At 43.3% G+C, this 70214-nt stretch overlaps 2 protein-coding genes across 3 annotated transcripts; both read right to left on the reverse strand.

Moving 5' to 3' along the window:
* Positions 1 to 322: 322 nt before the first annotated feature.
* Slc35e3 (solute carrier family 35 member E3) lies at positions 323 to 14173 on the reverse strand. Its single transcript, XM_021658953.2, has 5 exons — positions 13538 to 14173; positions 12627 to 12737; positions 8307 to 8465; positions 6709 to 6791; positions 323 to 2599 (listed from the first exon to the last, which is right to left on the reverse strand). Exons 1-5 carry the CDS (start codon positions 13937 to 13939, stop codon positions 2413 to 2415), a joined length of 942 nt encoding a protein of 313 aa, XP_021514628.1. The 5' UTR covers positions 13940 to 14173; the 3' UTR covers positions 323 to 2412.
* Positions 14174 to 19022: 4849 nt separating this feature from the next.
* Nup107 (nucleoporin 107) lies at positions 19023 to 58225 on the reverse strand. Of its 2 annotated transcripts, XM_021658955.2 has the most exons (28): positions 58070 to 58225; positions 55915 to 56006; positions 55400 to 55486; positions 52859 to 52974; positions 51326 to 51470; positions 48893 to 48996; positions 46205 to 46332; positions 45562 to 45610; positions 44492 to 44563; positions 44153 to 44241; positions 43091 to 43169; positions 41380 to 41493; positions 40359 to 40449; positions 40145 to 40221; positions 38497 to 38556; positions 37563 to 37708; positions 37403 to 37451; positions 34052 to 34121; positions 33638 to 33756; positions 33303 to 33341; positions 32618 to 32768; positions 31103 to 31215; positions 30165 to 30267; positions 27456 to 27616; positions 26147 to 26272; positions 25481 to 25594; positions 19659 to 19826; positions 19023 to 19355 (listed from the first exon to the last, which is right to left on the reverse strand). In XM_021658955.2, exons 1-28 carry the CDS (start codon positions 58075 to 58077, stop codon positions 19248 to 19250), a joined length of 2778 nt encoding a protein of 925 aa, XP_021514630.1. In that variant the 5' UTR covers positions 58078 to 58225; the 3' UTR covers positions 19023 to 19247. The 2 variants fall into 2 exon arrangements, with proteins under 2 accessions (XP_021514630.1, XP_060234085.1); XM_060378102.1 differs by lacking the exons at positions 55915 to 56006; positions 58070 to 58225 and adding an exon at positions 54713 to 54718 and having other exon boundaries at positions 52859 to 52996; positions 55400 to 55471.
* Positions 58226 to 70214: the final 11989 nt, after the last annotated feature.

A 70214-nucleotide genomic window follows, 5' to 3' on the forward strand; every position in this document is an offset into this window, starting at 1 on the left:
TCCTAGCTAAGCCCCTGGGCCCCCAGGCTTCATTTACAGCTAAGAGTTTGTACACAGCACAAATCAGCTCAGTTGCTCTGAATGCACAGAAACTGGATGATCTCTGTGCTGGAATACTTTTCTTTACCTTTTGGTAAAGTTATACATTAATTTAAATATACAGAGAAAATGTTTCTTGACCATAATGCCAAAGGTCCATATGGTAAGGGTAGCATGATTTGCAAGTCTAAGCACAACAACACAACCTTGTAAACTGAGAATAAGATTTAAAAACAAAAAAGAATACATGGAGACTGATACACAAAAGACCAACACAATGAAATTTTCCAAAATACATATTTAATGACACTGTAGTTTAAATGGGCCAGGAAAAAAAAATCCTAAAACAGGTCTATTTCCTTTCCTCTTTCTTTCCTCTTAACAGACCTAAGTATGTAATTCAGGCTGCCCTGTAGGCCTGTGTGGGCGACGTGGCCAAGGAACTTTCAGGCCCCCCATCCCCTTAGTCCTGGGATATAGGTGTGTGGCTCCTTGGACAGACAGCCTGTTTCCTGATTACTTGAAGGTTTTGTTTTTGTTTTGGCAGTGCTAGGGATAAAACCCAGGCTTTTTTATTTGGTTAAAAGAGACATTAAAAGTTCCCTTTCTCTGTAAAAAAAAAATAAAAAATAAAAAAAAAAATTGATTAAATTTATTGTCACATGTAGGTACAGACATGGTTCTTTGTCTTCAGCTGGTTTGTGTTTTTTTTCCCCCCACAAAAAGTGTGTGTTTAGGAAAATTTATTTCAAGAGAGATATGACCCCTGTGAGGTCATCAGTGTTTCTTCTAATGGTGAAATGTCAAGATCCTGGAAGGCAGACATACACTTTTGCAACCAAATACCCGGCACCCTATTTGCTGGAAACTGTATTCTTTCTGTATCTCTACTAAATTATTTCGCTATTCCTCTGAAACCTCACACAACTAGCTAAATATTAGCTAGTGCTTTTGTTTCTTTTCTTTCACATCTTTCCTATTTTTCACCACGTTTCTGCCTAGAATTTGGATAGCTTTTGCTCCAACCTTCTGCATGAAAATGAAAGGAATAATCCAATCCAGTTTCCAGTGCCACTCACCGCTCCCTCTACACTGTTTCGTTATGTGGAAGGCAGGGGGCGTTAGGAGGGAGGCCGTGCTAGAAATCACTAGGATGAGATGTTCGAGCAAGCTGGAAAGGAGTCACCGGGATAAAGAGACCACTCTATTCCACATACAGTCTGCTTTTGTTGTTGCTGGGAGATTGTACCCTGGGCCTCATGCATGCTAGGCAGGTACTCTACTATGGGGCTATATTCCCTAGCCCTATGCTTTTCTTTGAGCCATTTAATCACGGGGTTTTTTGTTTTGTTTTTTAGCCTCATACAGTATCTAGAACTCACTGTAAGCTCAAAGCCATAGGAGGACCAATGAGACTGTCATTCCTACCAACCCCAGTAACTTACTTCCCCAGACACTCACCCTCGCACAGGCAGAGTCTATGTTGTTGAGCTGGCTTTGGGCTCAAGCAGTCCTGCCCTACTTTTCCATACGCTGCTGATGAGAGGTGCACAAGCCATGCCCTGTCCAACAGGGAAGAACTTCTTGCATCCACTTTCTACTAAAAAAGCAATACTTTTAGAGTTGCAATTTGTTTTATGACCATGTCTATGAAAATGTGCTTTGTATAAATATTCCAGTTCCACAATAAAATAACACAGGAGCTAAAGGCCAGGTGTGGTGGCAGAGCCCAAAGCCAGCTTGGTCTATGTTGAGAATTCCAGACCAGCCACGGCTACATGGCGAGAGCCTGGCTCAAGACAACTATTACCACAACCCTGCCCAGTGATAACGAGGCTGGGTGTAGCTCAATGGTGGTGTTTGTCCAGCAAGGGCAAGGCTCTGGCTTCAGTTGCGTGCACTGCTTAAACGCTGACTGAAGTCTAGTAAAGCTCACGCTGGGAAACCTTGGCTGAGTGGGCAGGAGGATTCCTATCTGCCCTTCTTGGGACAGCACGACCACTGACCAGCCATGTTGTGCCTGCAACATTTGAGTGCTGTCATTCCTATAGAACCAAACTTTCCTTTATTGTGGTTGGTAGAAGGAAACCATCTTCTTTGAAGGTGCTAGTGTTTGAGGCCAGAATCTCACGCATGCCAGGCAAGCATTCTCCCATCCAGTGACAGCTCCAACCTCATAAAGTATTTGAAAAGAAGCTTGAACCATTTTGATTTTAAAAAATAAAATTCATAAAAGGTACCAAAAAACTGTTGTATCTGTGAAGAAAATACTTTTTGTAAGTCACTGAGTGACATCTGCATGGCAGCTTTTCCAGGCTCAGAAATCTGACATTTCTCATCTTTTTGGTGCCGCTTTCTTTTCTTTGCCAAAGCTCAGGGCCTTTGGACCAGCTTACTCTTACTTCCTTCCTGTTCGCTGAGTTTAAAGTGGGTATAGGCAAGGATCCCAAACAGCGTACACAAGATGCTGAGCATTTGGTTTACTGACAGTGGATCCTTAAATAAAACGTATCCTCCGCACAGGGTAATGCAGAACTTGAAGTGTCCAAACATGTTGTAGCTGAGATGTTCAGGTAAGGAGACAAAGGAGCAATGAGCTGAAGGTAGGGCACACAGACGCACATTAATACACACACAGCCACTCAATGGCTGCCATGCATTTAAATAACAGACACTTTGGTTACAGGCTGGCACTTTCTTCAGGCATGACTTTAGCAACTGACAGATTTGAAAATGGTGATATTGCATTAAAATTGTATATATGTGTGTGTGCATGTCTGTGTGGGAGTTTGGGCATGTGAGTGTGAGGCCCCCAGAGGCCAGAAGAGGTTGTTGGATTCCCTGGGGTTGGAATTACAGGCAGGTGCGGCCATTTGCCATCAGTGCTGGAAACCAAATCAGGTCCTCTGCAAGAGCAGCGTGTGCGCTTAGCTGCTGGGCCACCTTGCTGGCCCCAGCATTTCCTCTTCCAGGTCGGACCTAAGCTACATATGTACACACTCCAAAGTGACAAGACAGTACCTCAACTGTTCCTGGTGACCTCTCCAAAGAGGGAACACATGGGAGGAAGGGCATTCAGAACAAGGCACAACAGTTTATGGTTACGCTAGGAAGTGGCATCCCTAACAAACTCACTGGCAATGAGCTGAGGTGTGCCAGGGAGCTGAAGCGGTGAAAACTTCTGGTACACCTAAGAGTAGGAGGCCAAGGGAGAGAGGAGTCAGAGAGGGAGCAGCAGCCGCCGCTCTGTTACGTGCTCTTCTGTAAGGATCCCATCCTACCTCCACTGCTGCTCACCCTCCTCATTCTGCAATTGTGGAGGCTCGGAGACTTGGATACCTACTACATTTATGTAGTCATGTGTGTGCCATGCGCATACACATGCCAAGGCACAGGTATGGTGGTCAGAGATCAACTTATGGACCCACTATGCGGGCCCCAGAGATGGGACTCAGGTTGTCAGTCTTGGGGGAAGGTACACCTGCTGAGTCATCTCAGCGGAATGACTATAATAACTGAACGGCAGAGTTCAAATGTGGGAGTCTAAACAAGGTGGACTTATTTAGCTTCAGAGTACAGGCTGTAACCTAATCTACTGCCAGCAATTCACTACTGGACTAAAGTTTTTCCCCAAGCCATTGCTCATATTAAAAAAAAAAAAATTCAAACTACATACATCCTTCAGAAATTATTCTCCTGATATATATATATATATATATATATATTTACCTAAAGTAATATGGCATCACTCTTTAGATGTATGATACAAACCTATGCATTCTTCTTAACTACTTAGAAGTAGCTACCACTGTATGCCTCAGTTTCCTATCCTATTAAGTGTGGGATCTTGTGTCTACCTTACACAGTTGACATGCATTAAATAATTACTATCTGGTATACAGCAAGCACCATCATGCTAACTGTGAGCTACCAACTGTGTGCTTGACAGGACCACCCGGCACGGTAGCTGCCACTGCCCCGGGTTCTTTGCTGTTTCCTCACCCCACTGTCTCTGCAGTGATGGGGACAATGAGCTGACTATGTCCCTCAGTTCATAAGCGACCTCGGTGGAACCACAGGTGCTTGATACGCTCAGGCTCCCAGGAAGTGGCAGACCTGGTCAAAGCCTCTTTTCTTGGCTTCAAAAACGAAACAGCTGGGCAAGGAGACACAGGCTTGTATCCCAGGTCCTAGGAGGCTGAAGCAGGGGGATTAGGGGTCAAGGTCATCCTCAGCTACATCATAAATGGGACCAGCCTGGGCTACACGAGAGTGGTCCATGAAACAAAAAAAGCACAGACCTGAGGATGTGTGAGCCACGGTTATCACAATGCCGCAGTGTTACTCGCCTCATCTCAATGACGTGCTGTCTTCACACCTTAGCTTCAAATACTCCCAGCCTTGCTAAGCGGCTCATGGCCTGCCAAAGGGAGGGCAAAGTTGATGACACTCTTCAGTGGCTCCTTTTAGGCAGGAAAAGCAAAGAGCACAAGCTCCAGTTCTCCCTCCTCCTCCAGTCAGGCTTCGCCTGGGCCAACACGGTCAGTGCTGGGCCAAAATGGCCAGTAGCCTTACCTCACTGGGTCTGGGACCAAGTGCCAATCTTCCCCACACAGTGGTTCCTGCCCCTCCTCCTCTCATGGCTTCATCATCACTCTCCTGTCCCCTCCAGGGCTCCTCTTCAGCTCTTCTAGCTAGGTCCCCTCTATGAACACTGAAGGTGCCCCAGGATTCAGCCCTAGTGTCTTTTCTCTGACTTGTTTGCTGGGTAATCTTGGCCACCACTCACATCATAGACAGCCACTGCAATATATATGGGACCCAACCTCACAGCTTCACATTCTCCACATGCAACTGTTCAGTAAACCTGTTGATGCTACTTGGAAATGTGTCCCTAAGTCCCGTACTTCTCACCATGACCTCTATAATAAGCCGGTACATAAAGAAAATATATTAATTTTTTATATGTGTGTCTGTCTGTGTGAGTGTATGTAGTGGTGTGTGTGTGTGTGTGTGTGTGTGTTTGTGTAGTCCAGAGAAGGACATCAGATCTCCTACAGCTGGACTTACAATTGGGAGCTGCCTATGGTGGGTGCTAGAACCAAATTGAGATCCTCTGTTATGGCTGGGCCACCCCTGTACCCCACAAAGGTGGTGCTAGTGGCTCCCTGATGGCTTCCTTCTTCCCACCTCCTCTAGTCCAACTTTCTTCAGACACATGAGCAGTGTCTGCAGGCATTTTTGACACTTGGGATGGGGTGGCACTGGAGGTGCTCCTGGCATCTAGTGGAAGACACACGCCTTGCCGCATGGACAGCACAGGCCTCCAAACAAAGCAGTCTGGCCTCAACATGAATAGCACGAGGTGAGAAACCCCCAGTCAGCCCTGCAGATATCTACTTGAGGACATGAGACCATGCCCTATCTCTGCTGCAAGCTCCAGTGGCCTCCCACAGTCACAGCTCTCCCGTGACAGCTCCACTCCAGCTCTCCCTGCCTCTCAGGCCACTGCCCTGCTTCCTGCGTTCACCCTGCTTCAACTGCACAGGCGCCCTTGCTCCTCAGGTCTCTCAGGTCCCTGCTGCCACACTGTCTAACTCAGTTTTAAAGGACCAGCTTTCTGAAAGAAATTATGATCACGGTTACTTACTAATATTTGGCAAACAGGCTGTTTGTACATCTCAGTACTTCCTCATTTGTATAAATCAGCACTTGTTTTTCTTTTCCAGGTTTTATAAATGAGATCTCAGTCTATAGCCCAGGCTAGCTTCAGACACATGAAAATCGTGCCTCAGTATCCAAGTCCTGGGATTACAGGCATGAGCCACCACCACAGCTAGCTTTAACTCGGCATACTCTTTAAATAGGACAATACTAAACTATCTTTCATAGGAGGAAATTCATTCTTCACATTTGCCTGAAAGTAGGGCAAAGTGAAATGCGAAGACAGAGAGAATGATGGACAGATGGCTAAAAACTAGCAGTGGAATTTGACCTTCAATATATAACTTCATTTTTAAAAAAACTGGAATATTACGAACATTGATGTATTCGAAAACAGAATACCTATTTCCAAGCAAATACAGACGCTCCAAATTCAGACGCTGAAGATGGAAAATTATACCAAAAAGTGACTCAACTCTAAGCCTCCATTCCTCTATATATTCAATAAATATCACTTAGACCCACTATCAGCAAGCCATGGTGCTAAGTCAGTTTTTTATAAGAGAAAACTACTACTTAAGAAAATTCAGAAGTGTTCCTTTATGGAAAGCAAACTCATTTCCTCAGTTCATAAGTCCCATTGACACCAATGTGGAATGGCATTCTTAAAAAATTAAAATAGGGGCTGGAATGATGTCGTAGCAGTTAAGACCACTAGCTGCTCTTTCAGAGGACCCGGGTTAGATTCCCAGCACCCATGTGGTGGCTCAGAGCCACCTGTAACCTCAGTTCCAGGGAAATCTGATGGCTTCTCTGGCCTTCAAAGGCATCAGGCGTGCATGTGCAGACACGCATGCAGAAAAACACCCACACTAATGACATACAACAGTAAAGAAGTTCAAATAGCCCAGCCCACTTAACAAAGGCTACCCAATAATGTTAACTTCAATAGTAACACGTGGGAAACAAAGAATATATACATTTGAAAGTACATGGAAAGGATACGTGACTGGCGACGTGTTCCCAATGATCCAATAAATTGATAAGTTCACCATGAAAGCGATTACTCCAGACAGCAGTACCATAAGCTACAAATAAACCAAGAGAATACATTATAACCAGGAATAAGTATGTCTCATTAGGAGTTTTCAAAAATGAAAACTTCAACCATTAAACACAAGATGACACATGCTAGTAATCCCAGCTCCATATATTGAGGTAGATGCAGGAGGATCACTGCTTACAGTGTAGCTTACAGAGTTCCAGGCCAGTCAGAGATGCACAGTAAGAACATGTCTCAACAAACAAACAACAAACAAACAAGCACCCTACAAAAAAAAAAAAAAAGATTAGAAAATCAACTTGGAGCCAGGCGTGGTGGTGCATGCCTTTAATCCCAGCACTCGGGAGGCAGAGGCAGTTGGATCTTTCTGAGGTGGCAGCCAGCCTGGTCTACAGAGTGAGTTCTAGGACAGTCAGGGATACACAGAGAAACCCTGTCTCGGAAAACAAAACAAAACAAACAAAATGTTTATTGAATAGCTACGAGATGAGGTCATGCTTTTTGAGGAACATATACTAAGCACCTGCCCTTAAAGGACTTAGAAAGTCCTTGAAGATAATAGACATAATGCTTTCAGAGACGGCTCAGTGCTGAAGTAGTCAAGCCTGACTTCCTGAGTTTAGATAAAGGCTGGGAGTAGCTGGGAGGTAGAGGCAGAATGATCCCTGCGGCCTAAGTGAGACCCTGTTGCAAAAGTAACTGAGAAAGACACTCAGTATCAACTTCTGGCCTCCACTTGAGGTGTGCATACCCACACCCACACATACACAAATCGTGATAACCAAAACTTACAGTATAAATGTTTCATATGCTCAAAACTGTTCTAGATATTCTAGATAGACACCCATGAGGCATGTGGAGAAACAAACAGTACCCCTTTTTACAGCTGAGAGCACACAAGGTAGAGGGAATGGCCAGGACTACACACTGTAAGGAACAGTGCTAGTATTTAGAGCTGATTCATGCTCCTCGCTCACTCTGCCAGGCTGCTGTCCCATTACCTATGAGGGAGCTTAAACCAAGAAGTCTGCAGCCCAGGTAATGCTTCTTGAGATCTACATCACTGATGCAACAGTGGACAACAGGTTCTACGTGAATCTCAAGGCAGGAGATCAGAACCAAAAAATGGTAAAGTGCTATCTTAGGTTTCTGGGACATTCCCCCCCCCCCCCCATATATATATATTCAAGAGCTATACAATGAGTGTAGTATTTATATGAAATGACACTTTAAAAAAAAACCATCAAATTAAGATATAGTGACTAATTTGGCAGAGACAGAAACAGTCCCCAGGCATTGGGAAATGTGAACAGCGGCCTGGTTTGCCAGTGTCCAGTTCCCCACTCTAGGCAAGTCCCTTCATTTTCCAGTGCCTCAGTTTCTTCATTTGAAAATAATCCTTATCCTGCCTACCTTAGAGAGTAACCATGGGGATTAAATGTGAGGATAGGTTTGAGATTATGCTCCCAAAATCCCAAAACTGCATTAGGAAAGGGGTGATTGTTCCAATGTCTTAGGCACCGAAACAACTGCAACTTACCAAAGCAGAAACTGACCAGGGACCAAAGAGTCCTCCCTCTCCAAACACTGGCTCAAAGAAGGGCACAGCCACTAGTAGCATGACCGAAGACATGGGAGCCTGGTAGTACAGCAGCTGCATTGAATTCACCTGCAGTTCATGCTGCTTGGCTCCGACCCACTGAAAATCGGGAGATAAAACAAGTCAGGTATGAAGAAAAGCTTCTTTTGGTCAGAGCAACACAGGGTCAGGCTAGGGGAAGAGGACACACCTCAAGATTCTACAAGGTCTCAAAGAGTGGGGCGGTATCAGGGACCTGGAGTACTCAGATAATGGCGCTCTATGGATATGTATATGATCATTTCTGACTTCTCAAAGCCTTAGAGACGAGAACGGTACCCCCCTACTCTCTTGATTCTACTAAATAGTGCAAAGTAAATGCACCCACGAGTAAATGTCCCATGCTTCAGGGGCATTAGAAAAACAAGGAGGGAGTAGAAGTTTAGGTGACAAGTGTAGACAGAAATGCAAGATCCTGTCTGCTTTCTTCATAAAAATGGAAGGAAAAAACGACTGTGGCAGGACGAGATAACCATGGAGCAATAAACCAGAACCTCTCTTAGTTCAAGTGGACTCCCAGGATGTGGCTTAAAAGGCATGTGGACTTCAGAGCCACTTTAAACCCACTCAGTGGCACAAGACATTTTTCTCTCCAGGGAACTTATCTGTGGGTCAGCTTTCCTACCTGGGAACATGGAGTAACTGGAAACCCTAAAATATTGTATCATTCTGCAACAACTTCAAAACCGTATATCCACATCCTTAAAATCCTTCACAAATATGACTAAAGAGAGGCTCTGGAGAGTGTTCAGCCCAGAGCTTGAAATGAGATCTGGCAGGGACAGCCTGGCGTTTAAACAACTGCTATAGACCTCTGTTTCCTAAATCTTGGAATTCTGTTATAGAAAGCAAGGCTATAGAAATTCACCAACCGAAATGCAAAAACAGGAAATGTGACCACACTCCGCCAGCTTTCACTAGGACTCTCACTAGGAGTGTGAAGGACAAAGAACCAATTTTTCTCCAGCCCGCTCACGTCTGTGAGCAAAAGCAGGAAGGCTGCAGACAGTGCTGGCTCACCTTCCTGCCTGTGGCAGCCTCTCTGACTGCCATATGACTGTCCCAACCAAGCTTGGGGTGACCATTCCTCCCCTACCCTACTTAAGCGGACCCACCACCTCCCAAGCCACACCCACAGTACCATCTGACTGACATGTTTTCCTGTCTGCAGTCACCCACAGACAGCTCTGACCTCCTCTCTGAGCATCTTTAAAACATGCTTCCAAGTACTGGGGATAGAACACAGGGCCTCGTGCATGCTGGGCACGCACTGACCTCCATCCTCATTCCAACACCCTGAGAATATAAATTCTCAGGTGCCACAGTGTCTTGGCCATTTTTGCTTAGTCTGCATGTTTAAGATCAAGCTCCTTCTGTGTATAAATGAGCTTCCCTTTGCTGTTATCTTCTCTCCCAGAGACCCAGCTCCTTAACTGTCTTGGCTCCTTGTCAGTTGGGTCCTTCTAATTCTTCCTCCCAAAGGCCCTCACTGTCCTATGCCCACATCTCCGCCCTAGCCCAGCTTCCTCACCCTTTCTTCCTTCTCTACTGTACCCTCCACTGCCACTAGAGTGATTTTTCTTAAATAGAAGTTACCATAAAGCCTCTTCCCAATCTAAACATTTTCCTTTACTGGCGTCTGCAGAACAACATTTCCTCCGAGTGACAGCAAGACCTTGCCTTCTGGTTTTAGCTCCTCGGCATCACCTTCCCACCGCACACCTATATCCTAGGCCCACTGAGCACATCAGGTCCTCCCACGTGCTCCGTGCTTCCACACACATGAAAGGCCGGGCCTCACCACTTCACTGCTGAGCAAATTTCTGCCTCCACCTTAAATTAACTTCCCTTCTAGTCTAACCTCACCCGTCACATTTCTTCCTCGTGCTCCTCAGCACTTTCCTCAGCTTGGCGGGATACTACCTCCGCTAGCTACCCACGTGCGAGTCTGTGTGTGCGTCTTAAAGGGCGCACGGCAGCTGCCTTTCCTCTTTCTGTTCTCAAGGGTGAGCATAAAGGAAATGTCTGTCAAACTGAGAACCCCACCATCTTTCTGCAGCTAGAGCTGAAGGGTCGTCTTTCACCTCTTCTTAATGTTCCCAGCAGCAGAAAAACAAATAACTTAGAAACCCAGTTAGTGGCTCTTTGGTCTCCCCACCCCCGAAGGGAGGAGCAGTCCTGTTAGGCCACAGAGGAGGGCTTTGCAGCCAGTCCTGAAGATACCTGATAAAACAGGATCAGATGAATGGGGAGGAGGTCCCCCCTATCAGTGGACTTGGAAAGGGGCACGGTGGAGATGAGGGAGGGAGGGAGGGACTGGGAGGGAATGAGGGATCGGGACACGGCTGGGATACAGAGTTAATAAAATGTAACTGATAAAAATAAAATAAAAAATAATAATAATAAAAAAAAGAAACCCAGTTAGGATTCAAGAGGCAGATATAATTTTGTTTACAAGGAATTTTTTTGAGTGGAGATGGGGTGTCCACCTATTCTGACATAGTTGCTGTTTATTGTGACAGAACCTTTGCCTGCTGGTCTTCAGTCATTCCTTGATTAAGCTCATTGCCAACAGCAGGGATATAGAACCTTTTGATTCTAATCTACCGCAAATTTGAAAATTTCAAGAACAAAAATGGCCACAAAACAAGACAAAAAAATATGGAGTAAAAGAAATCCTAATATTTAACAAGTAAACCAGGTGTGGTAACACATGTCTACAATCCTTTCTTGAGAAGTAAAAAGAGAGCTGGGCATGGTGGCACACACCTTTAGTCCCAGCACTTGGAAGGCAGGTAGATCTCCGTGAGTTCCAGGATAGCCTGATCTACACAGTGAGCTTCAGGCCAGCCAGGGCTACACAGTCCTGTCTCAAGAAAACAAAACAAACAAAAACCAACCAAATAACTGCCCCCAAACAAAACAAACAAAACTCAACCACAACAAAAAGTAAAAGGAGGCTCAGTGGGTAAAGGTCACTGCTGCCAAACCTGACTACCAAAGTTCCATCCTAGGGACCCACGTGATAGGAGAAAACAGACTCTGGCCTCTGAAAGTTGCCCTCTGACCTCTATATGCACAGGTGACCGGTACATGTGTATGCACATGGTACATGTACATAGGAACAAAATAAGAATAGTGTTAAAAAGAAAAAAAGGTATAGCTGGAGGTATAGCTGAATGCTGGCATATTAACCTAGTGTGTGCAGGGCCTTGGATTTGACCCCAGGACGACAAAGAAGGCTCAGAAGCAGTTGTTGAAGTTGTCGGCAGGCTGGGTGAGTTTTAGCTCAGTGTACAGAGCTTGCTTAGAATGCACAGAGGCTGTGCCCTCATCCATCCTCAGGGGACCCCACCCTCTGCCCAAGGTGTACTATTTTCTCTAACAATGTTCCTGGGACAATTACTGCCAGCACAGAGTAAGGTACTGGGTGTAGAACTGACCTAATACTCCTCACTAGAACGCCTTCCTTTTTCACCTTGGTGATCTGTGACAGAGGTAACACTGGTTACACTTGGCTCCCTATGCAGGCACACCCAGAATTTCCAGGCCAAGGTTTTCAGTATAGAGAGAATACTGTTTCACTGTTCCCTATACCCTGTTATTTCTCCCCTCTACACAGGACACAAAAACCAGCCTGTTAGGAACTTATGGTAATGAAGTGAAACCCATGAAAAAAAAAAAAACTTAACTAACCACAGGCAAGGCAGTGTGTTTGCACAAAAACTTAAAAACTGAGAAACAGTCTATTGATATAGACAAATTACTGAAAGCCAATAAGCACATTTTGTAACACCAGCACTGCTTCTGAGTTTAAAATATGTACATCTGAATTTTTTTCATGTTCGTGTTTGGAAATGTATGTGTTTCTTCAGAGCAACTTTATAATTAAAGAGTAAATGACAAATATGACCAATGAACTTAGGAAGCAAAGCCTTACTACTCATTTTCTAAAGACTTCCCAGAAGAAAAACCAAAGAACGCATCTGTCCCAAACTTTGCTTGAGCATGGGTATTGTGCACTTACAAACAGGCATTTGGTGAGCATCACACACCCACGTTTCTCTGTCTCCTCTGTTCTCTTCACCAGGACAATTTATCAATTCTGCTTTCTTTCCAACAGTCTATTGTCTCTATACTGTATTTTCTAAACCTTGGGTTACAGCTTCAAAATTTACGAAATCTGCTAAGAAGGCACATAAAGAAAGAAAAATTACCAACCACTTGGTAAAGGGATGTAACTAACACACCAAGAGCAGCAAACACCATCCCAAGGGAATGAAACTTCACATCGTAGTAAGAATTTAGGATTACACCTACAGTTATAGGAATCTGTAAAGAAAAAGAGGCAAATTGCTATTGAGATTAAATTCGAGAATCATGTCTTACAAAACTTATGGAACACATCTTTGGGGAACACTGAACTGTATGTTTTCTTTGTTTGGGAAAACTTCCAATCTTATGTAAAATAGTGTAATTCTCTACAGACATTCACATACAACTCTACATCTGGGAGAAAATAATGAATCCATGCACTGTGCTTTTTTAAGGACATACTATACAGATTTGGACCCCCAAACCAGTACTTAACAAATGAATATAAACATGTAAGAGGGAAAGCATTACCATCTGAAATATTAAAAACTAAGTGCTAATGTTACTTTAATGAATATCCTTTTATTTAAATACAAGGCACCCCAGCAGTATGCCGCTGAAAGCACAATATTATGGTAAACCATTTCATGTTTATCCATACATGGTTCGATTCCCAGGAGGTAAAAGGACTTTTTTTTTCTTTTCAGATTAAGCTTTCGCGGATATCCTGACACACTGAACTGTTCTATCTAAGGCAGCTTCCCCCCTCCCGACCCCACAAATCACAGCATTTGAAGATTTCCATCGAACAGTAGTTGTAAACCCCACAGAAACACACCCTTTTACACTAGCAGCCAGCGGAGTGCCAAGATGGCTTTTTCCACCCCTCCCCACATAAGCCGGACGGTCTTAAGATGATGGGAATGAGCTCCCGGGGTGCCGGGCTATAAGCAGGGTGCATTCAGTTTTCCCGGGGTGAAAGACGTCCAGGTAGCTGGCAGGGACGCGGTCGCGCAGCAGCAACCGTGGCTACTCACCAGCGTGAGCTGTATCCTGATGGAGAATCTCTTCTGGTACCAGAAGGTCTGGATGGCTATGATCACCGGCGTGGTCATGGCCTTGGCCAGCTGATAGGTACCTATGGTGTTGTTCTGTAGAGAAAGGTTGGTGAAGACCACAAAGCCACAGAAGCTGAGGGCCAGGAGGAGGAGCTTGGAGAGCGGCAGACTTTTGGGGGCAAAGATGTTCAGTTTCTGGCAGATGTATAAGCCCAGCCAGGTGACCACGAAGTGCACCAGGGTCAGGCTCATGTTGGGGAAGCCGTGGTGCACATAGATCCATTTGTTGAGGAACACGATGCAGATGGACACCAGCAAGTTGAACAGGAGCCCGGCGGCGATGCGCCCGTTGCCCCGGACCCGGTCGGCCAGCGATGCCATGATGCCCGCCGGCGGCGGAGCAGCGCCCTCCGCCAAGCTTGGGCTGTCCAGCCTCCCCGAGGGGCGCCCGGCCGCTCTCCGGCTGCCCCGGGCCTCCACCGCCTCGTGCCCGCAGCCGCTCGCCTCACGGGCCGGCCGGGGACAGGCATGCGCCAGCCGGGTGCAGGCCCCCGCGCTCCGGAGCACGGTAAGCCACCGCCCTCAGAGCGGGTTCACAGCAGCTCCGCCCAGCCCCGCCCCCGCGGCCACGTGACCACGCCCGCACTTCCGCCGCGCAGGCGCGCTGGGCGCCCCGCCGGGTTGCCTAACTCAGGCCGCCGGGAGCCCTTGGCTGCTTAGGGCAGATTAATTTCTGCGGGTCATCAGCCCACTGACTGCGCGGCGCACACTCCTAGCCAATTTTACACTCCGCAGGCGCTGAACAGTTTTAATCCTCTGCGGAGGGGAAAGCATTACGTACTGAAAGCATTTTTTAAAATAATGTCTCTAAAAGTCTAACCATGAGTGGATACAGTATAGTCATATATACTCAGGATGTAGATTTAAACATATTTTGGCGGTTTTGCCTCGAAAAATTTTAAACCACAGTTACTACATCTTTCATCTACAAATTCCTTGGTAAACCTAAGAAGCAAGTACATTCTCCTGTGTGATTAAGATATTATTTGCGCTCCTAAGAGGTTTATTAAAGTAGTAAGTATATAGTCCAACTTCAAAGATAGGCAGTTGGAGAGGACTTCTTAGGCTGCACTCGGAGATCCACCTGCCTCTGCCTCCCCCAGAGTGCTGAGATCAAAGACATGCACCATTAACCCCCCTCCCCCCCCACCGCCTGGCTTTTATTCACCTTGTTACAATAGGAGAGTGACTTCTCACCTGCAAAGTCAAATCTTTATCTTCCACACTGATAGAAAACACGTGCCCTGGCCTGGTATGCTGAGGCACACCTTCCATCCCAGCACTCAGGGAGGCAGAGGTAAGCAGGCCTCTGAGTTGGAGGCTAGTCTGGTGTACAAAGGGAGTCCAGGACAGCCACGGCTACACAGAAAAACCCTGTCTCAAAAAACCAAACCAACTCAAACCAAAAAACAACAACAAACCCCCCCATGTATCCTGACTTTACTTATTTATTTAGAGAAAGGGTTTCAAGTAGACCAGTCTTGGAACTTTACATAGCTAACTAAGGACAGCATTGGCATTGAACCCCGGATCCTCCTGTTCTGCAACTGGGCTTCTAATACATAGTTTTGATTTCCAATGAACTGAACACTAGCTCATAGGCATATATTAGCTACTTGCCTGTTTCCACTCTCCGCCCATTTTCTCCAGGAGGCCTTTTTTTTTCCTAATTGGCACGGAAAAGAAACTCCTTGCTCCAGAGGCACAGTGACTCTTTGATGATTTTTCCAAGGTCACAGTTTTCTATTCTGTTAAGAACTTACTCTTGTAAAAATGACATGTGTGTATGAGTGCCCATGTGGAGGTCAGAGGACAACTCTTAGGACTTAGTTCTCCTCCACCACATGGACTGAATTCATGCCATCAGCTCTGGGAGCAAGTACCTTTGCCATATGAGTCATCTCCCACCTCCATCTTTTTGAATCAAGATTAGGAATCTTATTTTCTTAGAGAATTGCCCATTTTACTTAAAGGTCTTCTCTTAGGGTTTCTATTGCTGGGATGAAGCACATGACCAACATGCAAGTTGGGGAGGAAAGGGTTTATCTTGCTTACTATTGCACAGCACTTTTCATCACTGAAGGAAGCCAGGACAGGAATTTATGCAGAAATCTGGAGGCAGGGACTGAGAGGTAGAAGCTGATGCAGGGGTTCTACTCACTGGCTTGCTCCTCATGACTTGCTCAGCCTGCTTCCTTATAGAACCCAGGACCACCAGCTCAGGGAGGGCACCACCCACAATGGGCTGGGCCCTCCTCCCCCCATCAATCATTAATTAACAAAATGCCTTACAGCTGGATCTCACAGAGGCAGCTCCTCAACGGAGGCATCCTCTTTTCAGGTAACTCTAGTTTGTGTGCCGAGTTGACGTAAGATTAGCTGGCAACAGGTCCAGCAGTTATACTTTACTGTTCTACGTGATTTACTCTGTTGTTACTAGAATTCATCTTAGGCATTAGCTTTTGGATTTTCTTTGTTGCTTGTACTGGCCAGTTTTATGTCAACTTGACACAAGTCAGAGTCAATTTGGGAAGAGGGAATGTTAATTAGTAAGATGCAGCCGGGCTGAAGAGGTGGCTTAGCCGTTAAGAGCACTGGCTGCTCTTCCAGAGGTCCTGAGTTCAATTCCCAGCAAAGAAACAGGTGGGGGCTCATAACTACCTATAATGAGATCTGGTGCCATCTTCTGGCATGCAGTACTTGCAGAGAGAACACTGTATACATAATTAATAAATCTAAAAAAAGAGAAAGAAAATGCAGCCAAGCTGGGAGCTGTGGCACATGCCTGTAATCCCAGCACTCGCGGAGGCAGAAGCAGTCAGATCTCTGACAGTTTGAGGTCAGCCTGGTCTACAAATCTACTGTAGGTCAGCTAAGGCTACTGAGAAACCCTGACTCAAAAAAAACAAAAGAAAGAAAATGCAAGCACCCAGGGAGATAAGCTTGTGGTCCATTTTCTCCATTGGGAACTGATGTGGGAGGGCCCAATTTACTGTGGGCTATATCATCCTTTGGTTAATGGTTCTGGGCTAGGTAACAAAGCAGGCTGAGCAAACCACAGGAAGCAAGCTGCCGGTAAGCAGTTACTTGATGGCTTCTGCTTCAGTTCCTGCCTCTCGGTTCCTGCCCCAACTTCCCTCAGCGGACTGATAACCTGTGTAAGGTAAAATAAGCTCTTTCCTTCTCAAGTTGCTTTTGGTCACGACAGCAATAGAAAGCCTAAGGCACTGCTTGATTAGCATTGCCAATGACACTCCTTTTCCATTTTCTTTTGTCTGTTTCTCTGTGTAGTCCGGACTGTCTTTGTAGACCAGGCTGGCCTTGAACTCAGAGATCAGCCTGTGTCACGCCTCCCCAGTGCAGTGATCACAGGTGTGTGCCGCCAAGCCTGGTCTCCGGTTCTGTTTTCTGAGATCACCAGTTCTTGGTGTTTGCTATAAAGTTACATTATCATCCATCCTCGGCTGGCGAATTACTCTCACCTGCTCCCTCATTAAGAGCCCAGGTGTGTGATGGTGCACACCTTTAATCGCATCACTTTAACCTCAGGCAGAAGCAGGTGGACCTCTGTGAGTTCAAAGCCAGCCTGGTTTACAAAGTGAGTTCCAGGACAGCCAGGGCTGCATAGTGAGACCCCGCTTCAAAGAGAGTGGGTGGTGGGGAGAGGGAATAGAGAGAGCGAGCCCTTCATTTATATTCCTCAGTTGGGTCTCAGTGCTTATAGACTCAAGCTGATTATCAGCGTGAATGATAAATTACATTTTTCTCTGTCCCTTCTGTGTGGAGCACTGAACCCAGGGCTTGGCACATACTAGGTAAATGCTCTCTCACTGCATCTCAGGCACCTTTATCATAGCCGCAGTCATCCTGGCCCAGCCTCCTGAGTGCTGGGATTAGGGGCACCTAACTACAAATGGCTTTTTCTCTTAAGAGCACATTGGCGTCTATATGTAGGAATACCGTCCATCTCTAGTGAATTTTGTCTGGGATAAGGTCAGAATAAAAGTTCCTTTATTACCTACATGCATACTCAATTCTTTTGCTACAGTTTTTTCTTTTTTTGAATACCATGTAAATCTTTTATCTTGAAAAAAAATTAAACATAAAAGGAAGTTGAAAGATTAGTATTATAAATGCTTCTTTGCCCTTTAGACTGTGTTGTTGTAAATAAAAAATAGTTTTGGGCTATATATTATTATTAGCCCTAAGATAATCATGGCATTGTTATTATTTAACCTGCTATCACAAATAAAAAGACACAGGTACCTGTTAGATTTTATAACTGCCTTATTTACCTTAGGCTGGGCAGATATTTCACTTACACTGTCTCAATACCCTCACCATCCAATGCCATTCACCTGAATCTTCCTCATCTGGTCTACATTCCATCCATAATCCCATGGTACTTGCTTGTATTTTTCATCTGGGCCTTTTCATCGTGGCATCCTCCTTCTTCCTCTCTTCCCATCCTTCTGTCTCCTGTGATTCTCCTATCCAAAGCCCAGGAACTTTAGCCACGTCTACCCCATTCTGCCCTGCCCAGGGTTAGGCTGCTTAATCAACTTAGGAAGGCTTATACAAGAGTATGTTTAACCAGATATTGAGCGCTAGCATCAGAACAACTCCCAATAAGACTGTTCCTATTTTACCATGTTGCTCTATCTGTCTGTACTTTGATTTTAAAGCTAAACTACTTCAACATAAAATGCAGAGTTTATGACTTTCAACTCTAAATATTTCAGCATGCATCTCCTAAAAATAAAGGAGGGCACTCCCTATATTGCCACAATGCCAATGATCACACCTAAGAAAACTAGTATTTGTTCAACAACACTAATACAGAACCTCTTTCTAGAAAAAAAAAATGTATATATCACGTGTGTATATGTTTGGGTGTGTGCACATGAGTGCAGGTGCTCTAGCCAGAGGGGTCTGGTCATCTGGAGATGGAGTTACAGCTATTGGGCTTGCCGCCCATGTAAGTGCTTAGTTAATTTCTATTTTTCCATGGATGGTTTTGCCTGAATGTATGTCTGTTCATCGTGTGTATACTGGTGCCCACAGAGGCCAAAAGAGGACATTACATCTTCTGGAACTAGAATTACAGATGGTTGTAAGACAGAGTATGTGTGCTGGGAAATAAATCCTGGTCCTCTGGAAGAGCAGCCAGTGGTCTTAACTGTTGAGCCAGCTCTCCAGCTCATTTTAAAACAGTCTTGCTAGATTCATCCTGACTCTAATATTCAGAAAAATACTAAATGAGAAATTACTTACCTGGATTGAAAAATCAATCTATTCTTTATTCTTTTTAAATTTTAATATATCAGGAACTTATGATTACAGGAAAAAAAAACATAACGAAATATTTTATTTCCTTATTCCATTGCATAAGAGAAAATTGGTATTTATAGAACAAAAATTTTATTTTGTATAATTTCATTAAAAAATATTTAAGGAAATACTGATATAATACAAAATCCAAATGCTCAAATTTACATTTTCCCCCAGAATAACAAAGGAAAAAAACAAACAAACAAACAAACCAATAATTACAAATATATATAGTTCATCAAAACCAAGCAAGGAAGTATCCTCCCGTGGTCATGGGCGGTGTCGGAGAGTAGTTGATTTAGGACTGAATTTCATACCCGAGTGGGTCAAGCCCTTGGTCTAGGAGCATTAGAGACGACTCCCTTAACTTCTGCAGCAGTTTCCTTAGTTCCTCCTTAGAAAATACCTGACAATTAAAAAGGAAAAAAAAATTTAAATGAGAATATCAACCTAAAAAAAAAAAAAAAAAAACCTAGTCAATCTTAAAAATGCATTTTCCTCAAAGATCTATGTGGCTAAGGACCTTGCTGGTTTTCAGGGCAGGCACAACTGTTTATACATACAGACATGTTTTGAAAAAGTGTGCAATGAGACTGGAACATTGTTTTCAGAAAATGCAGGAACTAAAGATATAAACAAGTACTCACAAATACCACCATGCCAGCATGTCAAGTGGTAAGAGTTAAAAGTGCAAAGCTCACAAACTCACCAGATACAGCTTGTGGCGCTCAGAGGACACCATGTCGGCCAGCTGCAGGCACTCCTGATACTGACCAGTGCTATGCAGTATGGTGTGCAGCAGAAAGCACAGCATGGGCAGACAGAGCTTTCTGAGTAAGCCCATCTGATGTGTTCTTTCGGGGTCTTCCTCAGCATCCTAGAGACAGGCATACAACTTTAAGTATGTAACCTTACAAACAACAGTCAAGTACAGCCAGGCTGCTGGCTCACATCGGCCACTCCAAATGGCAGCACTCAGGATGCCAAGGCAGGAGGACAAGTGCAGGTCAAGGCAAGCCTGATCTAGATACAGTGTGCTTGGCTGCTAGAGAGACCCTGTCTCAAACAAACAAACAAAATCTCCCAAAACAACAAAACCAAAACCAAAGTTAGTCAAGTTAGGAATCAATAGATTTAACCAACAACAAATGAGAAAAATATTGTGGGGGAGGGAAAGTTGCATCTGTACTAAACATGCATATTTTTTCATTCTTGTTAGTATTTGCTAAGCAATACAACAGCTCTTTAGATAGCACTTATACTAACGTAGGTGCAGGTGATCTGAAGAAAAGACCAGGAGGCTGTGTGAGGGTTACATGAAATGTCATATCACATAATCCATCCTATGTAATGAAAGGGAGCAATTTTGTTTCTACCAGGTCCTAGAATCAATACCCTAGGCATGTTGAGGGTTAACTACCTAGTCAAAATCAGGACAAGCAAACACTAATTTTTTCCCCCAAAGCTTTCAGGCCTACATTTTTAAATGTATGTGCATGCCGGGCGTGGTGGTGCGTGCCTTATAATCCCAGCACTCAGGGAGGCAGAGGCAGGTGGATCTCTGTGAGTTTGAGGCCAGCCTGGCCTAGAAAGTGAGTCGGGGACAGTCAGGGCTACACAGAGAAACCCCATCTTGGAAAAAAAAAAATATATATGTGCACATGTTTGTATGTGTGTGGGTACACATGTGTACGGGTATAGGCACGCCTGTGTGCTTAAGTACTGAGGCCAGAGAATAACATTGGTTGTCACCCTCAGGAGAGCCATCCACCTCCTTTGAGATGGGGCAGCTCACTGGTCTGTGCTCACCGACATTAGGCTGGCTGTCTAGCTGCTAAGTGCAAGGTCCCCCTGTCTTTCCCTCCTCAGTGCTAGGACTGTAAGGGCAGCTTCTGCAGACCACATACATGTCCCGGTGCTTGAAAGGCATTATTATCTGAGCCATCACCCTAGCCCTCATCAAGCCTCCCAAAAATTAAAGCAGGGCAGTGTCAATCAAATTATCTAGTCTATCAAACTAGATTTTCTTAAAAATAAAAATTTATGGCCAAAGACATGAAGATTAACAGAATATACCAGAGGAGACAGTATGGAAATAAGATGTTGTTAATGTATTTCTAATGCATCTAGACAAATGGTCCACAAAAAAAAGAATCAGACACTGAACACCTTAAGAGGAAAGGCCAGAGAAGAAAATAATCACCACTTATTCCCCTGCTACATGTAGATGTAACAGCAGAAGTCTATGATCCTAGAGAACACACCAACCTGACTGCACTCAGGCCAGCAAGAGGGGTCAACACAGGGAGAGCTGTGTAAGGACTTGTGAGCTTCTAGAATATTTCTTTATATAGTTTAAAAAAATGGAAAAATTAAAGGAACTTATGGACTTGAATAATGGTTGATAAGAGAAGAGAGCTCACAGCTTAGCTTTCAGGAGCACTGGAGGCTCTTCCAGAGGACTCTGGTTTGACTTCCAGCACCCACATGGTGGCTAACAACTGTCTTTAACTCCAGGGCCAGGGGATCTGATGCCCTCTTCTGGCCTCCATCGCGCACTGCATGTACATACACGCAGGCAACACATCCATACACATAAAATTAAACAAAAACTAATTTTAGCAGAGAGCGGTGATGCACACCCTTTGCACTCAGGAGGCAGAGGCAGCTGATCTCTGAGTTCTAGGCCAGCCTGGTTTCCAGAGCAAGTTCTAAGACAGCCAAGGCTACAGAGAAACCAAAACTGGGTGTGTGTGTGTGTGTGTGTGTGTGTGTGTGTGTGTGGTGGTTAAAGCAAAAACAGTGTCTCCAAATATGAATGGAATCTTTCTAAAGAATTATCTGGACAGGAAAATGCAGAAAAAACCAAACCAAAACAACAACAAAACAGTAGCTCTTCTATGCCCACTGTATTTTCTTATAACAAACTGGAAAACTAAAGTCATCAAACTACTTTTTAAAAGGTACTAAAATTCTAGAAATACTCTTTAAAGCGAGGGAGGAGCTGGAGAGTTGGCTCAGAGGTGGAGAGCACATTATCCTGTTGGAGGACCCTGCTGGGACCTTACAGGTCCCAGGAGATCGGTGCTCTCTCCTCACCTCCACAGACAGGAACACATACACAGATAACTTAAATGTGCTTTGTTTGTTTGTTTGAAGGAAGCCCTGGGAGTGAACTTGGGAGCAGAGCCCTTGTCTACCATATATACGGCCGAGTTTAACCCTGAGCAGCACAGGAAGTAAAATAAACAGATGTATAGAAGAGCTCACAGTGCAAGCTCTAAGAAAATGGGGAACAAGCGAGCAAGCTAACGTAACTACTCCTTCACGAAGACTCATTAACCAACTTAAGGCACACACAGTGTAAATGGCTGACACAGTGGCACCCCTAAGGCAGAGGGAGGCAAGAGGATTGTGATATCAAGGCCTGACATGTCTGCACAGAGACTCAGGGGGGAGGGGAATGGCCTTCTTTGTAAGGCCATTACACTACATTACGAAGCATTTCTCAAGGGCAGATACTGCAGGAGTGAGGCAACCCAAAGGATGTGGTGACTCCTCCAGCAGCGGGCAAGCTGGGAGAGGTTTCTGCACAGAAGGATCGCTGCCCGCTAACCTAACACTGCTTTAGCATAGAAATACATAAAACCAAAGAAAAATGCATGCTTTATGTGTTTTAACTTTAAAATGGAAACACTTTTGTTTCTCAAGAGAAGGAACTGACTATCTTGAGAGGTCATGTTACATGCCATGGAATCTACCTGTGTGAGGGGGTGCATGTCTCTAATTCATATGTAAACAGCATGTGCAGCAGCAGTCCTGCTAGTTTCCTGTTCATAAATATCTAGGAGCAGTACACTGAACTCAGTAGATTTAGTATCTGACTTTTAAAACAGTCTCTCTTGGATTAGTTTTGAGGAAGTGAAGAAGGCTGGATAATTTTCATTTATTTATACTTTTAAACATGTATTTTTATTTTTGTGTGTTTGTGTCCATGTGTTGCCTGAGGAGGACACAAGGGAGTCAGTCATGATACATTTCTTCTCCTTGTTCACCCCTCCTCCCACCCTGATCCTTCTTGTTTAACTGTGATCATAACTGCTATGTCAGTGAATTCCCTTAGAGTCAAGACCACCTGCAGATACATACATGGCCATCTTTTTTCTCTCCAGGGAAATGAAATGTTTCCCCGTTCTGGCTTTGCTCTAGTGGAATGTAGTCTCAGTCCTTTAGTGTGTACCCAGTACCTAATAAGGAGCAATGTAGGAGAGAATGAGCTCGTTTGGGCTTGCAGTTTGAGGGGCACAGCTTTGACAGCAGCTGGGAGGCAGCTGTTGTGTGCAGTTAAGTATGGTCAGGTTGTAGCCCTCACCCACCTGCTTACACTTCAACAAGTCTTCAGAACATCCCCAAACAGCTCCACCCGCTGGGGACCCAGTGTTCAGACATATGGAACCTAAGAGACATGTCATTCAAACCACAGCAAGGACCGATCCTGAGTGATGACTCAGTTTGGCTTCTGCAGACAGATCCCTAAAGAGAACTAGACAGAAATCCTGTGGCTGGGATAGTTGGCATGTCATTCTAAGCACAGCTCGGTTCCTGAGCTCACATGCCCTGGTGTCCTTTCCTCTGCCATCCCTCATAGCGTGTGCATTTCTTTTTCTATTTTCCTATCTCTTTAGCTTTTCTTTCCTGACAGGAAATGAATATTGAGAGGGAGGGGCCGAGATTAGTGCTGCTACTGCTGTTACTGCTACTGCTAACAGTATGTTCAGTGTTCACTTCTGAGCTTCTTGGGTTTTGTTCGTGATACTGGGGACTGAACTCAGGCCTCACACATGCTAAGTAAGCCTAGTTCCCTGAACTACATCCTCAGCCCTCAGAGTCTACTGCTTGGTCCTCAGGCTCATTATAAAACTCCCAGCATAATTTTAAATGTCCAGTGGATTCCTTAGAGCAAAACATTCTCTTCTGATTAATTTGGGCTGGTGAAGTAAGATCATACTGATGTATAACTTTTTAAATTTTGGTTACTGATTTTAGATTAGACAATAAAACCACAAAATAGCTTGGAATCTCTTGAGAGCTGAAAAGCAATGAATGATCTGTTATTTTTCAAATATGAGAGATGGCTCAGCAGAAAACCCAAGCTCAGACCTCCACACTCATGTCAGGCAGTTCACAATCACCTGTAACTCAGCCCCCGAAAAGGCTGGGGTTATAAGCATGTGCCACCTCCCCCCAGTTTATGCCTCATAATACTTTTGAAGCCTGTTCTTTAGAGGTGGAAGTCTGTATTTAAAGAGGACATGCTGAGACAAGAAGAGGAACGCCACACAGAGGGAAGCTGCTGCTTTAAATGTCTTATAGTATTAGGCTGGCCTATTTCTAAGCTAAGTGAAATACCCATCATTATAGATTTAGACTTAAGTGGGCTGGAGAGATGGCTCAGTGCTTGATTGCATTTGCTGCTCTTAGAGGACCTAGGTTTAGTTCCTAGCACCCGCATGGTGGTTCACAACAATCCCTCACTCCAGCTCCAGATCTGTTCCCCTCTGACCTCTGCAGACACTATGCACACATGTGGTACACATATACACACACACAGGTAAATACTCACATAAAGTAAAATAAATATAGCTAATAAAAAGAATTTAGACTCAGGCTGGGTGGGATTTATCTGTAAACCAGCAGTCAGAAAGATTTCAAGTTCCAGGGCAGCCTGGCACATAGTGAGTTCAAGGCCTGCTTGAACTATATACTATGACCCTAACGCACTTAACAACTAGGTAAAAAAAATGAATAAATAAATGTAATTTTAAGTCTAGAGTTTTAAAAACTTGGCCTTTGTTAGTCTGAGGGAACATGAAAAGTTTACTTTTTTGAATGTGAAAGGTTTGCTCAAGAATGAAACACTCCTATTCCAAGCTAGTGTTTTCAGTTAAACAAAAGGGTTTAGTTTAACTATCAACTCCACATCAAATCTGCAAATATTCTTATTTAGAGAAGGACCACCAGAAGACACAGCATGTGTGGTTTACTGTTGTGGGTTTGTGGTTTAATTTTTAAAAGGGGGCTGGAGAGATTGCTCAGCAGTTAGGAACACTTACTGCCCTTCCACAGCACCTGAGTGGGATTCCTAGTACCTCTGTGGCTGCTCAACCATCTGTAACTCTACTTCCAGGGGATCCAATGTTCTTTTCCGGTCTCCACAGGCACAAGGCACACACATGGCACACAGACAAACATGTAGGCAAACACTCATATACATAAGGTAAGTAATAATAAAATATATAATACATTTATTTGCATTGTGTGTCTATTTATATACACGTGTGTTGGTAGCCATATGTGGGTCTGAATTTGGAGGTCAGAGGACAATTTGCAGAAGTTAATTCTTTCTACCATTTGAATCCTGGGGATTGAGCTTAGGTCTCTGGGCTTGGTGGCAAGCGACTTTACCAGCTGAGCCATCTCATTGGCTTGTTACTCTGATTTTTAAGGCTATAAACAAAACACAAAGCTTACCTCTCTGACATCTACCATCCACCCTCCATCAACAAAGAGCAAGACGTTGTACATTTTCTCCTTTACATCAGCAGTCAGGGCATCCAAATGTCCTTTCCAAATACTATAGTCCATCTGCAGAGCAAACACAAACCATGCAGAATGGACCCAATCAACAATGACACATGTTTAGATATAGACAAGACATAATTCTTAATGAGTTAAAAATTTCTGCTAGCCACCAAAGAGGAGATAAATAAAATGCTAAAATGTTAATTAAGTAAATGAATAAAATGTCTAAAAGTATTTTTACTTCCTTTCTTTTCTTATTTTGTTTGTTTTATTTTCGGAGACAGGGTCTCACTATGTAGAGCTCTGGCTGGCCTGGAAATCAGGATATAAAACAGGCTGACCTTAAACTCACAGAGATTTGCCTGGCTCTGGCTCCCACGTCCTGGGATTAAAGGCATGAGCCACCATGCTTAGCAGCATTTCTCAAGATTAATCACCTATGGAAATGTCAACATGATTCAAAGCACAATGTATAACAGGAAGATACCATTCCAATCAGAGCATAAATGCTAAAAAACAAAACAAAACAAAACAGAAAAAAAACAAGAAAAACTCACCTAAATATGCACATTTTTAAGATCAAATAGGCTCAACTCAGACTCACATTTAACTTACTTCATATTTCTTTTCTTTGTGTTCATAAGCCACTTTCTCTGTAAAAGTGGGTTGAGATGTCATTGTAGGCTTCTGTGGAGCCGAATTCATATGCTTAAACCATTCGTTGAAGGTTTCATGGGCTTCCTAAAATTTGAAGTTAAACAAAATGAAATACATGTTTTTACATTTTGTTTACTCTTTAGACTAGGTTGGTCTGAAAATCACTATGAAGCCCAGACTAGCCTCAGCTTTGTGCCAATCCTCCTGCCTCAGTTTCCTTTGTGTTGAGATTACAAAAGTTTTCAGTTTTATTGCTCAAAAGGCTCTTAAAAGTTCTATTTTTTAGAAATAATTCTTACTCAAAAATTATGAATAAGCAAAAATTCTATGATTTGACAATAATGGCAAAGTATTTTATTTTGTTTCTGGCATCCACTTTCTTTTTTTTTTTTTTTTTTGTTTTTTGAGACAGGGTTTCTCTGTGTAGCCCTGGCTGTCCTGGACTGGCTTTGTAGACCAGGCTGGCCTCGAATTCACAGAGATCCACCTGCCTCTGCCTCCTAAGTGCTGGGATCACAGGCGTGCACCGCCGTGCACAGCGGGCATTTACTCTTAACCGAGTACCATGCTCATGTCTATCTTAACACTTAACATTCTATGTGGTAGGCATGCTTCCTTTTCTTCTTCACTAGCTAATTGGTTTTTATAGTCAAAGACAGAATTCTATCCTCAACCTAGCCCAAGTGCTTGTCTACAGCAATCACTTATGTGCAGAATAAACCCCACTGACACTGACTTTACTGTTTCTTTTACTCTAACACTTGAAACATTTGCCTTTTTTAAGTTGTTGCCAAAAGCAGAAGCACATACACAATCGTAAGTAGGTTCCAGGCATCACATACTGTCTATCCCTGCCTGGTCAGCAATCGACAGATTCATGCCAAAGATGACAAGGTTGTGACATCAACCCCTGTAAGTGAGTCAGCACTGTCTTCACAAAGGACCTTAGTTGAAATCAGTCACCACTTTAGGAAAAAGTTCATAATCCAAGGGCTGGAGAGATAGCTCAGCCACCTTGTTGCTCTTCCAGAGGACCTGAGTTCAGTTCCTAACATCCACGTCAGGCAGCTCACAACTGTCTGTAACTCCAGCTCCAGGGGATCAGATACCTTTGACCTCCACAGGCACCTACACTCATGTGTGCATACCCACTTGCAAACATATACACCTACACATAATTAACAAATAAAAAATTGTATCTCTACAGCTCAGGCCCAAGAGTAGACAGGGAAAATCGTGAGGACTACAGTTTTCTTTTCAGTCTCACCAGATAGGCTCTGATACACAAATGCTCTCGGATCGCATTATCATCCTCAGCGGGAAGAGGGCTCTCCATGCCTTGCTCCTCCCACTGGTTATAGATTTCTGCAATGGAATCCTGAGGAATTTTCACAAACACTTCTTTTGCGGCTTCATGTTTCTTTGATGCTGTGGGGAAAAAAAATTCAATATATTTCAATAAATAAAATCAATAAATTTCCATGTACTGGAAGTTTTTTTTTTTTTTTTTTTTTTTTCCTTGAGACATGGTCTCTCTACAGAGACCTGGAACTTTATGTAAACCAGGCTAGCCTTGAACTCAAGAGGTCTGCCTGCCTCTGCCTCCCTAGTTCTGGAATTAAAGATATATTTCCTCATACCTAGTCTTGTGTACGGTTTCTTACGGCATCAAATCACAAATTACAAATTTTATATTTTAGGTCCCAGACTTCTTCAAAGGTCTTGGAGATCTTTCTACTCAATGGCCTGGCTCTTCGATACCTCAGTGTGACAGTAACACAAAGGCTGTTTCTTTCACATATATCTATGTGTTAAAATGACTAGGTCCTCCTAGTCATTGAAAGAAGCCTGAGAGCTATGACATCATATACAAAGCTGATTACTATAATGAAAACTTACTATTAAATGCGTTTGGTTTCCCAATAAAAAGCCTAACAAAATGACTCACTGGTCCTCTCACCTTTGGAGAAAACAGCAAAAACAAAAATGAATAAGTGGTGGCATTGTCTGGCAAGCTGGCCATGGTAGGCAGCTGACCAGGAACTATGGCTGCATCTTCTCACAGAAACATGGCAGAGCCAGCATTCTTGTCTAGGACTTTTCAGAATAGATCTGAGCAAATTTTATTCTGCTTATGGAGCTAGGCAAATAGCTCTTGATCTATGCAATTTAGAAGTCTATGTCTACCTGCTAATGGTGTGTGGAGAAGCACACTGAACTGCAGCCTTTCAGAGAACCAGAAAGAGAGAAGTTATCTGTGCAAACAAGGAAGGTACCATTTTAAGATGAGTGTAAACAAGGGCCTGTGGTTCTCAGAGTGCAAACCAAGTTGGAAAGTATCCTAATTTCTTTCTGCTGCTATGATAAAATAGTCCAACAAAAAGCAACACAGGGAGGAAAGGGTCTACGTTAGTTCATAGCTCCAGGTCACAATCCACACGACAGCAGAAGTCAAGGCAGCAAAACATCAAAATAGCTAGTCACTTTCCATCCACAGTCAGGAGCAGAGAGAATGAATGCACACTTGCCTTGCTTGCTTACCTCAGCCCGATTTCTCTACTCCAATACAAACAGCGTAGGGAATGGTGAGCTACTTTTAAAAGGTGAACTATGTAATGCTTCTTGATCTCTGAAGCATTGTGTTTGTCCTCTTTCAGTTCCTGTTTCTAGATTGTTACACATTTGGCATCATGGTTTATAAGACACAGTTTTGTGAGGTTATGTTTTAGGACATTACTAAATAATGGACTCCCTAACTGTTCATAAAGGAAATTCACTCTGGAACTGAGAACGACATAAGGAACCTTTATAAAGTGTATCTGGATGGGATTCCTTCGGAGCTTTGCTCAGTTGTTTGTGCTAGCACATGGCCAGACACATGAGGTCCACTGTTACGCATCTTTTCGTGGGATCTTTCAGCCTTTTAGTTGCACATGCAGTGCGGTCCCTTGGTCACCTGTTCCTGTCTGGAGATAGTTTTTGCTAAAGAACTACTGACTTGGAGCTGCACAGTGGCTCAGCGCTTAAGAGCACTGGCCGCGCCTCTAGAGGATCCAGGTTTAATTCTCAGCACTCACATGATCACTCACAGCTGCCTGTAACTTCAGTTTCAGGGCATCCGTGCCGACAGGCCTGTGCGTGCGTGGTGCACATAAAAATGCATGCAGGCAAATAGCCGTACATATAAAAGATAATAATCTTAAAAAAGTACTGCTGACTTGAGAGACTAAGGTGCCCTGTGCTTTGTAAGAGTGAGGACCCAGCTGAGATGTCTCCGTAGGTAGAGGTGCTTCTTGCGAAGCCCAGAGACCTGAGTTCATCGCTGGGACCAACATGGTGGAAGGAGAGAAGTTGTCATTTGTAAGGAGAGTAAGATGTCCATACAAGTACCATGGCACATGCTCACTCCAGCTCAAAAGCAAAGACTATCGTTCAGAACAAGGCCTGTCACCGATGACAGGAAAGGTCAAAACTGTGACTCTGATCTCATGGACTGAGCATGCTGGAGACATGGCTGCTCAGGCTGTGCAGTGTTTCCTATTTATTTCTATCATATGTGTGAATGTTCTGCCTCCATGTATGTTCCCCTAGAACTAGAGTTACGGATACTCGTGAGCAGCTACATGGGTGCTGGAACCCGAACTCGGTTCCTCTACAAGAGCAGCAAGCTCTCTTGACCGTGAGCCATCTCTTCAGCCCAGTAAATATTTACTGATGAATAGATGAGTACTCAGTGCTAATGCGTCACTTCAGATGTTCCTCTGTGGGTCACTGGATCACAGCAGGCACAGGTGGAGGCACCTGACTGCCAAGAGCACCTGCTCTCTGGGACTGAGGTGCGCTTACAGTCCTTAGCAACTATCCCACCTTCCCATTTATTTATGAAATAAATGAAATGTTCTGTAAAAACAAAATCAAATTAAAAAAACAAACTTAAGAATCAGATCAGAAACTGTAAGAGGGCAAGACAACCCACCTAAGAACTTCCTCATGATGGCATTGCCTTGCCGCAGTGCTTCCGCCCTCTGTGCTGGGTCAAACACCAGCCAGTCAATCACGTCGATTTTCAGGCGGTCCTCCTAGTCATTGAAAGAAGAGAAAATCCATTTTACTTCGGGTGGAACTGGTAATGCACTCTAATGATAAAGTTTCCCCAGTTATATAAAAATTAAGAAAGAACCCAACTTTTGTTGGTTTGTTCTTAACAACTCTCTATTGAAATACAGAAAAACCCCACTGGCCTATCAATCTGGAATTATTCATCGTATGCTCCACCAAGCTAACTCATCTGATATGGGATGCAGGAAATAACCCTGGGGCTCACAAATGCTAGGAGAGCATGCAGCTCTGAGCCACACTCCCAGTCCCAAGTTGTTTTCCTTCTGAGATTTCATCTTTCTTCCTAAAAACAGGAGTCAGCAGCTTTTAAAGTATCTAGCAGAACCTGATGAGTGAAAAGAGAATACTTAGGCATGCTCTGAAAAGGCTTCTTTATCATAATTCAGTGTTTCAACAAAGCCTTAAAACTACTGCCAATTTTTGTCATTTAAAAGGCCTTGGGGGGCTGGAGTGATGGCTCAGTGGTTAAGAGCTCTGGTTGCTCTTCCAGAGGTCATGGGTTTGATTCTCTAAATCCACACGACGACCCACAACTGTCTGTAACTCCACTTCCAAGAGATCCAGCACCCTCTTCTGGCTTCCTTGGGCACAAGCCATACACAAAGTGTACAGACATACAATCATGCAAAACACCCATTCTCACAAAATAAAAATAAGTGTATTTTAAAAAGTTAAGGCCTTTATGTTCTTTAAAAAAGACAGACAGAAGCCACTGTGTTCTATTAAAGTTCACCAAAGAACACGAAGCTAGAATATAAGTCACATTAAACTTTCATCTCCCCTCACCCAAATTACCTCAGTTGTGCCAGTGTCTAGGGATGGAGCCAAGTCATGGTGACTAAATTCACCATTATCCTTCTTACGAATATTCTCGACTACAGTTTTTGTTATTGTTGCAACATCCAAATCTAAGGAATTTTAGGAAATGACAAAACAAAACAAAACCCAAATAGTAGTTATTAATATGAACATTCTTTAAACAGTTACAATTTGGTAAATGTGGAGTTTTCGTATTTTTGGCACTGAGGATTGACCCGACAGCTTTACAGATGCTGGACAGCATCCTGCCACTGAGCTTCGTCCCCACCCCTAAAACAATTTCTTTAAAATTTATTTATTTAAATTTTATGTATGCGTGCTCTATCTGCATGTACACCTGCATACCAGAAGAGGGCATCAGATCACATTATAGATGGCTGTGAGCCACCATGTGGTTGCTGGGAATTGAACTCAGGACCTCTGGAAGGGCAGACAGTGCTTGTAACCAGTAAGCCGTCTCTCCAGCTCCTAAAACAATTTCTTAAAGATATAATACACAGGGCCAGTGAGATGGCTCCGCAAGTAAAGTGGCTTGTCACCAAGTCTGATGACTTGCGTTCAATCCCTAGGACCCAGGAGGTAGGAAATAGTCACTCCTGTGGGTTGTATTCTGATGTCCACATGTGCACCATGGAACACGAACATGTGTGCACTGCTACCCATTATTTTAAATGTAACACATACAACTGAAAAACATAAGAAAAATATCATAGTTTAAAAATATTTTAGAGCAGGTGTGACTTATGCTTGTAATCCCAGTACTTGGTACTGAGCAGACTACTGAGCCCAAAGTGCAGGACTACTGAATCTGAGGCTAGCCTGGGCAAGTTTCAGGCAATGTAAGCTACAGAGTAAGACCTTTTCTCAAACAAACAAACAAAAAACCAAACCAGAAACAAAATTTTTATACAAGTTAAAAGATATTTTCATTCTCCAAAAGAATTTTACTGAGATGTTTCCCATCAAAAGAAATGACTTAACAGTAGGACAAATGCCGGAGCCAAAATGAAAATTTGCCTGCAAAGGCCTATGAGGGTGCTGAGAACACCTCGCAGTGGCCATAGTGCACACTACCCACTGTGAGGCCTGAGCTCATTTCCAATGCAATCTAATGAAAAGCTGGATTCAGCAGCGTGAGCGTCTCATGGTACTTCTACAGAAGCGCGCAGAGACGGGAGAACCTCAGAAGGCCCTGCCCCAGCCAGCCTGGCTCATGCAGCAGGATCAACACAGGCCCTGTCTCAAGACAGGGTGGAAGGAGGGACCAACACATGTGCTGTGGCATGTGCATGCTCTGGCACGTGCAAATCTCCCCCTTCTGTTTCTTATATAAACAAACATATTTTTTAAAATGTGAACAGATGTAGGGGAGTAAATATGATCAAAATTCCTGTAAATACATACTCATTTGAAAATGTCCAACAAAACTCATTATTTTATACAACATATACCTAAAAAGAAATAACGAGTGACATTCCTGACTGCTTTTACCTGCTTCCTTAGCCAGCTCCAGGCACTGGTGTCGCTGCTCAAACTCTGTAACGCCTTCCAAAAATAATGCATACTGGGCAGCAGCAAGGTCTTGTGGCAAATGACAGGTATAAAACGCTATGAGGTTTGTGTGCTTCTCACTTATCAAAAGCTAAGAAACAGAGCAAAGCAGACCAAATAAATTAGCAGTGCTTTGAAAAAGTTTGCTTCACAATTTCAAATATATTTAGGAAAGGCCCATAGATAGATAAATGTTCCAGATCATAATACTTTTAAATTCTAGAAATGTATTTAGAAGAATTCAAAGAGCTCTGTGGATTCTGGTGGCTTCCAGACCATATGATATTAAAATAGTATCAACTGCAGGCTGGAGACCTGCTCTGTGGTTAAGAGCACTTGTTGCTCTTCTAAAGAAGCCAGGTGTGGTTTGCAACACCCACATGGTGGTTTACAACCATTCAATACTCCAGCACCCTCTTCTGACCTGTAGCACCAGACAGACAGACAGACAGACAGACACACACACACACACAAACACTCACACATGCATTTATGCACACACTAAACATACAACCATGTAAACACGTATACACATAAAACAAAAATGTTAAAAAACATTAGCAGTTTGATTTCTGCTTTCATTAAAATAGAAAAAAAAAATCAATTCTATAGTCTATAAGCTTACCTGTATATAGGTCTTTAAAACCTCAATGGAAACTTCTTCCTTCATAGGAAAAAAACATAATCTGGTTACTAACACAGTTACTTACAGATATAATTATACAATTGCTTTTCTTTTTTAAAAAAGATTTATTTATTATGTATACAGTGTTCTGCCTGCATGTACGTCTATACACCAGAAGAAGGCATCAGATCTCATTAGAGATCTCCGTGGCCACAGACTACACCTAACAAACCACTCACAATGAGTGATCAATAGGTGACCATAGGAGAGGATCCTGACATTAGGAGACAAACTGTAAGCATGGAGAGCAGGAAACGCTGTCCGCTCTTACTTACTTTGGTCTGCAGTCCCAGGGTGCGGAAGAACAAGATAAGGTGAGTCATAAAGCGGAGGAGGTGTCCGGGGAGATTGGTTTTGCTCTTGGACAGCCATTTGCTAAATTCATCCATCAAACCTACAGGCCGCCAGAGTAAAGGTTGGACAGTGAGCAACACTCAGGGAGAAAGAAGCATCACCAAGGACATCCCAGCACACCTTCGGGGAGCTGAGAGTCTCCCTGCAACTCCCACCATGGGACACTCTCCACCTTGGAAACCGCAGCTCAGGTTTGGCCTTACAGCAACCAGTAAACATATTACATTTGAGGGTGGACGCAGCGAAGGACTCAAAGACTAGTAAGAATGTCTGCTACAAAGATGACTACCTACAAATGAAGAACCCAGGCAGAGCAAAACCAAACTGTGTCTCACCATCAATGTCTCCCAGGATAAGAAATTTCTGAACTATATGGTAATGTTCTTGATTTTCTTCCAGAACTCTCTGAAAAAACAAAAAACAAAACACACAAAAAAATTCACACTGCCTTAAGTCTTCTGCATTCATTAAGGAGAATGTACTCATTGCTACACTGAAGATGTCCAATTTTTGATGGAATGTATATGAAGCTAGAAATGAAAGGCTTTAGGGAGATGGGAAAACATGGGAAGGGTGCTGCCTTTAGGATAATGTTTATAGCACACAGACACAGAACTGAGCATATCTTCTGTAAAACAATCTAATCTTAGGGAATGTTATTCCATTTCCTATCTTTTTAAAACACCCACGTATTTATCCCTCATGAGTGCAGGCAGATGTGTGAAGGCATGCATGCCACAGTGCCACTGCAGGTCAGGAGGCAAGTTGTGGGATCCACTGTTGTGGGGACACCATGTGCGGCCTAGAAGAGAAACTCAGCAGTCAGGCCTAGCCTGGAGTCGTCACCCGCTGAGCCACTGTGGGCCCCAAACTCACTACTCTTTACATTTTATTCCTGCTTATCTTGGCATACTATGGCAAAGTAGAACAGAAGGACCCAGGGGTCTGAGGCAAAATAAAGCACAAGATAATATTTCAACACACACAGCACTATGCAAAATCACTTTAAGGTTATTTTCTTCTACAGCTGTCACCGAGAGTAGCAAGACAGTGGTGACCAGACAAAGATGAGTAAACTAGGTAACTGCATGCTTTTTTTTTTGAAGTATCAGTAAATTTTTGTCAAATATATTTTAATTTTTCTTAGCAGTCAATTGTCTCTTAATGTTTATTCTTTTATACAGCCAAAGCATTTGCTCTATGTGGCATTTAGCTCAGTTACATGGCTTTAGTTAAGGCTCGGGCTCTCTTCCTTCCATGGGAAAGGTCATGCCTGACGCCTGTTATGCTCGCAAAAATGCCTGTTCTTAGACTTGGGGTCACTGACCTGTTTTCCCCACAGCCACTCTGCCCTGTTCTGCTCGGTCTATAAGTGCTGCTGGGGCTTTTTCCTTATTCCTCTCAGTCTTGGTTATAATTCTACTTAGATTTTTTTTCCCCAAAAAAACAATCTCCCCAAATTATTAGGGTTCTTTGTTAATTTTAGAATGACTAACATTTTCAAATCTTCTCATTCAGAATTATGTTTGATCTATTTCCCCCATGTCTTATTTTATGTCTTTCAATAAAAGTCTATTGTTTACGGGAGTCCTGAAACACTTAAATATTTTTACTCTTTTCTAAGTAGTTATAGCAATGGCTATGCAATGCTGCAAGTTTGCTAACACATTATCTGTAACTCCTTCAGCCTTAAGTTGCCAGGTTTATATTTGTCATAGGTAACGCCCTGAACCTCGAGACAGTTACTTCTATTCCTGACTTGGTTTTACCTACTCATAGTTTCCAAAATATATATACACTAGTCATAAACCCTTGGCAGAAAAAGCATTAATATCCATACTGCACAAAGTACATCCATTCAATAATATAGAAAAATAAAACCCAAAAGAAAAGTTATAGGACAAAATAAGGAATTTATAAACGAATAGGGGCCACAGAGACAGCTCAGCTGTTAAGAGCAACAGCTGCTCTTTCAGAGGACCTGGGTTTGATCTGGGCATCAATATGACAGCGAATAACTTTGTTACTTGAATTCCAAGGGATCTGGCACCCTCTTCTGGCCTCCACGGGCACTGCATGCATGTGGCACAAGAACATCCATACAGGGAAAACACCAATGAACATAAAATTTTAAAAAATGTTTAAAGTCTTAAAAGAAATTTACAAATAGACACAGGGAAACAAACTAGCCCTGATTCCTACCTACACTGATGGGCTAGCAAAACTATAAAGTGTGACATTCAGGACTGAAATGAATGCACAATGTAAAAAAATTACTTGTGGTAGTATTCATTCCTGCAATCTGACACTTTCCTGTTGAGCATGTTTTTCTCTCTTTTAGCTTCACTTGTATGGCTTGACGGTATGATAACTGTCAGTAACTTAGAAAGTTGAGGTACATGCACTACACATTCCGAGAGTACACTGTGTTCTTTAACCCGGCAGCAGCGTCAACGCGGTTTTTGGGGGAACTTAGCCTTAAAGAGACAGCACTAACAGGAAGCTCACACATCTTCACATTACACATGTTCTTTATGGTACCAGAATCAAATGTGAAAACCTTCTCAAGGAAGGAAAACAAAACAAAACAAAACCTTCTATACCTATTCTCCAGAACATTATATAGCTATCAAAAGATCTGCGGCAGGAGAATGACTTAGAACAAAGAATAATGACACATGCATGAAGAGACTACGATGAAACCCACCACCCTGAATGCTAACTTAAAGAAAAACTTTTTTTTCCTTTTTTTTTTTAAATGAAGACATTAAAGGCAGGTCTGAGCCAGGTTTGGTGGTGCAAGCCTATAATCTCAGCACTCAGGCAGGCAGAGGCAGATGGCTCTCTGTGAGTTTGAGGCCAGCCTGGTCTACAAAGCGAATCCAAGACAGCCAAGACTACACAGAGAAACCCTGTCTCAAAAAACACAACAAAAAATAAAGCCATGTGTGATAGCACACCTGAAATTCCAGCACCTGGGAGTTTGAGGCAGGAGAATTACCAGGAGCCTCAGGATAGTCTGGGCTTACTAGTAAGCGCAAGGCAGTGGAGGTATTCAGTAAGACCTTATCTCTTTAAAAAAACAAACAAACAAAAAAAAACAAATAAACAAAAAAAAATTGGCTAAAATATAGCAAGGGATTACGTGGAGGGATTACCATTAAATGGAAAAAAAACAAGCTGTGGGGCAACGTAATAGGAAAAAGACTCCAATCCTGTACGCAGTATCTCGCCACTTACACTTGCTGAAAGGCCATGAGAAGGATACAGCATGCTTGTGTTGGTATGTTTTACTGTGTGAGGAGATAAGGGCATGGGGCTTGGCAGGAGGTATATAGGTCTTACTGGCATATTATTATTATTACTATTATTACTAGTACATATACATTAGTTACTGGAGAGAAACACTAAAAAAGTGTTTTCCATTTTGTTTTGAGACAGGGTCTCACTATGTAGCTCAGCCATTACTGGAACTCATGGTGATGATCCTGTCTCAGCCTTCTGAGTGTTAGGATTATAGCAAGGACTACCAGGTCCTACCCAATAAATACTACTTTTGAGGTTTCTTATTCTGATAACAGTAAAAAAAAGATGAGAAAGGAGGATTCCACACTTTCAGCTATAGTGTACAACTACGTAACATTAATTTCATATGCTACACGTAACAGGGTTATATTAACATTTACCTTTTTGTCAGTGGCTTGAAGTTCTTCAAAAACCTTTTCTAAGGTCCAACTTTAAAAGAGGAAAAACAAAAGGGACAGAAGTGACAATGTGAAGGGTGCTGCGCAGCAAAGCTTCCCAGCAGCAGCAACCACCGCGCCCAGCACGAAGCTCCGCACTCACTTAGCCTCCGTGTACTCTCGAGGGAGTTCCTCCGTTTCATCGAGCGTCATCACTGACGTCCGAATCTCCTGCTCCACCAGGCTGTCCACCATCACCCGGAAGTAGGCCCACACTGTGTCTTCCCAGGTGTCACAGACAGGAAGAAGCTTTTCGTCCAATCAGAACAGAAACACCGATACAGCCAACAAAAAAGAAAGGGAAACTGACTACCCACCAGTCAAGGACTTTAAACCATCTTCTAATGACAGAGAACACCACGGGGCTTAAAATTTTATACCAAACAACCTCCTTTCTCCCACACTAGAACTTCTGAGAAGTTTGAATAATTAAGACTTTTTCTGTAACAAATTCAGTCACACTGACTTGGAATGCTAGCAACAAAGGGTATCTGAAATTATTACAGCATCCCTCAGAACAGCTGCTGAAACGTGAGGGGCAAAGGGGCTCTGGGGAGCACATACACGGGCTTAGGCCCAGGCAGGCACTGTGAATCAGCACTGCATCTCTAGACAGATTACTGGGTACAAGAGTCATCAGGAAATGGATGCTGCGATTCCTCATGTAAGTCAGTGCATCAGTAATCCTACCACTGAGAAGCCTGAGGGAGTAGCGTCATGAGTTCAAGGCGGCCTGATCTACAAAGCAAGACCCTAGTCTCAAAAACCTGAACAAAATATAACAGCAAAAAAGCAAGTGTGAGGCTTGAATGAGCTAGTATCAAGAAACTATAACAAAATAACAGAAAAAAGTTAACAACCAAAACCCCACAGAAACAAGTGAGAACTATGTGTATGTGGTTCTCAAAACAGGCAGGTTATCACTGTTCTGCTTTCTGATGATCTCTGGCCCAGAGGCTGTCAGAAAGCTGCTCAAGTTTGCCACACAGAACTAGGAGAATATTTAAGTGTTTGGTTTTAGTCCATAGTTCACATACCTGCTTGAGATTCCCACTCAGTGCTGCATAAATCGCTCTTTCGTATTTATTAAAAAGTTCCTAAAACACAGTAAGTAAAAAGATTTGCGATTAGTACTTTTCCTAGTGCGTGAGTTTTCTTCATAATTCTTCTAGATTGATTCTAGTCACTTAATTCATCAGCTTCAGTGACAGATGGGAGCAGGAAGGATTTTTTTGGTTTGGAAAAATAATTCCAAAATCTTCAGGGGAAAAAAATCAATTACTTAAATCTCAAATGCATAGTGAAAGTAAGGCAATGCCAATGGATCATTTATGATAAGGTCTTAATCTCCACAGAACCAAGGTGGGTGTGTTCCCCTATACTGTTGGCCAGCACCAATGCCTTCTGTTGACCGGAAACAAATCAGGCCCGGGTCATCAGCTACATCCGGTTCCTAAGCGGTTATTCTATGTTGCTGTAAGGGCTCTGTCAATGGCATGTTAAGATTTCTTCATCAAAAAGAGACTTTTTTTAAAATTTAGTTTATATGGTGCCCTCTCTGCATATCCACCTGCATGCCAAAAAAAAAAAGGGCATCAGATCCCATTACAGGTGGTTGTGAGCTGCCATGAGGCTGCTGGGAATTGAACCCAGACATTTCTCTTTCCAGAGAGCCATCTCTCCAGCCCCGAGACTCCCCTTTCTATTCCTACCACTACCATCACAGGCAGGGCCTTACTGATTAGTGGCTGAATAATTCTAACAGGCTCCTAATTTCTTCCTGTGATTTCAATTTTACCTCTTCTTAAACACTCCGCTCTCAACTTCCTGACATCCAATACAACAAGCAAATTCCAGGGCTTAAAAGAGTACACTGCTTATTGTTTCTCTACACTTATTAACTATTTGACAAAGGTAACACTGATTTTATTGCCTATAAAAAACCTAGTTTTCATTATTGTTATTGTATTGAATATAGAGTGTACACGCGCCTGGGTGTGGTGCACAGGCCACAGAGCATGTGTAGAGGTTAGAGGTCAACTTTGTGCAGTTAGTTTTCTCCCACTTTTAGGTGGGTTCCAGGCACCAAATAAGGCTGGGAAGCCTGTGCAACAAGTGTTTTGACCTGCTGAGCCATCTCTCCAGCTCTCATTTTTATTCACTTTTTATGTGCAACTGATGGCATTTTAAAGAATTTTCTTGTAACCCCATTAATTCTTCTATAAATGCTGTGAGATCTTCTGCACAACCCTGTACTCTGTGGTGACTTTAGAAGGATGGTCGTCATTCATAACAGAACTGGTACTTCTGTCTGCGCTTTCTGTCCAGCCTCACACACCTCCCATCCCTCTAGCTTCCCAAACTATTTACCTTCAATTCCGACCCTGAGTTTTCCTTCTCAACAGCCCAAATCTAAGTTTTCAAGTTACATGTGGGTGTCTTCTGAGAAAGGCGGCTGTAAGCTTTAGCCAACTATTCTTCCCTAAGCTCGTGCTTCGTCCTTTGTGCTTCTGCCTCACAGTAAAGTTTAATTCTTAGTATGTGGTGGCTGCACAATTCTGCTAAGTCAGCAAGCCTAGTCCTAACTTGACTAAAGCTTTTCTGAACATTCATAGATCCCCAGTACACCTTCATTTAATCAAACTGGCGTGCAGGTGAGTATCGGTGAGTTGTTCAGTATCTTACATCTTCAGCCATTCTCCAGCAGCTAATCTTCCAAATCCGTCTATATGGATTCCCTTCGACAGGTTCTAGCTCTGTCCCTGCAAAACACACAGGGAAATTCATCACTTAAAATGAAGCATTTCAATTGCTTCTACAAAGAAAGGCTACCATCCACCAAGACTGGGGTACACAGCCAAATACCTCCACATCCGACTCAGAATAAAGCCCAACAAACCTCCATTAACATTAGGGTCATGATACAGTTTCCAGCCTTCCAGGGTCGCGGCTCGCCATGCTTGCCCGCAACGTTTACAGAGCCGTTGTGCCTTCAGAAACAAGAGAGAACTGTGAGCGACACCGCTGGTGCGGAACTGAAAGAGCGCAGAATCCAGCGAGAGAAGCTGAGCTACCAAGTGGCACAACTGTCCCAGGGCTGCGGGAGGCAGTGGTAATGGCACTCCACTTTGCCCACAAACGCGTAGAGCTGGGCTGTTCGGTTCTTATTTTGGCCAGGCTGGGGATCAAACCACGGCTTCAAGCACATGAGGCCTGCTTGAACCGGGCCCCTCATTTTTCTAGTAATTCCCTTCTTTCATCATTTTAGACTTGCTAATAGGGTTCTATGGCACTAGTTCACTGACATGGAATTTTACTAAAAATAAATGGATTTGATGGACGCTTGATGTATGGAATAAAAAATTATTCTAAAAAGTCTCTATAACCCAGGTGGGAGTGTCACATGCATTTAATCTTAGCACTCAGGAGAAAGAGCAGCCAGGCTGGTCTACAGAATGAGTTCCAGGACAGCCAGTACTAGACACACACACACACACACACACACACACACACACACACACGCACGCAAAATAAAAGCAAGAAACAAAAGAAAAGAAAAAGTATGAGGAGAGAGCTATCACTTATTTACTCCATTGATATTTCCTTAAATTAAACATTATCAGGAAGAAATGGAAGACCCAATGTTGTAAGCAGTATCACCAGTGACATGCATAAACACGAGAAGAGAGAAGGAGGCTGTACCTAGAGTATGCAATGCAACATGACGAGACAGAGGCTGCTGAAGAGCTGCTAAGGGCTCTGGAGATCAGAGTACCCTGGCTGACACTTCACAGCCGCGTGCTCTGTCAGGAAATGCCAATGAGGGTGGAGCAGGACACTGCATGGGGCCACGCACACTCTTCCAAAGTCAAGTTCACCGCACCTGGGGCCTGACCCGGCAGGGGTATGACATCACTTACCTCTTCTGTCATTCCAGCACGGATTAGAGTGAAAAGATATTTGAGTAACCTAACTTCATCTTCTCTATCCAGATCATCAAGCGGCATTTTCTGTCTAATGGGAGCATCAGGATCCTATAGGAAACAACTCACCATGAGCTATAAAGATTTTTGTTTATTAATCATTTACTACCTTAGTCAGTTATGCATATGGTGCTAGAGATCCAACTCAGGACAGCTCAAATGCTGAGCTTTTAGCTACAATGCTGGCTCTATATACACCTATACACACCTTAAAATCATCATGACATGGTGAATCTATATGGTACTCACACACAGAAAGAAATTCTTTTAAAATCTAGTTAATAGAGAGAATGAAGTGCCAGAAGGGTTCCTAATGGGCACATTTGTCTGCTGCTCCCCTACCCAAATAGACTTTGTTGGCCCAATATAGTGCATGCCTAGTCAGCCGAGCACAGGATACCATTATCCTAGCCCAGCCCAGGCAGGCATCACTACATATTTGAGCTTATTCCCTCACTGTACTACAAGTAGACCTAGAGAATGGACAAGCACAAACGGAAAATGGAAGTTCTCTAGCCTGACTAGAAAGCATGAGCTTTCTGAGAGCTCACTCAGTCCTCACTCTGAGGTTTCTCCATGGGAACACAAATGGAGCTGAAGGTGGAAAGGCACCCTGGCGTACACATGGGTTCAATCCTCAGGAGTGTGAGACACAACCAAAAATATACCGCACCCACCCCTTCAAAGACAAAACAACAAACCCAACTACACGCTAGTTACTAATAAACAAGTAAAAATATCCCAGAGCACTCAAAGGCAGAGGGAGGATCTCAAGTACACAGCCAACCTGAGCGACACAACATCCTGTCTCAAGGGGTAAAAAAACAAAAAACCACCAAAAATTGGACTAGAGAGATGGCTCTGCAGGAGTCTGCTTCTCTGCCCCAGCCTGGTGGCTCTCGACTGCCTGTAACTCCAGCGCCCTCTTCTGGTTTCTGCAGGCACAGGCACTGACAAGTACACATATCCCCACACAAATGCATATACACATAAATCATAAATAACACTACATCATCTCCAAAAACAGAAACAAATTCCACAGAACTTGTAAAATCATGACTTATCACTTTTGTATGTTTTTAAACATTCGGCATTAATACAATCCTCACTTTAGCAGCAAATAGCACACACAATCAGTGAATTTAAACAAAAGTGATTTTACTTTGTTTAAATTAAGTGACTAAAGAAAGGCTATCAATGATCCTTAGAGACAATCTTCATTTCCAAGAACACTTACTATCCTAGCTGGTTTCTCGTCAACTTGACACAAGCTAGAGTCATTTGAAAGAAGGGAACCGCAACTGAGAAAATGCCTCCGTAAGACCGAGCTATAGGACATTTTCTTAATTAGTGTCTGATGGGGAAGGCCCAGCCCACTGTGGTGGTGCCATCCCTGGGCTGGCAATCCTGGGTTCCATTAGAAAGTCTGATGAGCAAGCCATGGGGAACTAGCAAGCAGCACCCTCCATGGCCTCGGCTTCAGTCCTGCCTCCAGGTTCCTGCCCAGCTTGAGTTCTTGAGTTCTTGTCCTGACTTCCTTCAGTGACAAACAGCGCCATGGAAGTGTGAGTCAAATAAACCCTTTCCTCCTGTGCTGCTTTGGTCATGCGTCTCATCCCAACAGTAGTCACGGTGACTAGGAACTTACCAATTCAGTGACAAGAGGACGGGTACTTCCTATATAGGACAGCAGCTGCCGTTGTTTTAGGGTGTGGAGGGTATTTTCCCTGAAAAAAGAAAGACCAGTTTTCTTTCTTTCTTTCTTTTTTTTTTTTTTTTTAAATATGAAAGAGGTTTATTAGAAGGAGGTTGAAGAGAGAACGGGAGAGCAGGACATGATGGAGGGGGAAAGAGAGAGGGGCGCCCCAACAGAGAAAGGGGAGAGGGCAGGGAGCCAAGAGAGGCCAAGAGGGAGCAAGAGAGCAAGAGAAGAGGAGCAAAAGAGGGAAAGACCAGTTTTCTAAGGAGCAATCCAAATACTATTTATTTATTTATTTTGATAGATAACAACAACAAAACCAACCCCTGCCGGACAAGTACACCTGTGTGTTCAAAACAAGGAAAAAAGGCACAAATGAAGTAAAATGCACAAAGTCCTTAACACAGAAAGGCAGTCTGTCTCAGATGAGTGGGGACGGTGAACTCATTTCATGCTCTGGTGGCCAAGTGTAAGCTGGCTTTTATGAGGCGTCTGTTTAAGCGGTTGCTGTTAACTGCGTTACTTATGTAGTTCTGGAAGGCCTGAACTCTCAAAGTAGACCAGCTGGCCTGCAACTGGGCCTCACCTGCCTCTGCCTCCTGGGTGCTGGGCCCAGAGGTATGTGACACCACACCTATCAGCTCCCACTTCTTTTCACTATTAAAAAAATTTTAAGACCAGAATATGGTGTTGGATCCCCTGGAGCTGGAGTTGTAGGTGGTTGTAAACCATCCAAACTCATTTACTCCGGAAGAGTACCAATGCTCTTAAATCACGGAGCCATCTCCAGATCTGCACTTATTTTCTTTCTTTTTGGTTTTTTGAGACGGGTTTTTTTTTTTTGTGTAGTCCTGGCTGTCCTGGAACTCACTCTATAGACCAGACTGGCCCTGAACGCAGAGATTCCCCTGCCTCTGCCTCCGCCTCCCAAGTGCTGGGATTAAAGCATGCACCACCACCTGGCAAAAAAAATTCTTAAAAACAAGATAAAACAAAAGTCTAGTCACTTACCAATATACCGATTTTGCATAAAACTCAATATTGTCAGAAAAATCTCCAATTTCATCTTTGGCGATACTCTCTAGCCAATCTACCACCAACTAGGAAAGAAAGAAAATAAAAAAGATCATTGTAACTCTAAAATCTGTTTTAATTTTAGTAGTATTTATTTCCACCCCTAATCTGAAGTTTCTGATATTAAATAACTTTTCCAACCACTATTTTGACTTTTTTTTAACATAAATATATAACAATATTATTTCCTACAGGAATAGCGCTATTTTTAATAGTCTATCCCTGGAAACACAAAGGTTGTTATTTAAAGAAATAATTTAAGAAATGCAGCTATACCTGACTCTGTCGCACCAGTGAGTCCCTCTGAAACAGCGCTTCCACAACTGTCTTCTCGCTGGCATTAATAGCCTGGGACAGCAGCAGTTAAAGGAAGAAAGAGAAGGGAAGTTCTAAGATGACTTCAAGACAAAGGCCAGTTACAAATTAATGTGTTTACACATCTGTAGATTTACCCTTTATTTTACGGGCTTTCTCTTCCGTTTTCAGAAAGGCTTTTACTGTGGAGCCCTGGCTGGTCTGCAAGCCAGAGACCCGCCCGCCTCTGCCTCCCAACTCCTGTTTCACATAGCCTGGCTGTGTATATATATTTTTTAAAGATTTATTTGTATTATTTTATGTGCATGAGTGTTTTGCCTTCATGCGTGTCTGCACCACGTGTGCTATATATGTATTCTTAAAGTATTATTTATAGGGGCTACAAAGGTGGTTCAGAGGTTAAAGGCACTGACTGCTCTTCCAGCTGACCCAGGCTCAAATCCCGGTATAGCAGCTCATAACTGTAACTCCATGATCTGACAAACTCACACAGACATACAAGCAGGGAAAACACCAATTCACATTAAAAACCAAAAACAAAAAAACCTACCTAACAAAAAAAATTAAAAATAAAAATTCTTTATAAAGCCAGGTGGTGGTGGCACACAACTTTAACCCTAGCACTTGGGAGGCACAGACAGGCAGATCTCTGAGTTTGAGGCCAACTTCCTTTACAGAGAGAGTTCCAGGACAGCCAGGGCTATACAGAGAAACACTGCCTCTAAAAACCAAAAAGAAAAAAATATATAACTAAAATTTAAACTAGACACTGTTTACTTTTGACCTGACACTTTAGTATAAAGATGTGCAGAAAACATCTAATAGGATGTAAATCAAGCTATTATGATAAATAATAGGGATTAAAAAAGAACTTTTACCTTTACCCATGAATATAAATATTTGATTACTTTGAGTGTCTTTTATGTACTTGTAATTTTTTTTTTAAATCAGAAAATACAAACGGTGGGTTGAAAAAAATCAAATCTCCAAATTGCAGCACCAGTAATGGAAAAAATTAATAGAATACTTACAGCAATTGCAAACATATTTTCCTCTTCTAATGAAGACTGTATTCTGTCTCTGGGGAAAATAATAAAAAATGAGAAAGCTTTATTTCTACAAACGCAAGAAACCACCTTTTAAAGCTGTTCCACACTCTCTTAGGCAGAAATAAATGAGATGCCAATTTAACTTAATTATCACATATAATGTAAGACACAGGTAGTAAATATGTGATGAATCTAACATCGACACCTGAACAAAACTTGTAATTACTACTGTAGCCTTTACTGGCGCCTAAGGGCATGTACCTTTTTCATATGGCAAAATTAATTATGATTTTCTTTCAATAATCCTTAATAAAACTCCAAACCACCAGGTCTCTTTCTTTCCTCACTTTCTCAAGCCCAGGCTCACCTCAAACTCTCACACCGTCTGCCTCACCCTCCTGGGATTACAGGTGTCTACCTCTGTCCAGCTACAGACTGATTTTTTTGTAGCCACTAGCTTTATGAACTGATAGCCCCTCTCCCTATACCTGACTATTGACATCTCAAGTATTAGAAATGATACATCTCAAGCAAACCTATGCTAAGTCCACCTCTCACTAACAGTTAATTTCCCGACTGGCTTGCTCCCTCAAGCATACCTCACTATAGGCTCTTCAAACTTTACCTGTACAAAGAGGCCAGCAGTCTCCAAGTGACCATCTCCTGCTGAAGGAGCCAGAGCATGCTGGCCGTCTTTGAAAACTTCTGCAGTCCAGGTGTTGCTCGGCTCACTATTTTACTCAGTATATTCACCTAAAATAAAAAAGGGCGTAAAGAGGCTTCTTCTCTACACTTTCGAGTTACTCAAAACTAAGCAAATATCCTTTTTGTTCAGGTACAGAGTGCTACCAGGAATCTTGTACAGTATACACACACACAGACATTTTTCTAACTACCCATTATGTTTCAGAGTAGAATGCAATGTAACATCTCCACCAGAAATTATGCGAATTTGGGCAAGATATATTTACTTGAATATATATAAGAGCTTAATATAGTCTGATCTTCAGATTCAACAACACAACCACAGGTGTATTTTTTTCTCTCACATATATATGCCCAGTGGATACCTTAAATTTGCCTTTCGAAATCATATAAACCAGTAACTATTGAAAATCATGTCTGAAAAACTTATGCCATGTAACAAATCTAGAAAATAAATTTCTTAATGATTGGTACCAAAACATGTTATTTCTAAACAGAACTTCAAAAAGTTTCTCCTCTCTCTAATTTAGTGATCTGAACCCTTTTGGGGACTGGGACACATAAGAGAACCTAATAAAAACTACACAAATATTGTCCTTGAAACACACACAAGATTGTTTGACAAGAAGCTTAGGGACTGGACACAAGAGAAATCTGCTCGGAAGTGCTGAGTAACACATGTAGGCAGATGAAAAATAGTTATCCTCATAGACTACAAGAACCACACAAGACCCACCCTATAAGAAAGCGTACACAAGAGAAATAATGCTCAAGACTAGTGTTTAGGAATAGTATCATCTGTGCATTATCCATTTACTGAATCCTCAGCTGAGGGCTGATGAGACAGAGTCAAATGGGAAATGGTGCTTGGCACCAAGCCTGCCGACCCGATCCACACGGTGGTGGAGAAAGTAACTGACTAACACAATTTGTCCTCTGACCTCCCACAAGCACCCCCTTTCATACAATACAAAAGGTTCAAAACTACTCAATGTTAGGAGTTAGACATGGCTCAGTGGTTCAGAGTACTGACTGCTCTTCCATAGGATCTAGGTTCAATTCCCAGCACCCACGCAGCATCTCACAACTATCTGTACTTCAGTTCCAGAGGCCCGACACTTTTTTCTAGATTTCCTTTTATTATTTTAATTGTGTGTGTGTGTGTGTGTGTGTCTGTGCTGAGAAACATCCACAGGGATGAAGCTGCACACAGAGGCTTAGAGGAGTTGGACCCTTCTGCACCTGTACTTTCAGGTGGTTGTGCACCACTCAATATGGACGTCGGGAATTAAACTCGGGTCCTCTGAAAAGTCTGTGCTCTTAAACACCCGAGTCACCATCCAACCTGGACCTGACTGGCTCTCCTATCCAACAGACATAGATTCCAGGAAGCCAATAAAACAGACACACAGACAAAAACGAAACTGTTAACTATTAAAAAATATAATGGTGCCAGGTGTGGTAGCACTTGCCTTTAATCCTAGCACTCAGGAAGGCAGAGGCAGGAAGATCTCTGTGAGTTCGAGGCCAGCCTAGTCTACAAATCAAGTCCAGAATAGCCAGAGCTACACAGAGAAAACCTGTCTTGAAAAACCAAAACCAAAACGAACAACAACAACAAACAAAATAATGGCTAAATGGCTATTATTGTACTTTTTGAAGTTCATGTGTGTGTGTGTGTTGTGTATTTACAAGTCTGTGAAGGTATGTAAAGGGTGTGTATATGCAAGCGAGGTCGGGGGAAGATTTAAAGAGTCTCTATCACTCTCCACCTTACTTACTGAGACAGGGTCTCAGTACGCAGCCCTGACTGCCCTTGAACTCACAGAGATCAGCTTGCCTCTACCTTCCAAGTGCTGGAATTAAAGGCATGTGCCAGTAGATCCAGTTTTCCCTCTAATTTGTGAGGCGGTGTCTTTCCTGCACCGGAAGCTCACTGACCGTCTGGGATGGCCAGCCAATAAACAATCCACCTGCCCTTACCCTGACATCCTCTTACCACTCCTCCGGGACCCTCTCTACCCCACACTCCTGTCACATACTGAACCCAGGTCCTCATATTTGTGTGGCAAACACTTTATGGGCTCTGCTGTTTGTGAAGCCAATTTTCTGCTTTTTCTCACATATGACAATTTTCTAAAGTTCTAGTCCTTGTTTTATAAACAGCAGTTTCAGGTTCATAGCAAAACTGAATGAAAGCTAGAAAACCCAAAACTCCTGCTCCCACATATGCACAGACTCCTTCCTTATCAATGTCTTGCAATAAGGGGTTCATCTGTTACTATCAGTGAACAGCCTCCTGGATCTGTCTTGTTGCTCCCCACAGGCATGTGACCCCGGGATGCTGGGGATCTGAACTCAGGTCCCACGTTTAGAGTAAGGATTTTGCTCACTGAGCTGTGCTTTGCTTTTTAAACAGCAGGTTTCTTTTATTCCCCAAAGAAGGCTTCTATGGACTCTGAAGATGTAATAAGCAGAGAGCTGCTGGCCAGTTTCCCCATCCCTCCACCATGGAACTCCAGTAAGCACAGCAAAGGAATGAGCAGGTTAATATATGAGAAAACTATAAGTACTTAAGTTTACCAACCACAGGATAGAATTAACTCACCTGACTACCACAGATATTTTCGTATTCTTCTACAAGATCAAAAACTGTTGTTGAAGAGTGCTTCAAAAAAGACTGCAGGAAATCGGAAAACATGCTCATGGATGCTAAACCGTGGGAAACAAAAGGGAACAAAACGGAAGTGACGTACTTTAAGAACAGCTACAAGTCTTTTCTGTCCCTCCATCACAACTGCATTTTTAATAACTAGTGACTTGGGGCTGGGGAGAGACGGCTCAGTGGTCAAGAGCTCTTGCTGTTCTTGCTGATGACTCAGGTTTGATTCCCAGCACCCCACCACAGATGCTCACAAGCAGCTGTAACTCCAGTTAGAGCTCTCCAACAGCACCAAGCACTCACGGGGGGCACATGCATGCAGTGGGGATGCACGCCTTTAGTCCCAGCACTCGGGAGGCCGAGGCAGGTGGATCTCTGAGCACAAGGTCAGCCTGCTCTATAAACTACACAGAGAAATCCTGTCTCAAAAATAAAACAAGAAAAAAACCCAAAAAGTTACAAATCTTTAACAATTCTTAAGGGTGAAGTTTAATGGCACTAGATACACACACATTGTGCTGTCTGCACCAACAGCCACCTGCAGAACACATCGTTTTGTAAAATTTAACTATTAATCAGTAACCCTCTAGCCTACAATTTCCTCAACCCTGGCAACCGTCATCGTTTCACTTTCTGTCTAAGTTTAACCACTTTAAGCGCCTCAGAAACACGCAGTGCTACAGCAAGTTCCCCAAGGCAAGGTCCCAGGTAGCCTACTGACGCCACCCATAGAGAAGGGTTCTCCTGCTTCACCTCTAAGGGCTGGGATTATAGGTGTGTGTGCTATCATGCCTCTGGGCCTCAGTATGTTTACAGTTCTACATTTCTGCTAGCAGTTATTTTCTGGTTTTGACTTACTTAAGCGCGCACACACACATACACACACTTTCTGGAGAGGCTTATTAGATGGCTTTGGCTGGCCTGGCACTTTCTATGTAAACCAGTAGCTCTGTGGCCTGAAACTCGGAGATCTACCTGTGCTCCTACCTGCTTAGTGCTGGCATTTAAGCATGTGCCACCACAGCCGGCACTGATTTGTTGATGGTGTTTTGTTTCTTTAAGTCTCACATGGCCCAGGCTCTTACCATTTTGCTACATAGCCAAGGCTGGCCTTGGATTCTTATTTTTGCTCGCATCCTCAAATACCGAGGTTACTGTATGGAGTTACTTCCACTTTGCTTTGACTGTCTGCCCAGGCTGGTGATGCGGGTATACCTGCACCTGTGGGTTGCCATCGTCTTCACTGGAGAAATGTCCTTTGCCTGGTTTTCACTAAACTGATGACGATTTTTGTTGAGTTATAAAAACTGTTCTGTTTGTGGTGTTTTAAGACAAAGTCTCACTCTGTAGCCCAAGACAACCTTAAACCCATAGTTTAGGTTTAAGTTTAAGATCCTCCTACCTTAGCATCCAGAGTTGATAGGTATGAGCCACTCCTAGTTAAGAATGCTTTATATAGTTTGAATATTAACTCTTTATTTAATATTTGCACCAACTGCCTTTTACTCTAATAATTTTATACTGATAAATTATTTATATACTCTAGTTTACACACTTTTAATTTTCTTGCATCTTTTTAAAGAACCTCAAGTATTACTACTTAGAATTTTCTGTATTATCAATTATTACCAAGAAGGGGTGGGGCAAATTTTAGACCATCTGATTATATTTTAAGTGTTATCACAACAAAGTAACTGAGAGTTGGGGCTGGAGAGATGGTTCAGCAGTTAAGAGCACTGGCTGCTCTTCCATAGGACCCAATGCAATTCCCAGCATCCACAAAGCAGCTCACAACCATCTCTAACTCCAAGACATACACTGCCCTTTTCTGTGTTCCACAAGAAGTAGGCATGCATTGGGTATGCAGACATATATGCAGGCAAACACACATTAAAAAGAAAAAGAAAAAAGAAAAGATGGCCATGACTAATTATTGGCTTAACAAAACTGTATCATAGGAGAAGGACCCAGCAAGATGCGCTGGGAAAAGGGTGACCTGCAAGCCAAGGAGAGAAGCAGGCCTTAAAAGATCCAACCTTACAATTCAGGTCCTTCAGCTTAGATGTCTAGCATCTAGGATTTGGGGGGGGGGGGAAGTGGTTTTAAAGCTACATCACCCAAATTAAAATACCCACATGCATGCATGCACTCTCTCTCTCTCTCTCCCTCTCTGTTGTTGAGACAAAGTTAAACTATGTAGCCCTGGCTGGTAATTACTAGATAGACTAATCTAATCTCAAACCCATAGACATCTACCTGCCTTTGCCTCCCAAGTGCTGGATTACAGGCCCAGGAAGAATCACATTTTGATGGTGTTTCAGGAACAGATTTCCTTATCTCAGCAAAGAAATAAGCTACTTAAATCTCAAAGGCATTTACCAGCCTCTCCAGGGTCATCTTCCCGTAACATGACAGCACTTAGGTTTACATCCTCGGTCACACTATGGGGCTCCGTGTTTGCGTAGAACCCTAAACGCTGTGATGAGAATGTGGCTGCCCAGTTACTGTCATCCAGGTTAGTTACCTTAAAAAAGAAAGACAGACAATAGAGCTTCCGTTATTAAATAAGTAAATTAATACTGAATAAAGTTTTCCCCCCCACCTTTCATGTTTACATGTTTTTCATTTTTAAAAGTCATCCAATAGACAGTGATCACATTAAGGAAGCTACAGTTTTCTTTAATCAAGATGCTCACAAAGGCCAAAAGAGAACATTGAATCCCTGGGTCTGGAGTTATAGGTGGTTGTGAGCCGCTATGTAGGTGCTGGGAATCTAACCAGGATCCTCTAGACAGGCATTCAGTGCTCTTAACCACTGAGCCATCTCACTAGTCCCAGTATCTGAGAATTCTTCTTTCAGCTTTAAAGAAATTGTTTTACAATAGGTCTTCCACCTTGGGTAGATAACCTCACTTAGATTCCCCTGTACTTTCACAACACAGACCACTCCTGTCACCCAACATGGGGAAGAGGGTTTTCCTTACAAAAGTAAGGAGTCGATTCAGAGGCAGAAACAGGCAGGAGTCCTCTCACTCAATTCAATCGATACTCCCTGTGGTCAGATCCCACAGGCAGACAGCCTTATTCTTCCTTATGACCTTACTCTTAATGGTCATCTTCTGCTCTGAGCTCTGTGTGTGGCAGGTGGTGAAGAGGCCAGAAGCTGTTAGCATGTCATTTTCAAGAACTCCTTCACCTCACTTCTGAGGCAGGGCCTCCCGCTCAATCTGGGGCTCAGTGTTTGGCTAGACTGGCCTGGCAGTGAATTGCAGGCTCTACCGTTCTCTGCTCATGGCTCTAGCTCTAGGGTTATAGGGTTGCCACATCCAGCCTTCACATTAGTGCTAGGGATCTGGACTCAGGTCTCCATGCTTGTGAGGTGAGCACAGTACCCACTGAACAACCCCTTCAGCTTTCTCTGTACCTTAAAGCAGCTAGGTGTAATGGTGAATCCCTTTCATCCCAGCACTCTGCAGGCAGAAGCAGGCAAATCTTTCTGAGTTAGAGGCCAGCCTGGCCTACAGAGTTCCAGGACAGGCTACACAGAGAAACCCTGTGTCAAAAACCTAGAACAAACAAGCAAGCAAGCAACAACAAAAACCCTAAACTAAAACCAACCAACCAATCAACAAGCAAAACAAAACCAGAGCTAGGCTTTAACAGCCATCAACAGTTTTAGAATGCATTTCATTTGGTTAGCAAACAGCCAAATTCAGGCATTTCACCTCTATCTAAATATTACTGTGTCATTTTCCTTCTGTGACATGATATATTCTAACATTTGATTCTTCTCAAATGTCTAACCAATTATATACGCTACATAAGCTGAAATTACTTTCATAATGAATATAACTTCATCTTTGATTAGAAGGCTTTTAAGCCAAATACTAAAGTGCATTTATTTATACATACCATGGAAAGATTTCCCAAGAACCCGGAAGACTGTGTATGCCGGGGAGACCGCCCTTCTGTCCCGAGAATGCAGGAGATGTCCGGATGTCTCAGTAAACCTCGGCTGGGTGGGGTGACTACAAGTGAGAGGTCAGAATACTGTCAACCCAAGGCAAGTGAACCAGCAACAGAATGTCATTTTCCAGGGTGTGGGTCAGATGGCTCAGTTGGTAAAGTACTTGTCAAGTATGCATGAGGACCTGAGTTTGATCTCTGGCATCCCTGTAAAAAAAACTCGGGCACAGCGGGGCACACTTGCCATCTCAGTGTTGGGGAAGAGAGTGACCAGGAGCTCTAGTCAGCCAGTCTAGGCAGGTCAGAAAGCCCCAGGTCCTGTCTGAAAAATGCTAGATGGCTCCTGAGGAACAACACTCAAGGTTCACTTCTGGACTCATATCCCTGCACACACATGTGCAAGTACTTCTGCATGCACACACACACACCCAGACACTCACACACAAGAATATGCACTGATACATGCACCTTCAGATAATGAAACCACCACACACACACACAATTTCTCAGTTTTCAATTAGATTCAAATCAAATACTTCAAATGTTAACATTTTTATGTTATGAAGAACTTATTTTTCTAAAATTGAGCGTATCATACTACTATTAAATTTTTTTTTTTTTACTACAAAAGATACTTTTAATATAAGTGTAACTGAGCAGACCTAATTATACAAACCAAGGAGGCACAGTCAGTAGACTGTTACCTTCTAATTTGAGAGAGAACTGAGGCATGCCAGTCCAGGCAAGCCTGAGCTTTAGAGCAAACCGACTTATGTTTTCACTGTCTAAATAATAGCATGAACTCAGTCAAAATGGCTTCTCCAAGTCTGCCTTCCAGTTTGGAAAAGCAGATTAACAGTATGTCACAGTTATAGTCACGTATAGTACAGTTCCTTGTTCATCAGAGTTCAGATAATTGTAATCATTACTTATTCTTACTTCCTCATATTGTCGCTAAATATTTTATTATGTAAATTACATAACTGTCAATAGTCACTCATATTATGATTACTACTCTATCAAATACTTATATATAAAATATTAAAAAGCAGAAACAACAGACTGGGAAAGGATCTTCACCAACCCTTTATCTGACAGAGGTCTAATATCCAGAATATATAAAGAACTAAGGAAGTTAAAAAGCAACAAATCAAGTAATCCAATTAGAAAATAGGGTACAGAGCTTAACAGAGAATTCTCTGCAGAGAATATAGAATGGCAGAGAAACACTTAAATAAATATTCAATGTCCTCAGTCATCAGGGAAATGTAAATCAAAACAACCCTGAGATTTCACCTTACACCCATCAGAATGGCTAAGATCAAAAACTCAAGTGACAATGCATGCTGGAGAGGATGTGGAGAAAGAGGAATCCTCCATTGCTAGTGGGAATGAAAATTTGTACAATCACTTTGGAAATCAATCTGGTGCTTTCTCCAACAATTAGGAATAGTGCTTCCTCAAGATCCAGCTATACCACTCCTAGGCATATATCCAAAATATGCTCAAGTACACAACAAGGACATTTGCTTAACCATGTTCATAGCAGCTTTATTTGTAAGAGCCAGAAGCTGGAAACAACTTAGATGTCCACCAACGGAGGAATGGATACAGAAATCGTGGTACATTTACACAATAGAATACTACTCAGCAATTAAAAACAAGGAAATCATGAAATTTACAGCAAATGGTGGGATCTAGAAAAGATCATCCTGAGTGAGGTATCCCAGAAGCAGCAAGACACACATGGTATATACTCACTTATAAGTGGATTAGACATATAATATAGGATAAACATACTAAAATCTATACACCTATAGAAGCTAAGCAAGAAGGAGGACCCAGGGTAAGATGATCAATCCTCACTCAGAAAGGCAAACCGGAGAGACATCAGAAGAGGGAGAAAACAAGGAATAGGATAGGAGCATACCACAGAGGGACTCTAAAAGACTCTACCCAGCAGTGTATCAAAGCACATGCTGAGACTCATAGTCATTTGGGCAGAGTGCAGGGAATCTTAGGAAAGACCTGGAGAGGGCCGACAGAGCTCCACAAGGAGAGGAGCACAGGAGTCTTTTCTGAGACTGATACTCCAACCAAAGACCATTCATGGATATAATCTAGAACCCCTGCTCAGATGTAGCCCATGGCAGCTCAATATCCAAGCAACTGTCTCTGACATGAACTCAGTGGCTGGCTCTTTGATGACCTCCCTCTGAGGTGGGAGCAGCCTTGTCAGGCCACAGAGGACAATGCAGCCAGTCCTGATGAGACCTGATAAGTTAGGGTCAGATGGAAGGGGAGGAGGACCTCCCTTATTAGTGGACTTGGAGAAGGGCATGGGAGGAGATGAGGGAGGGAGGGTGGGATTGGGAAGAAATGAAGGAGGGGGCTACAGCTGGGATAGAAAGTGAATAAACTGTGATTAATATAAAAAATAAAAATTTAACAAATATATATAAAGAACAAGCAGAAACAAAATCTTACAAGGCTGTCGAAATGAGCTTGGAGTTCGAGGAATAATCTGGCTTCTTGGTGTTGTAGTACCAAAATTTTCATCTTGGTTGGCCTGAACTTAGGAAGAATTAAGGAAAGTTTTCCATGTAAAGAAAAAAAATCATTAAAGCTAATCATAGATTTATTACACAAGATTCATGAACACACTTTTTTCAAGAACAAAGCATTTCATAACTACCATCTTTTCTGTACATACTTGATAACTCCTTTGGTCATTTAAATTCTCAGATCGGTATTTGACAATATGTATTGACTACTAGTTGACCACTGTGACATACTAGTAGTGAAACAGAACAAGCTTTTCAGAGAAACAGAAATCTAAACCTCACTAAAGTTCCCTGAGAGAAGGTATCTACCGACTAAAACACCAATGGATGTAATCAACCAGTTTTATCACAGCTTATGTTTAAGGCCTCAAAGAAAATCCCACCACACTGATTTAAAGCATTCTGCAATTTGTATAATTCTTAAAATATAAAGGATACTTAAAACTTTTTTTTGAGCACTTTGCTTCCGTGCAGTCCGAGTCACCTCTGCCTCTCGGATCACAGGCGAAGACATCTCCCCAAAGCCACTCCTAGAATTGTATAATTAAGGTCTTAGCTTCTACAAAGGACTTTATCATTACAGTTAGATCAAACGGTCTTGAGTCAGTCAAGGGACAGGTCACTCCAACAGCCAGCCAAGTCTTAGAGCCTCTTGCCAAGAATACCCTCTTGTCTCTAAATCCTGCTTATTCCCCAAAATCTTACTCAGTGCCCAGCTATGAACCCCCTCTTTGACTTTCTCGTATCACAATGGTATGTTTCCTACAGAGTTATTTTAAAACCTGAAATCTGTACTTCACATTGCTTCAGGAAGGTAAATCCTTGCCCAGTGGACTGAAGAGCTACTTCACTGCAGAATTCTCTACAAGGACTTCTGCAGTTTCTAAAATATTGTGTTGACTTAGCTACTTGCCAATGGGGCTGGTTTTAGGCCAGACTCCCACCTGTAACCTAAACTACTACACAGGAGGTTCCAGGCCAACCTGGGGTACAGAGTGAGACCCCACTTTGACAATCAAACTAAATAAAAAAGGGAAGCAGGTTCTGAGAAATTCCTCATTAGATAATGTCGTTCCCATGTAAACATCATAGAATATATTCAAACAAGCTAAGCCAGTCATCAAGGCATTAGGAAATGTAATCATGTGGGACCACTGTTCTATTTATGGCCTGCTTGTTGAGCAAAACACTGCTATGCAGCCAGGACTATACTTCAGATTGTGAGTCCTATATGGTTTGGTGGGATGAAAGAATAGAAAAGGAATTCTAACAAACTGGAGAAACAACCCTTTTGAAAACTCCAGTGCTCCAGACTTCCAACACTGTACCTGAAGGTTTACAAACCTTGTGACTAAGATTTCAAAACAATTCAATATGCTTTCCTTCCCCTTGAAATCTCCAGATGGTTCACTAGGTTCTACACGGTCTCAGCATACTATTTACCACACGATCCCAACTTGGGAGTTCAGCATTCAGACACACAAAGTATGATATGAACATTCTTCATAACTGAGTATGTTTCTTTTACAAAGGTCTACATTTGCTTCTTTGTCCCCTGATGTACATCTACTTAAGTTACTCATCAAACAGCTTTACAAACAGGAGATACAAAATTCCCCTGCTGGCAATCTGATCTACTCTCTCCTTTTCTTCAGAACTTAAGGCTTGCTAGGCAAGCGACCACTGAGCTATAGCCCCAGCCCTATAACTTGGTACCTTATTCTCTCACAGGCTCACTATTCTCTGACAAAGGGATGACGCTATATCTTCAGCCCCGTAACTTGGTTCTATTTAACCATCTGGTTCCTTAAATCTCTTACAGGCTCACTGTTCTATATAGATGCTCGCGGGCTTGCTCTAAACTAAATGAGCTATTTAAAGCTTAAGGAACACACACAGAATAAAGCCTAGTACGACGATTTCATATTACTAATGTGCTATTACTCAAAGACCAGCTACCAAGTTACTTTTGACAGGTTTCCCCGAAACTCCCATGACACGGGGATTTAACATCTCCTTCATTTATTTTCCCGACGTATATAGTCTTCATACATCGTATTACACTGCTTGGCTGCCTTCACTATACCATCCATTCCCCGATGCCAAGGGCCTTGACTAACCCCAGCATAACATACTTGATCACTTGAGAAATTCAACTACCTGGTGCTGGCACTTTAAAGTCTAGGCTGAGCACAGTGATGCCCATTAATGTATAATTGATACGAATTAACAAGCACAACAAAATCACTCTGAGGAAGCCTGTGTCATTAACTGGCTGTGACCTCCGACTGTTTAGTTCGCTTTTCGAACGCCGGACCACCACCGGCCCCGCCCACTTCGGAGCGAATGGCGATGATGAGAGAGAACGCCGAACGGACTCCGGAACGCGGGGTGGGCATTCACTGCATCCCGGCCCTACCCACGCCAAGCGGCCTTTCCTCCATCAGGGGACCAACCCCGGCAGGGAGGAGGAAGGAGTGAATGGGCAACGCTCGGCTCCTCCTCGGTTCCCGCGGAGGTAGCTTCGCCTATGTCGTCCCGCTAACAGGCGACAGTCACAAGTCTTGGCCAGGGCGTCTCTACCGGGACTGACCTGTCCATGGCTGCAGCCTCCTCCGCCTAGCACCTTGCAAATTTAACTGCAGCCCGGACACCGCGTTTCAGCCTTCCCGCTCTCCGGAAGCAAACCCTTCGACCCGGAAGCATACCCTCGATAAGGCAGGCCCAGAGAAGAGTACTGGTAGGGGGAGAGACAGTGTTCCTCCCTGGCGCATGCGCGAGATTTGCCTACAGCCGCAGGACCAGCGGGCGCAGGCGCGGAAGTGTGCCACTGCGTGACTGCATGGCTGGGCGGGGCTTGTGTGGACGGAAGAGGGCGGGGCGGGGGTGGAGCCTGGGCGCGGTGGCAGAGCGGGACTTGTGGGCGTGGTCCGGGTGGGGCGACCTTCTGGAAAGTCCGTAACGAGAAATCGGATTTGAGAGAGTTTGGCCTTGGCATTCCTACTTGGGGTTCTGTGGGACTCCACAGGAGCGGGCCTGTCTCGGGGCGCTCACCTCTTTCTTTGTTTTGTGATGTAGCCTCAGTGGACCGCTTTTGAAGTTGTTTCCTATCATTGTTATTTATTTTTGTTTTACAGCATCAGCCGTCTGATCAGCATTTGGGAGTCTGAGGCAGGAGGATCACCACCATGATTTTGAAGCAAATCTGCACACAAAAAAACCCTGACCTCTGGGCATGGGGCTACTCACCTGTTCCAGCACGTCAAAGTGTTAGGACTCAGGCCCTCCATATGTCTAGAAATAAGATCAGGCTAAATGAATAAACCATAGGCTTTCTGGTGGTTAGATAAAAGCCAGTATTCCTCAGAAACTTGTGAAACATGTTTTCCATCCTCAAAAGGAGTCACTCTCCTACTTACCTTTCCTCACAATTCCCTCTCCGCTAATTTCTGTCCTCTGCTCTCTCACCTCCCTCATGAAAACTCTCTCGTGAAGGGCTCTAACAGGCCCCAAGCACTGCAAACGTGGCGTGGCGTGTCCTGCCCTCTCTTCTTCCCTCTCCCTTGTTAAACCGTTAGATTACATTCCTAAGGCTAGCTACCAAGGTCTATTCCCTTATTTAGCCACTTCCCAATGCCTGACTAAAACTCCAAGGTCCAACTATCAAAACACCAAGGTCCAGCAATCAGAATTCATTATTTGGCTACACAAGTCCAGTGAGGGCCTAGCAACGCATCCTTGTTCAGACTTCCTCTTTTTCTTCTTAACAACCGCTCTTGCAGAAACACATGCTGCTGTCTTTGCTGGATCCAGAGGCAGCACCCCCTGCTTGTCCCTCCGGGGAAATAAATCTCCTTGGTGCTGAGAATTTGTCTGGATGTGTTCTGTGCCGACTTCTAGGCCACTTCGTATCACCCCTTAACTGCTCCCTCCTGTTCTGCTTCCACAGCCCTGGCTATGCCTAGTCTGCTTCTTTTCTCTCTGCTCTGGACTCTTCTAGATGCCTCTGGATTTTTTTCTCTCTCTTACCCACAATAAAAACCTTATCCCTAACGGAGCAGTCATGTCGGCAATTTCGTTCCTCTGCCTCTCCCCCACACAGAGGAAAGTGGAGGCAGAAGGCATAGTCATCCTCAGCTCCCACCAAGTTAGAGGCCAGGTGGGTTTTTTGCGGTTTTTGTTGTTGTTTTGTTCGGTTGTTTTTTTGTTTTGTTTTTGAGGCCCTGTCTTAGAATAAAAGAAAAAAGCAGTAATACAGTATTCCCTTCTAATTCAAAGCGCTGCTGTCTGGGTAAAAAGCACTATATTAAGGACCTGAAGAATTCAGTTCAGACGCTTTTTTTTTTTTTTTTCCAATTTGAAAGCAGTCATTCTCTATTATGTGACCGGATTACAAAAATAATGTGCCAGCCAGCAAGCCAGCTTGCCCTGCAAGCCTGAAGATCTAAATTCTGTCCCTGGACTCTTGGTAACAACTCCACAAAATTGTCCTCTTGAGAGGACTTAATGCCAAGGAGCCGGCCAATCGCAATCAGATTCTCGAAGCCACAGCAGGAATTTCCCTTCCTGGCTTTAAAAGGGGCGGCGAGCTCCCCTTGGAGCGCCGCCATTTTGTATGACCGATCCACCCCAGCATGCTGGGTTTCTCTGCAGAATAAACACATTTTGCTCCTACATATGCGAGTCTGAGGTCTTCCTTTGGGGATTCTTGGACATAACACACAAGCATGCACGCACACAGTAGTTACTGAAATCAGAAAGGGCGTGCTTGATTTGAACCACAGCCCCTAACATAAAGCGTTTAGTTTTTCTGGCCTCGTACATGTTACTTGACTTTGCTTGTGTTCCTGCAGCCTTTGATGTACTTCCTGTAGGCCTATTTTATGCAACCTTTTCCCTGGTCAGGTGGTGGTTTGTGACAGTGCTCTTAACTACTGAGCCATCTCTCCAGCCTAGCGGTTTTCTTTTTTAAAAATGATTTATTTTTATTTATGTGTATGTGTGTATGCTTGTGTGAGTTTATGTATGTGTGTGAGTTTTATGTACTTGTGTATTTTTGTTTTGATATTTTTTGTTTGTGCCTTCAAAACAGGGTCTCTCTGTGTAGCCTTGGCCGTCCTGGATTCACTTTGTAGACCAGTCTGGTCTCAAAGTCACAAAAGATTTTCCTGCCTCTGCCTCCTGAGTGCTGAGAGTAAGGTTGTGTGCCTGTGTGAGTTTATGTTCACCACAGGTGGCCTGCAACTGGAATCTAGGCAGTCTGAGTTACCTGATGTGGGTGCTGGGAGAACAGCTTGGGTCCCCTGGAAGAACAGCATTAAGTTCTTAACCACTGAGCCATTTCTCCAGCCACCAAATGGTTCTCTTAAGAGGAATATATGTGTCTCTCATAGAAAAATAAGATGATATAGATAAGCGGAAGGAGAACTAATGAAAAGATTCCCATGATCCTTTTAGCTCTCTGTGACTATAATTCCAGGAGATACCCTGATGGAAATCACCCAAAGCCAGGTGTGGTAGGACGCTCTGTAATCCCAGCACTTACAAGGTGGAGAGTCAAGAAGAGTACTACTAATGCTATATAATGAGGCCCTGTCTCAAAAATAAATAAAATAATAAATCCAGCCACTTGAATGCAGTTAACTGACGGAATGAACTACTGTTTATGCCAGCACATTTTGTGTTTACTTTTTATGTAGTGAAAACAAACAGATTGTATTGTGCACTGTTTCGTAAGCTGATTATTCAAGTAACACGAACATCTTCTCATATCAAAAGCCATTCATCTACATCTCTGGTAACTGGGCTGAACACTTAGAAGATAACATTCCTTTGGTTGTTTCCATTTCTTCACACCTTACTACACTCTGCTTCACCCTACACCATGAGTGGAAGCTGTTCTAGCCGAAGTCACCGACAGGCTCTGCAGGTTTCTCTCTTTTCCTCCATGGCGCTCCTGGCAGCACTGTTGGTCAATCTGTCTACCTCCTCTCCTGTGCTGAGGCTGCTGAGTGGCCTTTCCTGCTGCCCGGGCTTCTCTTGGCTATTCCCTCTGCTGGCTGGAGAAGTCTGCCTTTCCTTTCAATACTCTCTTCCAGATCAGAACTAAGCGTCTTCAATTCTTTGTTATCTTCAGCTTTAACCACCATGCTTCTCCAGATAACATTGTATTTCTGACTCACACATGCTTGTATTGCACACATTCACCAGGCAGCATAATGGCAAACTCACCTCTCCCATAGTTTTCGTTTTGAGAGGTGGTCACTATAACAGGGCCACAGACCTTAGCACAACTGACTCCATGATGGAAGTACCATCCAGGCTGTAAAACTCAGTGCATAGAGAGCAACACCAGCCAAAAGTAAAACAATGGCCTAATCCATCAAAGTTCATATAGTTCTGGGAAAGTCTTAAAATATACTAACCTTGTTTTCTAGCTTCTGTAGTTCTGCACTGGCTAACTGCTCTTGTTAACTGAAGTATGCCAATTCATAACATGGTCTTTGTGCTTAAAAGCTCACCCTGAGAAAGGCTCAGGGCTATCCTCAGAGCCTGACTACCCACTGTAGTTGCCAGCAGGCTAATAAAGACTTTCTCTTGACTTAAACCCTTATCTGGTGGATACCCCACAACAGTCATGTCCTTTACCTAAGCCCCAAGTCTTGAATGTAGCCTCAATAGGACCTCAAGTCTCATGAGGGCAGCAGTTCTGTCAGGTTCTGTACCCCATGTGGTAGCAGAATGGTTTTCTCTCATCCCAGCATCTGTCTTGTTACCAAATTTTTAATATGTGTTCTATTGCTGTTGCGTCCTCCTTAGCCCCAATTGAGCACAGTGTGTAGGTAAGTCGTGCAACCGAACTCCTTGCTTCCTCATCCCAAGCGAGTATTCTAGGGATGCCAGTGTGAGCATCGGTCTCCTGGTTAACTCCAGGCTGCTGGTCTCTGGTTTAGTATTATCTTGTCCTTGTCTCTGCCTCCAATTTTAAATTCTGGCCACACCCAGTCTCAGTTCCTCAGCATTGTACGGCCACTTAATGTGTTTTGTTCACTCATTCCAAGGACAGACAGAAAGAGCGGGAAGAGGACAACCTTGTGGTGTCAGTGCTGGAGATCGAACTATGAATGTCAGGCTTGCTTGGTTTGCACTTGACCTGTGGAGCTGATTGGTGGGCCTGGCAGGAATCATGCTTGACTGGAGGTTAAAGCACAGTTTTGGACGTCAGGCTTCCTGGGGTTGAATATACATGATTGGTTCTGGGGGTCTAACCTGCAGCTCTGGAAATGCTATGCAAAGGCTCTAACACTAAGTTATACCCTCAGACTGAGAATGTGTTTTCTTAGTACGGTTGTGAGATCTAAAAACAAAAATAGCACCAGAGAAAAATGCCTAGAAGCTCAGACCTCAGAGCTGTATTGCCTAGGTCACCTACCAGCTCTGTCACTTTTAGCTTATGTAGCTTCGGCCACGTATGCATGCCTTGTTTTTTTATTTTTGCTTGTAATAACCAGATCATAGGATTGTTAGGGATACTGAATGATCTATGTGTAAGGGCTTAGAATAGTATGAGGTACCATAATCTCTGTGACATAGTGTACTGTTCAAATACAGTCTTCACTCATCATTGTTTTGGCTTTAAAAAGTTTTATTTGTATTTATTTGTTTGTGCACAAGTCCATGCCATGGTTCATGTGTGGGGAGTCGGAGGATAACTTCTAGGAGTTGGTTATCACCTATCATGGGGGTCACCAAACCCAGCTCATCAGGTTTTACAGCAAGTACTTGAATCTGTCGAGCCATCTCCCTGACCCATCTCTAAAACGGTTACCAGCTAACTAGGCAGCATCAGACTCGAGACACTGCGCTAGAGATACTAGAGGTATTTTCGGAGATGCGAGAACAATAGCAAGAGTGTTTTTTTGTTTTTTTTCTATCTGAAGAGCTCAAATAATGAACACATTACGTTTCTAACTGTACATGTTTGCAAACTCTTTTTCTGTCCTCCATGTAAAGAAAGTCAATGGATCTTCTTCAGAAGATTCCTTTGCTTATCCATTCACAAACATTTAGCTATCTGTTAAGAGCCAGGCCCTGTGCTTGGATCCAGGCAGTAGAGACTGAGGGGAAATGGCATGTTCACTCTCAGATCCCCTGCAGTCAAGTAAAAAAGCATGGGTGTGTGTAGCTGGACTTAAAAACAATAAACAAACAAAAGCAAAACCAACCAGCTTCTCCCCCACACCAAATATTTAGCTATCAATCGGTAGCCTGCAGCGAAAACAGAGCTGAGCTGCCAATACATTTTCAGAGGAACCTGAAAAGCTTGTAGTGTAACAGGTCCCCAGACCTTAGCACAACTGACTCCATGATGGAAGTACCAGTCAGACCATAAAACTCAGCACACAGACAGGACCCTCTGGCAAGATAAAAACAATGACCTAATCCATCAAACTCTACAGTTCTGGGAAAGTTTCTAAGGGTACAAACCTTGCTTTTTGGTTTCTGTGGTTCCGATTCCTGCTAATTGTTCTTGCTAACTGAGGTGTGTCAACCTGGAATGTGGCTTTTGTGCTTGAAAGCTCACTGCGAGAAAGGCTTGGATCCGGAACACCCAGTGTAGTTGCTGGCTAATGATGACTTTCTATTGGCGTAAGCCGGTGTCCGAGTAGTCCTCTCTGGGATACTCCACAACAGTATGAGTTTGGTCTTGATAGCAAAACAAACAAACAAATAGAAGTTCATGGTCGGGAGAGGGGAGAAAATGTTTACGCATGGAACGTAAATTGTGTGTCTCCTGAAACTTGAGTGTCTTATTTGAATTTCATGTAGAAGAGGAAAAGCTGTCAGACTTCTCGAGACACTGGCAGGCAGGTTCTGGGAAGGATGTGCTGTTGCCGATGCCAGCAGGAAGCTGTTGGTCACGTGTGCGTTATGTCTTCTCAGATGGGACTTCTCTGCATTATTCTGTGGACTCTGACAGAAAATGGAGTCTGGTTGTTGTTTGTCTTCCCAGATAACAACATAGTTTAGGGTAGGTCTCTTTTTGTTTTACCTTTCTCTTTTTCCTACCTTCCTTCTTTTTGGCGGTAACCCAAACATCTCAGGTAACCCAGGATGGTCTCAGTCTTGCTATGTAGCTGGGGGTCTCTTGAACTTACTCTCTGGTGGTCTTCAGCCCTCAGATACTGGGGTTATTTATGGGTCTGTACCACTGCACCCAGTTCATTTTACTTTTTGTGAACTCTTCCGCCTTTTGGCATTGTAAGTTGCATGTACAAAACTGAAAGAATAATCCTAAAAAGTCTGCACTAAGGATTAAATGTTTCACTAGAAGCTGAGAGATGTTCACGGGACAGATGCATTGGATTGAGTTCTAGGTTTCCCCCACCTAATGGAATTGTAGACAAATAACATTCTCTTCTGTGTAAAATAATAATAATAATAATAATAATAATAAGTCATTCAGAACATTGCCTCTTATTGCACAATACGGGGAAATGCTGTTTTAAAATTCTGTTCAGCTCCAAGGAAGCAGGAACTACATTTTATTTTCATCTTGTGCTTAATAGGTTGTTGAGTGAATCATTCTTGAATGAATGGTTCGTTTTCGGTCAATGCATCTGCCTTTCATGTCTTAGACTATATCCTGGCAAAAGGATATGCAAGTATAAATGGATGATAGGATGTCCCGGTGTGTTTTCGTTTTGTCACATTCAGGCTTCTCAGTACTGTGCGCCACCTCAGTGGTGCTGTCAGCACCCCATTCTTATGGAGCTTAGAAGCAGGGCAAACTCAAACGATTTGTTTCATAGATACTTTTCTCCTTCCCCCTCCTCCTAGAATCTCACTTGGCCTGAAATTTCCTGGGTGAGACATGCAGTCCTTGAGCTCCTAGCATCTCTCCAACCTCCATCTCCTGAGTGAAGGGATCACAGGCACAAATCACCATGCCTGGCTGTTTCCTAGCTTCTTTCATTCTTTCAAACTGTGTTCAGTTTGAAGATAAAACCAAAGTGGAGAAATGTGAAGTGGTCTGACTTCTAGTAACTCTTTCAGGAGTGAAATGTGCTTTAAATACCTATGTCTGGATGTCAGGTGATGGCGCACGCCTTTATTCCCAGCACTTGGGAGGCAGAGGCAGGTGGACGTCTGAGTTCGAGCCCAGCCTGGTCTACAAATTGAGTTTCAGGACAGGCAGGCTACACAGAGAAACCCTGTCTCAAAAACCAACCAACCAACCAACCAACCAAATAAAAAAACCCACTGACATCTGTACAGTCAGAGAGCAGGAAGCTCTGCTTAACTACGACACAACAGCGTAACTCTAGATAATAACACACATTTCAAAACACTAGAAGAGCCGAGTATGTTCCATGGCCCAGCTACTTGAGATGCCGAGTTGGGAGGTTCAAGGCCAGCCTGGAACTTAGCTGACTTTTCCTCAAATTAATTAGTTTGTTTGTTGTTTGTTTGAAGGCTAAGAGCATAGCTCAGTTGCAGAGTCCTTGCCTACTTACCCACGGTTCTCTACTTCTACAGCAGCGGCTCTCAGCCTTCCTAATCCTGTCACCCTTTAATGCAGTTCCTCAGGTGTGGTGATGCCCCAGCCAGAAAGTTATTTTCATTGCTACCTCATAACTATAATTTTGCTTCTGCTATGAATTTTCAAAGATTTATTTATTTATTATGTATACAGTGTTCTGTCTTCATGTATGCCCGCACGCCAGAAGAGGGCACCAGATCTCATTATAGATGTTTGTGAGCCGCCATGTGGTTGCTGGGAATTGAACTCAGGCCCTTTAGAAGGACCTCTTAACCCCTGAGCCATCTCTCCAGCCCTACTGCTGTGAATTGTAATGTAAACATCTGTGTCTTCTGATGATCTTAGATGACTCCTGTGAAAGGGTTGCCATGTTCAATCCCCAAAAGGGTCGCCTGAACAACATTGTGACTTACTAGCTGTCCTGACCCACAGTGACACCATGTCTAAAAACTAAAAAAAAGAAAGGAACAACACATGGTACTCTATTAATATGTATAACTTTAATGTTTTTACTTGTGAGTTAAGTAAGGCCTGGCTTGGTGGCACATACCTATATTCCCAATCAGAAGGCTGAGGTGAAAGGGTTACAAGTTTACATCAGCCTGGGCTACCGCAGACTCCTCCAAAATTAAAAAGAACAACAACAACAAAAAAAAAAAAAAAAAAAAAAAAAAAAAAAGAAAAGAAAAAACAAAAATGCCTGTAATCCCAGGACTTAAAAAGGATGAAACAGAATTGCAATGATCAAGGTCAACCTCAGCTACTCAGTTAAACTCTGTCTCAACTTGAAAAGATTTAATTATTTTCTCTTTTCCTTTAATTATTAAGATTTATTTTTATGTGTGTACGTGTTTTGCTTGTGCATGTTTGTGCACCACATTCATGCCTAATGCCGAGGCCGGAAGATGGCATCAGACCCCCTGGATGGTTGTAAGCCACCCTGTGGGTGCTAGGAACCAAACCTGGGTCCTCTGCAAGAACAGCAAATGCTCTTGACCACTGAACCATCTCTCCAGCCACCTCAACTTAAAAAAAACGGTGTCTGTATGCATGTTGTATGTGTGTGCATGTGTAAATGTGTGCATGTGCATAGAGGACAAGGACAACCTCATATGTCATCCACAGGACCCCCACCTACTCCTGAGAGACAGGGTTTCCGATTGGCTTGGTTTATCCATCAGGCTAGACTGAGAGCAAGCCCAGAGGTCTTCCTGTCTGTTTTCCCAGCCCTGGGGTTACAGAGGCCCTACCTTCCTACTATACCTCCCCTCCCTAAGGTCCTGGGAGACTGAATTAAAGCCTTTGGGTTTGCAAGACAATTAGTTTACCAGCTGAGCCATCTCCCCACATATCACAAACTGTGGCTATCTTTCTGTTTCAGCCTCTTCAATGCTAGGATGACAGGAATGTGCCACCCTATCCTGAATCAAAATGCCTTAAAAATACCAATAAAGATTAAGTGTGAAACAGATGTTAAAAAAAAAAAATTGACATCTGTGCTGATCAAGTTTTTGTCAACTGGACACAGACCTAGACCTATCTGGGAAGAGGGACCGTCAGCCGAGGAACTGCCTCCATCAGACTGGCCTGTAGGTAAGCCTGTAGGACATTTTCTCAGTGATTGATGGGAATGGGTCCAGCCCATTGTGGGTGGTGCCATCAATGGGCCGGTGGTCCTGGGTTCTCTGAGATAGCAGGCAGAGTAAGCCAGGGGAAGCAGGCCAGTGAGCAGCACCCCTCATGGCCTCTGCATCAGCTTCTGCCTCCAGCTTCCTGTCTTGTTTGAGGTCCTCTCCTGACTTCCTTCAATGATGAACAGTGATATGGAAGTATATGCCAAATAAGCCCTTTCCTCCCCAAGTTGCTGTTGATCAGTGTTTTATCACAGCAACAGAAACCAAACTAGGACAACATCTGACAGACTTTTCATATGAAATAATGAACACAAGAATGCTTCTTAGAATTCTACCATTAACTCAATGGAATATTTTCAGTACAGGTACTTTTAAATCTAGTGTGTGTGTGTGTGTGTGTGTGTGTGTGTGTGTGTACATAAGCATGCCATAGCAAATGTGTGGAGGTCGTAGGACAACTAGCAGGGTCAGGTTTGTCCTGTCACCACAGGTTCCTGAGATTACACCCAGTTTGTCAGAAGTACTTTTAGCCGTTAAGCCGTGTTGCCAGCCTGCCTTGTGTTGTTTTAATGTACCTTCTCGCTGTGCTTCTGCCCCTAGCACCTCATGCACAGTGTATTTGGTGACATTTTCAAGGCAGTGTGGATCTGCTGACAAAAGACTCGCCAGACAAGTAAATCAATTGCAGTGACTCCTCTCTGCAGACATTGCAGGCCTCATCAATAGTGAAATGATCTTAGGAGCAACTGAAAAACTAAAATCGTTATCCCCCGGTTACCCAGGACATTCTCTAGCTAAACCACAAAACCATTACTGCAAGCTCAGCATCCGTGTTCGCAGACACAGACATCCTGTAAACCCCACACACATGCACATTTCTCTGGATGATTGATTAGAAAAGTTCAGCTGCTTAATTAGGACGGCTTTTATTCTTTCTAGATTGTATTCTGTGAATGTGGCAGGCATGATCTTTATACAAATTGATTGGTGAATAAGTCACATTCAGGTTTTTTTTCTCCTCTGGTCTTCGGTGTTGCCACACCCTCATTCTGGTTCGATGGGTAGGGGAGTGTTCCGGGGTATCTCTCCTGTGGTGTTTGTAGCAGAGTCTGGAGGATTCTCTCCTATGCTCCTAAGAACACAGGTAAAAGTGGGCATGGTGATGGATGCTGTTAATGCCAGCATTCAAGAGGCAGAGGTAGGAGGATCTCTCTGAATTCAAGGGCCAGCCTGGACTACATAGCAAGTTCCAGGCCAACCAGAAGTACAATTGAGACTCTGTCTCAAACAAACACACAAAACGAAACAATCAAACAAAAAACACAGGTAAAGCCAGAGTGGTGGCTCAGGCCTGTCATCTAAGTACACAGGAGGCTGAGGCAGGATGGTTAGAAGTTCAAGGCCAGCCTGGGCTGTATAATAAAACACCACTACTTGTGAGACAGGTTTCTCATCTCAGGAAAGTCTATTCAGTGGATCTCCATGTAAAAGTAGCTTTTATTCTCCTTATGTAATTGGCATCTTGGAGGCTTACTGCCTCTGTTTACTAACCTAGGCCTAGTCCTGGAAGCTTCTAGCCTTCACACACTAATCTAGGCCTACAATGTTTTCAGCCTCTGAGACTAACTGCTGAAAAAGCTCACTTTTTTTCTAGCACTTTTTGAGCTCTGGGCTGGCTGGTTCAACTCAGCTGTTCTGGCTCAAATGCCTCTCCAAGCTGATTCAAACTGACTTCTCTCAGTTTCTCACTGAATTGCTCTGCTTGGCCTTAAACTAACTCTAGCAATCTATTCTAATCTTCTGATTTGTTCTGTCGTCAACCTGTCTCTGTAAAACTGTCCTGGTAAAACTGCCTCCTTTATCTCTCCCTCTGTGCTGCTCTCTCTTTTCTGTCTGTTCTCATGAGAATTGGGTATATCCTATCCTGTCAATTCTTTCTCTGATTAGTCACTTTGCTTCTCAGTTAGACATCACTTTCAAACGTGAGTGCTTCCTTCTACAAACTATCTTTACCTTCGTTGTTTGGGATTAAAGGTGTTCACTAAGAGCATGTCTGCATTCCAGCAGGATCACACAGACCTAGGACTTTGGATATCATCACAGCAGCCATGTTGTTGGAGTAAAAGTCCTCTATAGACCTGAAATCAGGACTCACCGGCACAGGTTGGGTGAGATGGACCCGGAGAAAGGTTCAAAGGAAGAGCAAACACACATTATTGTCTGAATAAATTATATAACTGATAACTTCAAAAAACTTATTTTTATTTATATGTGGCATGTATAAACATATGTGTTCAGGTACCTGTGGAGGCCAGAAGAGAGTGTCAGATCTCTTGAACCTGGAGTTACAGGTAGTTTACGGGTGCTGGGAACCTAACTTGGGTCCTTTCCAAGAGCAGCAAGCTTTCTTATTTGCTCAACTGTCTTTCTGGTCCCCTGAATAGTATGTTTTTGAGAAACAATGTAACCAATACTTGATGCTTGCCAGGCAGGAATTGCCCCTGCCTTGCAGGTTAGTTGGATGATTTAAAGATTCTGGTCCTTCCCAGCATGCCCAAGGC

This window comes from Meriones unguiculatus, chromosome 2, assembly GCF_030254825.1.
Source record: "Meriones unguiculatus strain TT.TT164.6M chromosome 2, Bangor_MerUng_6.1, whole genome shotgun sequence".
Taxonomy (NCBI): Eukaryota; Metazoa; Chordata; class Mammalia; order Rodentia; family Muridae; genus Meriones; species Meriones unguiculatus.

What these genes read in the sequence shown, in the direction of transcription:
- Slc35e3 (XM_021658953.2), bottom strand. Translation starts at nt 13,939, where the DNA reads ATGGCATCGCTGGCCGACCGGGTCCGGGGCAACGGGCGCATCGCCGCC. An exon ending in TTACATCCCTTTACCAAGTG is followed by an intron (nt 8,466 to 12,626) that starts GTTGGTAATTTT and finishes CCCGATTTTCAG; the next exon opens with TGGGTCGGAGCCAAGCAGCA. An exon ending in CCTGGTCAGTTTCTGCTTTG is followed by an intron (nt 6,792 to 8,306) that starts GTAAGTTGCAGT and finishes GTTTATTTGTAG; the next exon opens with CTTATGGTACTGCTGTCTGG.
- Nup107 (XM_021658955.2), bottom strand. An exon ending in GCTGGAGAATGGCTGAAGAT is followed by an intron (nt 38,557 to 40,144) that starts GTAAGATACTGA and finishes ACTGTGTTTTAG; the next exon opens with GAACTTTTTAATAAATACGA. An exon ending in CCCTGGGACTGCAGACCAAA is followed by an intron (nt 33,342 to 33,637) that starts GTAAGTAAGAGC and finishes TTTCCTATGAAG; the next exon opens with GAAGAAGTTTCCATTGAGGT.